A 72089-nucleotide genomic window follows, 5' to 3' on the forward strand; every position below is an offset into this window, starting at 1 on the left:
TGAATACTTGTCCTATTGGCTCGTGATATCACTCGTCAGTCTATAAATGCAAACCCGATACATTCTTCCAGATGTAGCCTTCCTGCCACGCCCAGAGATATAGTCCCCGCACACTCATGCAATAGGGAGTCTGCTACGCCAGAGATATAGGCTCTGCACACTCATGCAGCAGAGAAGATTATACGAGCGGGATACAACCTCAGCACTCACAGCTCAACATAAGTGGGATAAACCAACCGTCCTTACGCCGGCGCCGCGACCTCGGCAAGCGGGAGACTGTCACAGCCCTTGCTCGAGGCGCATAGTGACTCAACAATCTCAGCATAAAATAATATATCAATGGCTTTCACAAATCATTTTTATTTCTCAGTAAAGTCATCTTTCCACTCCGAGTCCTAAACTTGTCTCAAACACCATCAATCCGTAACTCCATAACTTATTACCTTAAACATCATTATAGTACTCTGCCATCTGACTCGACTAATCCATCCTCAATACTCCAGAAAACCTAAGTCTCTGTCTTCTAACTTTTTTACTAGAAAATATCTAGTTAAACCCACTTATAGTATTCTCTATCTTCTAAAGCCTAAAAACAAGTTAAGACATCCTAGATAAGCATTACAGAAGTTTACAAGCTTGCCGAGAAGGTAAAATAGTTAAAAACAAGATTTTCTTTGAAAACAAGGCAATGTGCATACGCACTCCCAAGAGAGTTTTCAAAAAAGTGTGCATACGCATAGAGGTGTGCGTACACACAGAAGGTAAAGTTTTCATTTTGAGTGCACGAATAGATATGTGCGCACGCCCTCAACAGAAGGTACTTCCCAGCGTGTGTGTGCGCACGATGTTGTGCGTACGCACAACTTACAAATTTCGCAAGGTGTGTGCGCGCACCAGAATGTGCGTACACACGTTTTCAAAAAGTTCACAAGGTGTGCGTGCGCACACAAACCAGAACTCACAATTTCTGTAATATCTCATAAATCATATTTTTTGACACCAGCTTCCAATGATCATATCTTTCTCTACAAAATTCATATTTCTATAAAAATCTATACCATTTTAAAGCTCTTTGAATTATCTTTAATTTGATATAAAATTCAGTTAATTTCAAAAACTATAGCTCAAGATATGATCTGTCAAAGTTCACCAAAAATCCATTTTTACCAAAAACCTTTAAACCTCAAACTTACCAAAAATCTCAATTCAAAACCAACTTATTCACAACCCAAACCAAACCAACTTCAACTAAATTAGTATCACTACCAATACACCCAATTCAATTCCATTCCCCAATTCATTCCATAATTCCAATTACAATAACATTATTTTATATACAAGCCCTATACCCAAGTATCATCATTCATCATCAAATTATACACTCAACATCATCATAATCATCAATGTCCATCAGTTATCATCCTCAACCAACTCAAAAATTATCCATCCATACACTAATTAAACCATATTTTCACCATTCCAAACCATCAAATTCAATGTTCTCCCATTTATCATTACCAAAACTCATATTCCAACCTCCAAAGCAATTCCACCACACACGATACACATACACGTACACACATTTAATAAACCAATACATATAATTTCAACTTATCTTAGGGCCACTAGCCTAATTGTCCAGAAACATACATATTACATAACGAAAACCGAAACTATACCTTAGTTGATTCCCAAAATGTACCAAACACTAAAGCGAAGCCACCAAGCTCGATCCAAAAGCCTCAAACCAACTCCAACAAATACCAAAACTCAATTTAACATCACATAACATACAAACATCAAACCCAGGGTTCACAAAAATAACTAAACACAAGGGTTTAGTGAGACCTTACCTTACCCAACGAGATTAGGGGCAAAATCTAACAATATTTCAATGCTAGATCACCCCTAAACAAACAAAACCATGAAAACCTCAATCTAACAAAGCCACAACTCGAATTTGTCAAAGAACAGAAAATTGGAGCTTGGGATTCAGTTTCTTACCAATTTTTTTAAATAGAATTGAAGAGCTCATCAAGAGTTTCGCATGACCGCAAATGGCTCATCAATCGGAGCTTCGTAACTCAAGTTATGGTCACCGGAAGTTGATTGTAAATAGTGACCAAACCCTTTACTCTCTTCTCTCTTAAAGCTGCGCCCCCTTTCTTGTTTTTAGGGATAAAATGAGCTGAAAGCTCATTAAACATGCATATATATGTTGGGTCTTGGACCTGGTTTAGGTCCTGTCTAACCCGTTAGCGTTTTAGGTCCGTTTGGCCCAACTTTGGGCCAAAACCTTTAATATTAGCGCCCGATTTTTTATTCTAAATTATTTTTGTCATTTCAAAACAATAAATTACATTTTTAAAATCTTATTTTACTAAAATACGTAGTACCAAACAGACTAGAGCCGATACTGCCGGCTTACGCTTCGGTACGCATTTTTATAAAAATTTTTCGTAAAAGATACATTTTCCAACTCAGAAAAATTCATTGAAATCAAATTTTCACTTTATATTTTAAAACCTATTTCAGGCAATTAGATTATTATTTTATTAAAACAGTTATTCCGATTTTTACACGGCGGGCCATGACTTATCTTCCAGAATCCCAAATTTTGTAAAACTTATTTTAAATAAAAATTGGGTCCGTGAAGTTTGTAACGTTCAAAGAACAGACTAAAATTAATTTTTAACGAAAAAGTTATGCACATTTGAAGTTTGGTGTAAAAATTTGATTTCTGTAACTTAACAGCTTTTTGAAGGATTTTGGATGTATGCGTACGCGACATGCCACACGACATGAGAATTGGGCTCTGCTCAGGATTTTCACGTACGCGGACATGGCATGCATACATGACTTTGGCAAAAATTACACCCATGCGTATGCGGAAGGCATGTATGCGCATGACTATCCTATTTTGCAAAAATTACATTTTTTAGTTTTTAACCTTTCCTCTAACTTTACAAACCTCTGTAAATTTTGCATTAAGGTCCGATAGCTAGCTTTTAGACTTCGGAATAGGAATAAACCTTTAGTGGGAGTTAGGTTGATGTTGAGGAAGAATGGTAAAGGGAGTGACTGAATTATGATACATAGGCAAAGCTATCTGATACATGAATAATGATGTTGATGATAATGAATTGAGATGGTATGAGCTATGGTTTGATGATGAGGATGATATTAATGAATTTTGAATTAAAGTTCCATATGTCTTATACATTCGAATTATCTGATATACGTGTTTTTTGGGTAGATGCAGTGGCTTCCCACCACTTGCTCCAAGTTGAGACTCGACACTCTGTTGACCTTGACCGGGCACTTTAACTTTCCGAGTTCCCCATGGATATATGATAATTGAATATGAGTTTGAGCTTCGGGATATTTTCTCATGGATATATGATAATTGAATCTGAGTTTGAACTTGGAGATGCGCGCATGTAAGGACTGTCCAAGGTTTGCTACCGAACATGTTGGGTTTGGTTTGATAATCGACAGATGAAACTCATCGGTCGTAAGACAGACATGCATCATATGCACTTGTATACTTTGTTTGAGTGTGCATTTGTCTTGAATTACCTATTTGTTTAACTATGATTAATTACTACTTATTTATTTGTTGTATCTGCTGTTTGTATTTGTATTTTTTGTTTGTCTTATGTGTGTTTATTCCTGAAAGATCCCTCAAATGGTGGAGGAGGGTTGAGGGTTATTTTCCATTGGTGAGGGAGGTGTGCAGTAGATGAAAGTGAAGAGATAGATTAAGACTAGAATCCCTTAGAATCCCTTAGGGGTGACAATGGGTAGGGTAGGATAGGAAAACTAACTCTATTCGCGGGTTGAGATTTTTATAAAAACTCAATCTTATCCTATCCACGAGTTGAGAATATCTCAATTGTAACCATATCTATTTTTAACCTGCAGATACCCGATCCTACCCATGGGTTACCAAAAAGATGCAACATTATTATATAACTTGATGATAATTTAAAATAGAAGTGATTTTTATGTAAAAAAAATGCATTAAATTATCAATTAATGATCTTCTCTTAGTGGATGAGGATCTTTTGTATTTAGTGAAAGGTTATTGGTTTAACATCCACTTAAAATATATTTTATTTTTATATAAGTATATAACATATACACATATAGAGTGTGGGTTGGTCAAGTAAGGTTGAGACTCAACCCATACCATACCCAACCCGTACAAGAACCCTACCCACACCGGCAACTCTACCTGACCGAGTTGTATCAGGTTAGATACCCACAAATAGGATGCATGTTGCTACCTCTACTAATTAGCAATTATTATGTTTGACTTTATGTATACACACCACTCAAAATATATAAATGAATGGTTAATATGAATAATTAAATGGTACGATTCAAATAAGTTATAGAAAATATATAATTATAATTTTATATTTATTAGAGTAGTTTTGGGCGTTGATTATGTGATAGACTCCATACATGGGGTGCAATTACAGTATGTTACACTTTTACTATATATTTCAAATATTATTCTTTAATCAATTTCATTATTACAAAGTGGGCAGAGAATAAACCACATATATGTTACATCTATACAAACTATAATACAGGAGGAATAATCACCGACGTGGAATTTTCACTAAATTTAGAAATTTCTTCAAAACGAAAAATCCCTCCCCATGAATCACCCCATGTGGGTTCAGCATAGGTGAGGAATTATATTAGGGTTTAGGACCATCATTGAAAAGGAAAGTTGTCTAATTCCGGATTTCTTGCTCAATCACGTCGTCATGCCATTTTTAAAGGCTTGATTTTGGTATCAGCAACTTCTCACCATCTCTTCTCCTTCCACCATTTGTTCTCCCCGATTCATCGGCCTCTACCCTCTTTCCCACTTCATATCGTCTCATTTCTAAGGTACGTTAGTTGTTTTTCTTTCTGAAACTTAACCTAATCTCCTTCTCACTCTTCTTCATCGAATTTTGAAGCTCACTACCACTACCGTTGCTGCTTGATAATGGCATTTGCTCATTATTTAGTTGTAGTTCTTATTTAAGTTTCTCCAAAGATCCCAAAACCTTCCTTATTGATATCCACCATTTCCAATTTCATTAAACAGTTTAAATTCTTAAACTTCTTCTAAATGCTCAGGTAATATATGTGTTCTCTGGTTTGTTAATTGACTTGTTAGAAGATTTAATTCTCTTTCATCTATTTAATTTCATAGTCTGTCGATCCTTGAGAATGATATCACTTTAGAGCCACAATGGTACGAAGGGAGACTTGCTTTATCATTCTTACAAAATTAGTGCGAGTTTAGGGTTTGGTTCTTTAAACCATTTTCTTCAATTGAAATATTTGTTATCTAATGTAATGTTATCTTATCTTTTAGGAATTATAAGAGAATCTTTGTTATACAAGTTAATAGATGACATAAGGTGTGATTTTCTTAATCTTAGCATAGGTGATGAGCGAATATTTTATACGCTTTTTGGCATAATTTTCATATAGTTTTTAGCATATTTTGTTTAAGTTTTGTTAAGTTTTCAAATGTTTTAGTGTAAAATTCAAATTTTTGGATTCTACTTTGAGTTTGTGTGTTTTTACGCAATTTTAGGTATTTTCTGACTGAAACTGAGGAGCTAGAGCAAAAGTCTGATTCAGAGGCAGAGAAAGCACTGCAGATGCTGTCCGGATCTGACCTCCTTGAACTCGAAGAGCTTTTCTGGAGTTAAAAAAATCCAAATGGAGTGTTCTTAACAATGTTGGAAAGCTAACATCTAGAACTTTCCAGCAATGTATAATAGTCTATACTTTTCTTCAGAATTAAAGGCCCAAAATTGGCGTCCAGCACCAGCTTCCTACCCTATTCTGGCGTCCAGCACCCACAAGGAGGAGACCAGCATCCAAACGCCCAAAGAGGACACCCTAGCCAGCGTTCAATGCCCTAGAGGCCTCCTAGCACGTGAATTTCATCAAAGCTTAGCCCAAACACTCACCAAGTGGGCCTCAGAAGTGGATTTTAGCACTAAAAGACTGCTTTACCCATTCTTATGTAATCCTTAGTCATTAGCTTAGTATTTAAAGAACTTTTACACGATCTTCTAGGGGAGATCTGCCATATTTCATTTTTCACATTATATTTTCTATCAGTATGAGTTTCTAAACCTCCTAGGTTGAGGGGAGGAGCTCGACTGAGTTATATGAATTAATAAAAATATTACTGTTTCTTTTCAATCCATGTTTGATTCAATTCTAAGATGTATCTTCGTTCTTCAACTTGATGAATGGGATGACCTTTGACAATCATCTTCGTTCTTCATACTAAGACCGCGTGCCTGACAACCACCCGTGTTCTTCTTGAGTTCGTGTGAATACGTAACTGGAAAGCATCGAACCACCAGCTTGATTATATATCTCTTAGACGGCTAATTCACGACTTCGTTGGGGACTTCTCGAGACACCAGTTCAGCCGATGTATGGGGAGATTAGGGTCATTAAAGAGAATGGACTACAAAAGCTTCACCCTCAATCATAATGGATCCACACTAACCCTGGGATTCAGATATGGAGGAGCATTGGCAACCTCTCAACCGGCAACAATCACATACAGCCTGCCATAGAAGAAATCATTCACATTTGAAGAAAACAGTTAGACCAGAGTTAATCCAGAAGGACAAAGCATCTCCAAGCCTTAACCATCTTCTTATCATTATAAACAGGTCAACCTAGTTTAGATCTCATTATTCATTTTATGCAATTAAACAACATACCAATATCTCCTACTCACCTGACTAAGATCTGCAAGATAACTATAGCCTACTTCAAACCACAATCCTCGTGGGATCGACCCTAACTCGCTCAGGTATTACTTGGACGACCCAGTGCACTTGCTGGTTCAGTTGTACGAAGTGTGGGGATTCGTGCACCAAGTTTTTGGCACCGTTACCGGGGAATGGTCGAGTTTGGACAACTGAAGATTATCTTGTTGCTTAGATTAGGTAAATTTCCTTTTCTTTACAGGTTTAGTTTTATTTTGTCTAAGTCTTTTATTTTCATTTCAAAATTATTTTCAAAAACCTTTTCTTTTCTTTGTTTAATCTTTGTTTTTGGTTTGAGTCTTTTTGTAACACCCTACCATACAGAGTCTTATGCTTAAGTCATAATTCAGAGATGGCAAGGTATTACGACCTCTAAAATAAAAATTTAGTATGTATAGTAGTATGAATGATTGATTATAACTAGGAGCCTTTGTTGAAAAAAGGGTAAACAAAAAATCACAACTCTAAAGCGGAACACTCCGATCGATAACGTAACGAGTAAGGATAAACCAACACGAGATTATATATATACAAAGGAGTGTCAAAAACAGGAATATCAAGACTCGAGATCCGGCTGCGAAGATAACCGGTCCGAGCATAGCAATATATACATATGATAACAATAAGGAAAACTCCAAAGGAAACCCAAAGGGACACAAATACATAAAACCTATTCTCCAAAATCTCCCATAAGAAGAGTTATCACAGTTTGTATTATTTAATGGAGATAAAAGTATCTAAGCAAAACATATAAACCAAAACATAGCCTCGAGAACAAAGGATCTTCACAAATATAGAAGTCTCCAGCATGCATCAGCGGGAAACCTCACGTCCTGCATCTGAAAAACCACAAAATCCGTATGGGTGAGAACCAGAGGTCCCCAGCATGGTAACAGCTTCCACATATATAATACATAATAATAGAGGAAAGCCGAAGGCAATCCTAGAACTTCCTCCAGATAATATGAAAGCTTATAAACAAGCTAAACCATAAAGGGCATCTGACTAAAGATACTTCAGTCTAACTAATACTTCCCTTTCCAATTCCTTCAGACCTCCCAACCACCAGCAGGAGTATAATGTAGCAAACACAGTTATATTAATCAAGGAATATACAAATAGGAACAATTAAGACATTTAGACAATTAGCAAGTAATATGCAGTCAAATAGGCAATCTCAAATAATTCATATAGTATGCATATGATGAATGCCTGTCCCTAGTGGCTGATGATATCATCTTGTCGGTTATAGAGCCAACCCGACAAGTCCTGGTCGCTAACCATTGGACTGTCCCTCTGTCACGCATCCCCATCTCGAGTTATACTCGTTATAAACTTGATCATAATCATGATCTATATCCATCACCCTCACTGGTGAATATTTACGGGGGCAAGCTCATCTGGGTCTTTCACAGTGCCCGGCCACACTTACGACATAGGGTCAACAGAGTATCAAGTCTCAACCTGGAGCACGTGGTGGCTAGCCACTGCTACTACCCAGGGAAACTCGTATCTCAGATAGTGGAAGTACAAATCACAATTATCAATAATTCAGCATAAACATGCATGAATTCTCATCCATGGATCAATATCCATATCAGCCATTCGGCTCACGGTTCAGTCCAGAACCAGCCAATATTCATATCATACACAGCCATTCCAGCTCACGGTTAAATCCATAACCAACCACCCGGCTCACGGTTAAATCCATAACCAGCCGCTTCATTAACAATTACAGCCTTTCGGCCCATGGCATAACAAGCACTCCCACCACCATCCTCCGCATCTTACATAATCATCATTGATCCTCATTGATCATTCATTTTTCCCTTGCTTCACTCGCAAGTTACCTCATTCACTAGCCCCTTTTTAATAGCTAGGCATGTCATAATGATTTAAGACATAAATGGTGAGATCGGAGGCTTAGAAGTATGAGATTTGGCTTTTAAAACTCAAAAATCAACTTTGGGATGAAAACAGGGCCACGCGTACGCGCACTCCACGCGCACGCGTGGATGGCCTCAAAAACTCATCGACGCGTAAGCGTCATGCACGCTAACGCGTGGATTGAAAACTAGCAAATCGACGTGCACGCGTCAACCACGCGTACGCGTGGGTACTCTCGTGCCCCAGGCACAAAACTGGCACAGTTCTGGCATAACTCTCTGGAAAATGGCTGGGCATTGGGTGCAGCACATCGGCGCGCCCGCGCACATCACGTGTACGCGTGGATGGCGTTTTCTAGAAGATCGGCGCGTACGCGCCAAGTGCGCCTACGCGCGAGGGGTATTTCTGCTAAAAATTTTCTAAGTTAAAAGCTGCAGAATTCACAGATTCAAACCCCTATCTTCCAATGGACATAACTTCCTCATTTTAAATCATTTTTCATCCGTTCTTCGAACGGCATGGACATCCCGGATCAAATTTCATTGCTAAACAGATTTGGCGCAAAACAGAGATCCGTAGTCCAAGTTATGTCCCGTCAAAGTATGCCCAAAAACCATGTTTTTCATACAAAACCACAACATGCCATTTTCAAAACAAGCCATATTCAACTCTTTTCAAAATCAATCAAAACATGCCATTTTCATCCCTTTTCTTTGAAATCAATCAAAATATATCAATTTCAACATCAAGCCTCCTCAACTCACACATTGACACTTTACCACAATTTATCAAAATCACTATCTCATCATTTTAACCCACTTCACCCAAGTGGCTCAAACTCAATATATTGACATATCATATACTCTTCCTCATGCCAATTCTCAACAACATCAATTCCACTAAATCATCATTGTACACAATCAATATCATACTCACTATCAACATGGTTCAACCCACAATTCAACCATAACCAATCATCAAGCATATATCACAACATGCATATTTCTCATACATCATACCATCAAGGCATCATTAATCATCATCACATATATGACCACATCATATATATCAACAATTCAACAACATCAACAATTCAATGCCTATCTTAGGGCCTCTAGCCTAAGTATTTCCTCCCACATTACATATTAGATACGGGAAACCGAAACCATACCTTAGCCGATTTCCCAAGCTCAACCGGAGCACTTCCAAACCACTTATCCACAAGCTCTCAAGGCCTCAACACCTCCAAGAACAGATTTTTCACCACCAAATCCCTTTTTAAGCTTTTCAAAATCACCACTCAAGCTCCAATATTCACATATACACAACCTAAGCCACAGTCATCATACCCATACACAACATCTCAATACCCAAACATCATAGAACAACAAATTACACTAGGGTTGAGAATCTTACCACACCCAAGGTACAAGGAGACAAGATTAACCTTCTCCTTCAAGAGAGTTGGGTCCTATAACATCAAAAAGCCCAAAATCTCAACATTTTTGCTCATAAAACTCGAAAACAAGGCTGGAATTTCGAAGAGCAAAACGTGGCTTACCTCAAGATTAATTATATGGGTTTTGTAGAGCTCTCCGCGGTGAACGCGTGGCCGCAAACGGAGCGGCAATCGGAGCTCTAGATCAAAAGTTATGGTGGTTTGAAGATCAAGTGAGAGAAAGAATTTGAGAGAGTGTTCTTCCCTCCATGGCCTCCATTTTTAGCATGTGAGTGTGTTTAGTGAGGAGAGAGAATGCTGAAAACTAGGGTTTTGGTTTAGTTTAGTTGGGCCAAGGGCCCACTTTGGGTCCGTTTGGCCCGGTTTGGCCCGTTCGGTCCAATCTTGGTCCAATTTCTATAAAATTGGTACCGAAATTTCGTCTCAATCTCCTCTATCACATTTAGCCATAAAAATCACATTTTGGGCTTTCTAGAATAAATTCTCATTTATAGGATAATTAGCCGTTAATTAACCGGGTTTTACATTCTACTCACCTAATTGGGAATTTTGCCCACAAAATTCAAATGCAATTACCTGGGAATAAATGCGGATAATCCGTTCGCATCTCCGACTCGAGTTCCCAAGTGTGTTCCTCAACACCGCCTCGACTCCATGCCATTTTGACTAATGAAACCTCTTTTCCACGCAATCGTTTGATACTAGTATCATCAATTCTGACCGGAGCCACTGGAAGCGTCAAATCTTCCCTTAACTGAACCGACTCAGGTTCTAACACATGGCTAGCATCAGGAGTGTACTTCCGAAGCTGCGACACGTGAAACACGTCGTGCAGGTTCGAAAGATGAGGTGGTAGAGCCATCCGATACGCCACCGGTCCAATCCTCTCCAGGATCTGAAATGGACCAATGTATCGAGGATTCAACTTCTTTGCCTTAATCACCCTACCTACTCCTGTAGTCGGAGTAACCTTAAGGAAAACATGATCTCCTTCCTCAAATTCTAAGGGCTTTCGCCTCTGATCGGCGTAACTCTTTTGACGACTCTGCACCGTAAGCATCCTATCACGGATTTTCTTGACTTGTTCTGTAGTCTCAGCTATCATTTCTGGCCCTAACAAGCTTTTCTCTCCAGCTTCATACCAACATAGCGGAGATTGACATTTCCTCCCATACAAGGCCTCATACGGAGCCATTCCGATGCTCGCATGATAACTATTATTGTATGCAAACTCCACTAATGGCATATACCGATCCCAACTCGCCGGTTGGTCCAAAACACAAGCTCTCAACATATCCTCCAGTGTTTGGATCGTCCTTTTAGATTGACCATCTGTTTGAGGATGGTAAGCCGTGCTCAAACTTAATCGGGTTCCAAAAGCTTTCTGAAATGCACCCCAAAACCTTGAAGTGAAACAAGGATCTCTATCAGAGATTATAGTAGCAGGTACACCATGAAGTCTCACAATCTCCTTTATGTATAATTGTGCTAACTCCTCAAGGGTGTAAGTCATCCGAATGGGCAAAAAGTGAGCTGACTTCGTCAGTCGGTCCACAATCACTCAAATAGCATCAAAACTAGCCCTAGTCCTTGGCAATCCCGACACAAAGTCCATTGCAATACTTTCCCACTTCCATTGCGGAATCTCTAAAGGTTGCAACATCCCGGAAGGTCTTTGATGTTCAATCTTTACCTTTTGACAAGTTAAGCACTTTGAAACATATTCTGCCACATCATTCTTCATACCAGGCCACCAAAACATCGCCTTTAAATCATGGTACATCTTAGTACTTCCCGGGTGAATGGAGAATCCGCTTTTGTGTGCCTCCTTTAAAATATCTTGCCTCAAAGTGCCAACATCCGGCACAATGATCCTACCCTTGAATCTCCATAACCCATCTTTTTCTTCCGACACTCTCCACTGTTTTCCTTGCTCAATAGCCGGTCACACCTTCCATAAAGCTTCATCATTCTGATGAGCCTTTAGGAGTTCGGACTTAAAGTCACTTGAGATTTCTAATCGGCTCAAACACAAAGTTCCGGATACTTCTTGAGCACCAAATTTTAGACTCTCGAATCCCTTGAGTAACGTCTCCTCTTGAAGCATCATCCAAGCCGCATATAATGACTTTCGACTTAACGCATCCGCCACTACGTTCGCCTTTCCCGGATGGTAATGCAACTCAAAGTCGTAGTCCTTCAACAATTCCATCCACCTTCTCTGCCTCATGTTAAGCTCTTTCTGATCAAAGAGGTACTTCAAGCTCTTATGATCAGAGAAAACTTAGAACTTAACCCCATAGAGGTAATGCCTCCACACCTTCAAGGCAAACACAACCGCAGCGAGTTCCAAATTGTGCGTAGGGTAACTAACTTCATGAGGTCTCAACTGTCGTGAGGCATACGCCACCACATTATGATGCTGCATCAGAACGCACCCTAGACCCTTTAATGAGGCATCACAATACACCTCAAATGGCTGATTCGGCTCGGGTAACACTAACACAGGTGCAGTGGTCAACTTTTTCTTCAATGTCTGAAAGCTCTCCTCGCACTCAGGAGTCCAAACAAACGGAGTGTCTTTGCGGGTTAACTTTGTCATAGGCAAAGCTATCTGTGAAAAGCCCTTGATAAACCTTCGGTAATAGCCAGCTAAACCCAGAAAACTCCTTATCTCTGTTACGGTGGTTGGTTGCTTAATCCATCACAGCCTCCACCTTAGTTGGATCTACGGCTATTCCCTTCTTACTCACCACGTGACCCAAAAACTTCACCTCACTCTTCCAAAACTCGCACTTAGACAGTTTTGCATAGAGTCTCTTCTCCTTTAGAATCTGCAACACGGTCCTCAAGTGTTCCGCATGCTCTTCTTTAGTCTTGGAATAAATCAGTATGTCATCAATAAAGACAACAACGAATTTATCCAAAAACGGACGGAAAACTCTATTCATGTAGTCCATAAACACTGTAGGAGCGTTCGTCAACCCGAAAGACATTACAGTGTACTCGTAATGACCATAACAAGTTCTGAAAGCGGTCTTAGGGATATCCTCACCCCTCACCCTTATTTGGTGATAATCGGATCGCAAATCGATCTTGGAGAAAACTCCAGCTCCTTGTAACTGATCCATGAGATCATCAATTCTCGGCAATGGGTACTTATTCTTTATTGTAACCTTGTTCAGCTGCCTGTAATCCACACAGAGCCGCATACTCCCATCATTCTTCTTTACCAGTAATACTGGAGCACCCCACGGAGAGACACTTGGTCGTATAAAATTCTTTCCCAACAAATTCTCTAACTGAGACTTTAACTCGTTCATCTCTAACGGTGATATCCTATAAGGAGCACTTGAGATTGGTCCCGCCCCGGGCACCAATTCAATAGCAAACTCAACCTCTCGGTTAGGTGGAAACTCATCAATATCATCGGGAAACACTTCTGGAAACTTACACACAACCGGAATCTGTTCCAACCTTTGATCATCACCTGAAACGCCCGCGGTTAACAACATGATACCCTGACATTCGGTTCCGGAACAGTTCACCATCATCGAATTCAAGTAATAATTATTCACCACGACCGGCCCTTTAGTATCTTCCGGCATAAAGTACACCGACTTTGTAGAACAATCTAGCAGAACATGGTTCTTAGATAACCAGTCCAATCCCAAGATAAGATCAAGACCGATCATCGGCAAGCAGACTAAATTATGAATAAAATCACGCTGCTTGAACCTAAAGGAAACTTCCGGGCATCCTAGCCTAGTTACCGTGGCTTCATGGGTAACATTGTACACTCTTAGATCATAACCTAAAGTTACAATCTTCAATCCTAACTCATGGGCTTTCTCAAATGCAATGAATGAATGTGATGCTCCCGAATCAAATAAAGCATTTAAAGTTTGACCCGCCATTTCACAGTTACCTCGAATAAGTGTCTCGGATCCCTCGGCACCTATAGCTGAGGTGGTGAATACCCGACCAGTCTGTTGTGCTTTTCCAGCACCTTGTTTCTGCTTCTCCGGATAATTTGCGGCTTTATGCCCCGCCTTTCCACAAGTGCAGCACAAACCCCATCCTACCTTGCATGGTGCTCCCAGATGGTGACTCCCACACCTAGTACAAGCTTGATCATTCTGAGGATGCTTCCTAAACTTCTTCCCTTGGGAGTTGTTGTTGTTGTTGGGCCTCCTAAAAGAGCTTCCCCTCTTGAAAGACGGACCTCTAGGTGCAACGCTCTTCCCTCGGTTCTGTGGGAATGATCCTTTGTGACTCCCATTCTCAGCGGTTGCCCTCTTCACACACTCTTCAGCAACCCTACACTTGTTTACCAACTCGGAGAAAGTCCTAATCTCCATTGGTCCCACTGAACTAAAAATATCACTCCGGAGTCCTCCTTCATACTTAACACACTTCCATTCTTCATATTCCACCGGAGTCCCTTGGCACATACGAGAGAACCTGAACAGCTCCTCAAACTTGTCAGTATACTCTGATATGGACATAGTACCCTGCTTCAGCTGCAGTAACTCAAGTTCCTTAGCTGTCCTAGCAGAAGTCGGAAAGTACTTCTTATAGAACTCTTCTTGAAAGACATTCCAAGTGATATAGTCATCACCCTGCTGCAGAAGACGTCGGATATCTTGCCACCAATGCGACGCTTCACCTGTGAGCATATAGGTAGCAAACTCGACACGCTGTCTGGTGGACGAAATTGTGATCCTTAACGTTGGTCTCTTTGTATTTGTATGAAATCAAAAATACCCCAAAGAGATCATGGTGTGATAAATTGGGATCTTAATAATCCCTGGTGTGATCATAACTCCGTTCAACTTAACCAGCAAGTGTACTGGGTCATCCAAGTAATACCTTACGTGAGTAAGGGTCGATCCCACAGAGATTGTTGGTATGAAGCAAGCTATGGTCACCTTGTAAATCTCAGTTAGGCAGATTAAATTAGTTTATGATGAGTTCGAAAATTAATAATAAATAGAAAATAAAAGGGATAGAAATACTTATGTAAATCAATAGTGAAAATTTCAGATAGGCGTATGGAGATGCTGTGCTCCTCTTGAATCTCTACTTTCTTATTACATTCATCCATTCCTTCTTACTCCTTTCCATGGCAAGCTGTATGTAGGGCATCACCGTTGTCAATGGATACATCCCATCCTCTCAGTGAAAATGTTCCTATGCTCTGTCACAGCACGGCTAATCATCTGTCGGTTCTCAATCAGGTTGGAATAGAATCCCTTGATTCTTTTGCGTTTGTCATCACGCCCAGCCTTCAGGAGTTTGAAGCTCGTCACAGTCATTCAATCCCAGAATCCTACTCGGAATACCATAGACAAGGTTTAGACTTTCCGGATCCTCATGAATGCCGCCATCTATCTAGCTTATACCACGAAGATTCTGTTGGAGAATCTAAGAGATATGCGCCCGGCCTAGAGTAGAACGGAAGTGGTTGTCAGTCACGTGCGTTCAAAGGTGAGAATGATGATGAGTGTCACGGATCATCACATTCATCAAGTTGAAGTGCAACGTATATCTTGGAATAAGAATAAAAGAGAATTGAATAGAAAGTAATAGTAATTGTATTGAAACTTGAGGTACAGCAGAGCTCCACACCCTTAATCTATGGTGTGTAAAAACTCCACTGTTGAAAATACATAAGTAAAAGGTTCAGGCATGGCCGAATGGCCAGCCCCCTGAATGATCAAGAGACCGAATGATCAAAGACTACAGAGTCAAAAGATTAAACTGTCAAAAGATGTCTAATACAATAGTAACTTATCCTATTTATACTAGACTAGCTACTAGGATTTACATGAGTAAGTAATTGATGCATAAATTCACTTCCGAGGCCCACTTGGTGAATGTTTGGCCTGAGCTTGATCTATCCACGAGCTGAGGCTTCTCTTGGAGTTGAACGCCAAGTTATAACGTGTTTTGGGCGTTCAACTCTGGGTTGTGACGTGTTTCTGGCGTTTAACTCCAGACAGCAGCATGATCTTGGTGTTGAGCGCCACTTTACGTCGTCAATTCTCGAATAAAGTATGGACTATTATATATTGCTGGAAAGCTCTCGATATCTACTTTCCAACAATGTTGAGAGCGCGCCATTCGGAGTTCTGTAGCTCCAGAAAATCCATTTTTAGTGCAGGGAGGTCAGATTCCAACAGCATCAGCAGTCCTTTGTCAGCCTCCTTTTCAGCGTTTTGCTCAAGTCCCTCAATTTCAGCCAGAAATTACCTAAAATCACAGAAAAACACACAAAATCATAGTAAACTCTAGAAATGTGAATTTATCATAAAAACTAATGAAAACATCCCTAAAAGTAGCTTGAACTTACTAAAACAACCTAAAAACAATGCCAAAAAGCGTATAAATTATCCGCTCATCACAACACCAAATTTAAATTGTTGCTTGTCCCCAAGCAACTAAAAATCAAATAGGATAAAAAGAAGAGAATATACTATAAATTTCAAAATATCAATGAATATTAATTCTAATTAGATGAGCGGGACTTGTAGCTTTTTGCTTCTGAACAGTTTCGGCATCTCACTTTTTCCTTTGAAGTTTAGAATGATTGGCTTCTCTAGGAACTTAGAATTTCAGATAGTGTTATTGACTTTCCTAGTTAAGCATGTTAATTCTTGAACACAGCTACTTATGAGTCTTGGCTGTGGCCCTAAGCACTTTGTTTTCCAGTATTACCACCAGATACATAAATGCCACAGACACATGACTGGGTGAACCTTTTCAGATTGTGACTCAGCTTTGTTAGAGTCCCCAGTTAGAGGTGTCTAGAGCTCTTAAGCACACTCTTTTTGCTTTGGATCACGACTTTAACCACTCAGTCTCAAGCTTTTCACTTGGACCTGCATGACACAAGCACATGGTTAGGGACAGCTTGATTTAGCCGCTTAGGCCTGGATTTTATTTCCTTGGGCCCTCCTATCCATTGATGCTCAAAGCCTTGGATCCTTTTTACCCTTGCCTTTTGGTTTTAAGGGCTATTGGCTTTTTCTGCTTGCTTTTTCTTTTTCTTTCTATTTTTTTTCGCCATTTTTTTCCACAAGCTTTCTTTTTCACTGCTTTTTCTTGCTTCAAGAATCAATTTTATGTTTTTTCATATCATCAATAACATTTCTCTTTGTTCATCATTCTTTCAAGAGCCAACAATTTTAACATTCATAAACAACAAGATCAAAAATATGCACTGTTCAAGCATTCATTTAGAAAACAAAAAGTATTGTCACCACATCAATATAATTAAATTAAATTCAAGGATAAATTCGAAATTCATGTACTTCTTGTTCTTTTGAATTAAAACATTTTTCATTTAAGAGAGGTGGAGGATTAATGGATTTTATTCATAGCTTTAAGACATGGTTACTACATACTAATGATCATGAAGTAAAGACACAAAACATAGATAAACATACAACATAAAAACCGAAAAGCAGAAAGAAATAAAAACAAGGAATGAATCCACCTTAGTGGTGTCTTCTTCTTGAAGGACCAACAATGTCCTTAAGCTCTTCTATGTCCCTTCCTTGCCCTTGTTTCTCCTCCCTCATTGCTCTTTGATCTTCTCTTATTTCATGGAGAATGATAGAGTGCTCATGATGTTCCACCCTTAGTTGTTCCACATTGTGGCTCAAATCTTCTAAGGAAGTGTTGAGTTGTTCCCAATAGTTGTTGGGAGGAAAGTGCATCCCTTGGGGCATCTCAGGGATTTCTTGATGATGAGCTTCCTCATGCATTTCTTGAGAACCGTGAAGGGTCTCTCTTGCTTGCTCCATCCTCTTCTTGGTGATGGGCTTATCCTCCTCAATGGAGATGTCTCCTTCTATGATAACTCCAGCTGAGTAACATAGATGGCAAATAAGGTGAGGAAAAGCTAGCCTTGCCATGGTGGAGGGCTTGTCGGCTATTTTGTAGATTTCATTGGAGATGACCTCATGAACTTCTACTGCCTCTCCAATCATGATGCTATGAATCATGATGGCCCGATCCACAGTAACTTCAGATCGGTTGCTAGTGGGAATGATGGAGCGTTGAATGAACTCCAACCATCCTCTAGCCACAGGCTTGAGGTCCAGTCTTCTTAGTTGAACTGGCTTGCCTTTGGAGTCTCTTTTCCATTGAGCTTCTTCCACACATATGTCCGTAAGGACTTGGTCCAACCTTTGATTAAAGTTGACCCTTCTAGTGTAGGGGCGTTCATCTCCTTGCATCATGGGCAAGTGAAATGCCAACCTCACATTTTCCGGACTAAAATCTAAGTAGTTCCCCCGAACCATTGTGAGATAATTCTTTGGATTCGGGTTCATACTTTGATCATGGTTCCTAGTGATCCATGCATTGGCATAGAATTCTTGAACCATTAAGATTCCGACTTGTTGCATGGGGTTGGTTAGGACTTCCCAACCTCTTCTTCGGATCTCATGTCGGATCTCCGGATACTCATTTTTCTTGAGCTTGAAAGGGACCTCAGGGATCACCTTCTTCTTTGCCACAACATCATAGAAGTGGTCTTGATGGCTCTTGGAGATGAATCTTTCCATCTCCCATGACTCGGAGGTGGAAGATTTTGTCTTCCCTTTTCCTTTTCTAGAGGATTTTCTGGCCTTAGGTGCCATTGATGGTAGTGTAAAACAAAAAAGATTGTGCTTTGACCACACCAAACTTAAAATATTGCTCGTCCTCGAGCAATAGAAGAAAGAAGAGAAGTAGAAGAAGAAGAGAATATGGTAGAGAGGGAGAGATGTAGGTTCGGCCAAGGTGTAGAATAGGGGGTTTGTGTTGTGTGAAAATGAAGTAGAAGGGAAGGGTATATATAGGGAGAGGGGAGGGTGTATGTTCGGCCATTTAGGGTGGGAATGGGTGGGAAAATGGTTTTGAATTTTTGAAGGTAGGTGGGGTTTATGGGGAAGAGTGGATGGATGTGAGTGGTGAAGGGGGTGATTGGGAAGAGGGATTGAGGTGATTGGTGAAGAGTGTTGGGAAGTGTGACATGGGGAATACTCATCACAAAAATAGGATTAGGAGGTAAGGTGGGAATATAGTAGGTGGGGATCCTGTGGGGTCCACAGATCCTGAGGTGATCCTGTGGGGTCCACAGATCCTGAGGTGTCAAGGAATTCCATCCCTGCACCAAATAGGCATGTAAAATGCCTTTGCACACCATTCTGGCGTTTAAACGCCGTGTGGTGCACATTCTGGGCGTTCAACGCCCATGTAAAGCATGTTTCTGGTGTTTGGTGGACGAAATTGTGATCACATCAATGTAGTATTCTTTGTTGTTGTATGGAATCATTATTATGGCACTTATGTGTGGACACAACTCCGTTCAACTAACCAGCAAGTGTACTGGGTCGTCCAAGTAATAAACCTTACGTGAGTAAGGGTCGATCCCACAGAGATTGTTGGTATGAAGCAAGCTATGGTCACCTTGTAAATCTCAGTTAGGCAGATTAGATTGGTTTATGGTGAGTTCGAAAATTAATAAATAAATAGAAAATAAAAAGGGATAGAAATACTTATGTAAAGCAATAGTTGGAATTTCAAATAAGTGTGTGAAGATGCTGTGCTCCTCTCATATCTCTATTTTCTTATTACATTCATCCAATCCTTCCTACTCCTTTCCATGGCAAGCTGTATGTAGGGCATCACCGTTGTCAATGGCTACATCCCATCCTCTCAGTGAAAACGTTCCTATGCTCTGTGGTGCGCGAAATTGTGATCACTACAACTTCGCACAACTAACCAGCAAGTGTACTGGGTCGTCCAAGTAATAAACCTTACGCGAGTAAGGGTCGATCCCACAGAGATTGTTGATATGAAGCAAGCTATGGTCACCTTGTAAATCTTAGTCAGGCAAACTCAAATGGATAATGGTGATATACGAATAAAACATAAAGATAGAGATAGAGATACTTATGTAATTCATTGGTGGGAATTTCAGATAAGCGTATGGAGATGCTTGTCCCTTCCGTCTCTCTGCTTTCCTACTGTCTTCATCCAATCCTTCTTCACTCCTTTCCATGGCAAGCTTAAGCAAGGGTTTCACCATTGTCAGTGGCTACCTCCCATCCTCTCAGTGGAAATGTTCAACGCACCCTATCACGGCACGGCTATCCATCTGTTGATTCTCGATCAGGCCGGAATAGAATCCAGGGATTCTTTTGCGTCTATCACTAACGCCCCGCCCTCAGGAGTTTGAAGCACGTCACAGTCATTCAATCATTGAATCCTACTCAGAATACCACAGACAAGGTTAGACCTTCCGGATTCTCTTGAATGCCGCCATCAGTTCTAGCCTATACCACGAAGACTCTGATCTCACGGAATGGCTGGCTCGGTTGTCAGGCGAGCGCTCGTTTGTCAGGCGATCAACCATGCATCGTGTATCAGGAATCCAAGAGATATTCACCCAATCGAAGGTGGAACGGAGGTGGTTGTCAGTCACACGTTCATAGGTGAGAATGATGATGAGTGTCACGGATCATCACATTCATCAAGTTGAAGAACAAGTGATATCTTAGAACAAGAACAAGTGGAATTGAATAGAAGAACAGTAGTAATTGCATTAATACTCGAGGTACAGCAGAGCTCCACACCTTAATCTATGGTGTGTAGAAACTCCACCGTTGAAAATACATAAGAACAAGGTCTAGGCATGGCCGAATGGCCAGCCTCCCAATGATCTAAGAACTAGATGTCCAGAGATCTGATCTAAGAACTAGATGTCCAAAGATGAAAATACAATAGTCAAAAGGTCCTACTTATAGAGAACTAGTAGCCTAGGGTGTACAGAGATGAGTAAATGACATAAAAATCCACTTCCGGGCCCACTTGGTGTGTGCTTGGGCTGAGCATTGAAGCATTTTCGTGTAGAGACTCCTCTTGGAGTTAAACGCCAGCTTTGGTGCCAGTTTGGGCGTTTAACTCCCATTCTTGTGCCAGTTCCGGCGTTTAACGCTGGAATTCCTGAGGGTGACTTTGAACGCCGGTTTGGGCCATCAAATCTTGGGCAAAGTATGGACTATCATATATTGCTGGAACGCCCAAGATGTCTACTTTCCAACGCCGTTGAGAGCGCGCCAATTGGGCTTCTGTAGCTCCAGAAAATCTACTTCGAGTGCAGGGAGGTCAGAATCCAACAGCATCTGCAGTCCTTTTTAGTCTCTGAATCAGATTTTTGCTCAGGTCCCTCAATTTCAGCCAGAAAGTACCTGAAATCACAGAAAAACACACAAACTCATAGTAAAGTCCAGAAAAGTGAATTTTAACTAAAAACTAATAAAAATATACTAAAAACTAACTAGATCATACTAAAAACATACTAAAAACAATGCCAAAAAGCGTACAAATTATCCGCTCATCACAACACCAAACTTAAATTGTTGCTTGTCCTCAAGCAACTGAAAATCAAATAAGACAAAAAGAAGAGAATATGCAATGAATTCCAAAAACATCTATGAAGATCAGTATTAATTAGATGAGCGGGGCTTTTAGCTTTTTGCCTCTGAATAGTTTTGGCATCTCACTCTATCCTTTGAAATTCAGAATGATTGGCTTCTTTAGGAACTTAGAATCCAGATAGTGTTATTGATTCTCCTAGTAAAGTATGATGATTCTTGAACATAGCTACTTATTGAGTCTTGGCCGTGGCCCAAAGCACTCTGTCTTCCAGTATTACCACCGGATACATACATGCCACAGACACATAATTGGGTGAACATTTTCAGATTGTGACTCAGCTTTGCTAGAGTCCCCAATTAGAGGTGTCCAGGGTTCTTAAGCACACTCTTTTTGCCTTGGATCACAACCTTATTTCTTTTCTTTTTTTTTCTTTTTCTTTTTCTCTCTTTTTTTTTTCGTTTTTCTCTTTTTTTTTGTATTCACTACTTTTTCTTGCTTCAAGAATCATTTTTATGATTTTTCAGATCCTCAGTAACATGTCTCCTTTTTCATCATTCTTTCAAGAGCCAACATTCATGAACCACAAATTCAAAAGACATATGCACTGTTTAAGCATACATTCAGAAAACAAAAGTATTGCCACCACATCAAAATAATTAAACTGTTATAAAATTCAAAATTCATGCAATTCTTCTCTTTTTCAATTAAGAACATTTTTTCATTTAAGAAAGGTGATGGATTCATAGGATATTCATAACTTTAAGGCATAGACACTAAGACACTAATGATCACAAGACACAAACATAGATAAACATAAGCATAATTTTCGAAAAAAAACAGGAAATAAAGAACAAGGAAATTAAGGAACGGGTCCACCTTAGTGATGGCGGCTCTTTCTTCCTCTTGAAGATCCTATGGAGTGCTTGAGCTCCTCAATGTCTCTTCCTTGTCTTTGTTGCTCCTCTCTCATGATTCTTTGATCTTCTCTAATTTCATGGAGGATGATGGAGTGTTCTTGGTGCTCCACCCTTAGTTGTCCCATGTTGGAACTTAATTCTCCAAGGGAGGTGTTTAGTTGCTCCCAATAGTTTTGTGGAGGAAAGTGCATCCCTTGAGGCATCTCAGGGATCTCATGATGAGTGGGGTCTCTTGTGTGCTCCATCCTCTTCTTAGTGATGGGCTTGTCCTCATCAATAGGGATGTCTCCCTCTATGTCAACTCCAACTGAATAACAGAGGTGACAAATGAGATGAGGAAAGGCTAACCTTGCCAAGGTAGAGGACTTGTCCGCCACCTTATAAAGCTCTTGGGATATAACCTCATGAACTTCTATTTCTTCTCCAATCATGATGCTATGAATCATGATAGCCCGGTCTATAGTAACTTCGGACTGGTTGCTAGTGGGAATGATTGAACGTTGGATGAACTCCAACCATCCCCTAGCCACAGGTTTGAGGTCATGCCTTCTCAATTGAACCGGCTTCCCTCTTGAATCTCTCTTCCATTGGGCGCCCTCTTCACATATGACTGTGAGGACTTGGTCCAACCTTTGATCAAAGTTGACCCTTCTAGTGTAAGGATGTTCATCTCCTTGCATCATGGGCAAATTGAATGCCAACCTTACACTTTCCGGACTAAAATCCAAGTATTTCCCCCGAACCATAGTAAGCCAATTCTTTGGGTCCGGGTTCACACTTTGATCATGGTTCTTGGTGATCCATGCATTGGCATAGAACTCTTGAACCATTAAGATTCCGACTTGTTGAATGGGGTTGGTAAGAACTTCCCAACCTCTTCTTCGGATCTCATGTCGGATCTCCGGATATTCACCCTTTTTGAGTGAAAAAGGGACCTCGGGGATCACCTTCTTCAAGGCCACAACTTCATAGAAGTGGTCTTGATGCACCCTTGAGATGAATCTTTCCATCTCTCATGACTCGGAGGTGGAAGCTTTTGCCTTCCCTTTCCTCTTTCTAGAGGTTTCTCCGGCCTTGGATGCCATAAATGGTTATGGAAAAATAAAAAGCAATGCTTTTACCACACCAAACTTAAAATGTTTGCTCGTCCTCGAGCAAAAGAAGAAAGAAGAGAGTAGAAGAAGAAGAAATGAGGAAGAAGGGAATGGCTTTGTGTTCGGCCAAAGGGGAAGAAGTAGTGTTTAGGTTGTGTGAAACTGAAGGAGTGAAGATGGGTTTATATAGGAGAGGGGGAAGGGTAGGGTTCGGTCAATTGAGGGTGGGTTTGGGTGGGAAAGTGGTTTAAATTTGAATGGTGAGGTAGGTAGGGTTTTATGAAGGATGGATGTGAGTGGTGAAGAGAAAGATGGGATTTGATAGGTGAAGGATTTTTGGGGAAGAGGTGTTGAGGTGATTGATGAATGGGTGAAGAAGAGAGAGAGTGGTGGGGTAGGTGGGGATCCTGTGGGGTCCACAGATCCTGAGGTGTCAAGGAAAAGTCATCCCTACACTAAATGGCATGCAAAAATGCGTTTTTAGCCATTTCTGGCGTTTAACGCCAGCTTCTTGCCCTTTTCTGGCGTTTAACGCCAGTCTGGTGCCCCTTTCTGGCGTTAAACGCCCAGAATGGTGCCAGACTGGGCGTTAAACGCCCAACAGCTAGCCTCACTGGCGTTTAAACGCCAGCACGCTCTCCTCCAGGGTGTGCTGTTTTTCCTTCTGTTTTTCATTCTATTTTTGCTTTTTTCATTGATTTTGTGACTTCTCATGATCATCAACCTACAAAAGAACATAAAATAACAAAGGAAAATAGATAAAATATAACATTGTGTTGCCTCCCAACAAGCGCTTCTTTAATGTCAGTAGCTTGACAGTGGGCTCTCATGGAGCCTCAGAAATGCTCAGAGCAATGTTGGAACCTCCCAACACCAAACTTAGAGTTTGGCTGTGGGGGCTCTGTTTGGCTCTGTTTTGAGAGAAGCTCTTCATGCTTCCTCTCCATGGTGACAGAGAGATATCCTTGAGCCTCAAACACAAAGGATTCTTCATTCATTTGAATGATCAATTCTCCTCTATCAACATCAATCACATCCCTTGCTATGGCTAGGAAGGGTTTGCCAAGGATGATGGATTCATCCATGCACTTCCCAGTCTCTAGGACTATGAAATCAGCAGGGATGTAATGGTCTTCAACTTTTACCAGAACATCCTCTACAAGTCCATAGGCTTGTTTTCTTGAATTGTCTACCATCTCTAGTGAGATTTTTGCAGCTTGCACCTCAAAGATCCCTAACTTCTCCATTACAGAGAGAGGCATGAGGTTTACACTTGACCCTAAGTCACACAAGGCCTTCTTGAAGGTCATGGTGCCTACGGTACAAGGTATTGAAAACTTCCCAGGATCCTGTCTCTTTTGAGGTAATTTCTGCCTAGACAAGTCATCCAGTTCTTTGGTGAGCAAAGGGGGTTCATCCTCCCAAGTCTCATTTCCAAATAACTTGTCATTTAGCTTCATGATTGCTCCAAGGTATTTAATAACTTGCTCTTCAGTGACATACTCATCCTCTTCAGAGGAAGAATACTTATCAGAGCTCATGAATGGCAGAAGTAAGTCCAATGGAATCTTTATGGTCTCATTTTGAGTCTCAGATTCCCATGGTTCCTCATTGGAGAACTCATTGGAGGCCAGTGGACATCCATTGAGGTCTTCCTCAGTGGCGTTCACTGCCTCTCCTTCCTCCCAAAATTCGGCCATGTTGATGGCCTTGCATTCTCCTTTTGGATTTTCTTCTGTATTGCTTGGGAGAGTACTAGGAGGGAGTTCAGTAATTTTCTTGCTCAGCTGACCCACTTGTGCCTCCAAATTTCTAATGGAGGACCTTGTTTCAGTCATGAAACTTTGAGTGGTTTTGATTAGATCAGAGACCATGGTTGCTAAGTCAGAGGTATTCTGCTTAGAACTCTCTGTCTGTTGCTGAGAGGATGATGGAAAGGGTTTGCTATTGCTAAACCTGTTTCTTCCACCATTATTATTGTTGAAACCTTGTAGAGGTCTCTGTTGATCCTTCCATGAGAGATTTGAATGATTTCTCCATGAAGGATTATAGGTGTTTCCATAGGGTTCTCCCATGTAATTCACCTCTTCCATTGAAGGGTTCTCAGGATCATAAGCTTTTTCCTCAGATGAAGCTTCTTTAGTACTGCTTGGTGCATTTTGCATTCCAGACAGACTTTGAGAAATCATATTGACTTGTTGAATCAATATTTTGTTCTGAGCCAATATGGCATTCAGAGTGTCAATCTCAAGAACTCCTTTCTTCTGACTAGTCCCATTGTTCATAGGATTTCTTTCAGAAGTGTACATGAATTGGTTATTTGCAACCATTTCAATCAGCTCTTGAGCTTCTGTAGGTGTCTTCTTCAGATGAAGAGATCCTCCAGCAGAGCTATCCAAAGACATCTTGGACAGTTCAGAGAGACCATCATAGAAAATACCTATGATGCTCCATTCAGAAAGCATATCAGAAGGACACTTTCTGATTAATTGTTTGTATCTTTCCCAAGCTTCATAGAGGGATTCTCCTTCCTTCTGTCTGAAGGTTTGGACTTCCACTCTAAGCTTACTCAATTTTTGAGGTGGAAAGAACTTTGCCAAGAAGGCATTGACTAGCTTTTCCCAAGAGTCCAGGCTTTCTTTAGGTTGTGAGTCCAACCATGTCCTAGCTCTGTCTCTTGCAGCAAAAGGGAATATCATAAGTCTGTAGACCTCAGGGTCAACCCCATTAGTCTTGACAATGTCACAGCTTTGCAAGAATTCAGCTAAAAACTGATGAGGATCTTCCAATGGGAGTCCATGGAACTTGCAATTCTGTTGCATTAGAGAAACTAATTGAGGCTTAAGCTCAAAGTTGTTTGCTCCAATGGCAGGGATAGAGATGCTTCTCCCATAGAAGTCGGGAGTATGTGCAGTAAAGTCACCCAGCACCTTCCTTGCATTGTTGGCATTGTTGTTGTTTTCGGCTGCCATAGGTTCTTCTTCTTTGAAGATTTCTGTTAGGTCCTCTACAGAGAGTTGTGCTTTGGCTTCTCTTAGCTTTCTCTTCAAGGTCCTTTCAGGTTCAGGATCAGCCTCAACAAGAATGCTTTTGTCCTTGCTCCTGCTCATAAGAAAGAGAAGGGAACAAGAAAATGTGGAATCCTCTATGTCACAGTATAGAGATTCCTTTAGGTGTCAGAGGAAAAGAAAAATAGAAGACAGAAGTAGAAAATTCGAACTTATCAAAGAAGATGGAGTTCGAATTTTGCATTAAGGAATAGTGTTAGTCCATAAATAGAAGGATGTGAGAAGAAGGGAAGTAATTTTCGAAAATTGAGTGAAAGATTTTGAAAACATTTTGAAAAACACTAATTGATTTTCGAAAATAAAAGTGGGAAAGAAATCAAATATTTTTTTTTTGAAAAAGAATTTGAAATTAGAAATCAAAAAGATTTGATTGAAAACTATTTTGAAAAAGATGTGGTTGAGAAGATATGATTAGTTTTAAAAAGATGTGATTGAGAAGATATGATTTGAAAAACATTTTAAAAAGATTTGATTTTGAAAATTAATAACTTTGCTAACAAGAAAAGATATGATTCAAACATTAAACCTTTCTCAACAGAAAAGGCAACATATTTGAAATGTTGAATCAAATCATTAATTGATAGCAAGTATTTTTAAAAATAGAAAGAAATTGATTTTTAAAACATATGATTGAAAAGATATGATTTGAAAAAGATTTGATTTTGAAAAAGTTTGAAAACTGAAAAAAAATCTGCATTAAAAACAAAATCTTTCCTCTTGTGCCATCCTGGCGTTAAACGCCCAGAATGGTGCACATTCTGGCGTTTAACGCCCAAAACTATACCCTTTTGGGCGTTAAACGCCCAACCAGGCACCCTGGCTGGCGTTTAAACGCCAGTCTGTCCTTCTTCACTGGGCGTTTTGAACGCCCAGCTTTTTCTGTGCAATTCCTCTGCTGAATGTTCTGAATCTTCAATTCTCTGTATTATTGACTTGAAAAGACACAAATAAAAAATATTTTTGGATTTTTAATAATAAGAAAAAATCAAAATGCAACAAGAATCAAATAACAATGCATGCAGGACACCAAACTTAGCAGTTTGTATACTACTGACACTAATGAGAATGCATATGAGACTCATAAACACTCAATTCAAGAGAATTCAAAGATCAGAGTAAGAAATCATCAAGAACATCTTGAAGATCACTAAGACACATGAATGAATGCATGCAATTGACACCAAACGTAACATGAGACACTAGACTCAAACAAGAAATATTTTTGGATTTTATGACTTTGTAAATTTTTTTGTGCTTTTTTCGAAAATTAAGTGGAAAAAGATATCAAAATTCTTAATGAGAATTCCAGGAATCATGCAATGTTTAGTCTAAGACTCCGGTCCAGGAATTAGACATGGCTTCACAGCCAGCCAAGCTTTCAAGGAAAGCTTCGGTCCAAAACACTAGACATGGCCAATGGCCAGCCAAGCCTTAGCAGATCACTGCTCCAATAGCAAGATTGATAGAAATCAACAAGCCCTTGTGATGATAAGTTAAAACCTCGGTCCAATGAAATTAGACATGGCTTCACAGTCAGCCAGATTTCAACAGATCATCATGAAACTCTAGAATTCATTCTCAAGAACTCTGAAGAAAAATACCTAATCTAAGCAACAAGATGAACCGTCAGTTGTCCATACTCGAACAATCCCCGGCAACGGCGCCAAAAACTTGGTGCGCGAAATTGTGATCACTACAACTTCGCACAACTAACCAGCAAGTGTACTGGGTCGTCCAAGTAATAAACCTTATGCGAGTAAGGGTCGATCCCACAGAGATTGTTGGTATGAAGCAAGCTATGGTCACCTTGTAAATCTTAGTCAGGCAAACTCAAATGGATAATGGTGATATACGAATAAAACATAAAGATAGAGATAGAGATACTTATGTAATTCATTGGTGGGAATTTCAGATAAGCGTATGGAGATGCTTGTCCCTTCCGTCTCTCTGCTTTCCTACTGTCTTCATCCAATCCTTCTTCACTCCTTTCCATGGCAAGCTTAAGCAAGGGTTTCACCGTTGTCAGTGGCTACCTCCCATCCTCTCAGTGAAAATGTTCAACGCACCCTATCACGGCACAGCTATCCATCTGTCGGTTCTCGATCAGGCCGGAATAGAATCCAGTGATTCTTTTGCGTCTGTCACTAACGCCCCGCCCTCAGGAGTTTGAAGCACGTCACAGTCATTCAATCATTGAATCCTACTCAGAATACCACAGACAAGGTTAGACCTTCCGGATTCTCTTGAATGCCGCCATCAGTTCTAGCCTATACCACGAAGACTCTGATCTCATGGAATGGCTGGCTCGGTTGTCAGGCGAGCGCTCGTTTGTCAGGCGATCAACCATGCATCGTGTATCAGGAATCCAAGAGATATTCACCCAATCGAAGGTAGAACGGAGGTGGTTGTCAGTCACACGTTCATAGGTGAGAATGATGATGAGTGTCACGGATCATCACATTCATCAAGTTGAAGAACAAGTGATATCTTAGAACAAGAACAAGCGGAATTGAATAGAAGAACAGTAGTAATTGCATTAATACTCGAGGTACAGCAGAGCTCCACACCTTAATCTATGGTGTGTAGAAACTCCACCGTTGAAAATACATAAGAACAAGGTCTAGGCATGGCCGAATGGCCAGCCTTCCAATGATCTAAGAACTAGATGTCCAGAGATCTGATCTAAGAACTAGATGTCCAAAGATGAAAATACAATAGTCAAAAGGTCCTACTTATAGAGAACTAGTAGCCTAGGGTGTACAGAGATGAGTAAATGACATAAAAATCCACTTTCGGGCCCACTTGGTGTGTGCTTGGGCTGAGCATTGAAGCATTTTCGTGTAGAGACTCCTCTTGGAGTTAAACGCCATCTTTGGTGCCAGTTTGGGCGTTTAACTCCCATTCTTGTGCCAGTTCCGGCGTTTAACGCTGGAATTCATGAGGGTGACTTTGAACGCCGGTTTGGGCCATCAAATCTTGGGCAAAGTATGGCCTATCACATATTGCTGGAAAGCCCAGGATGTCTACTTTCCAACGCCTTTGAGAGCGCGCCAATTGGGCTTCTGTAGCTCCAGAAAATCCACTTCGAGTGCAGGGAGGTCAGAATCCAACAGCATCTGCAGTCCTTTTTAGTCTCTGAATCAGATTTTTGCTCAGGTCCCTCAATTTCAGCCAGAAAGTACCTGAAATCATAGAAAAACACACAAACTCATAGTAAATTCCAGAAAAGTGAATTTTAACTAAAAACTAATAAAAATATACTAAAAACTAACTAGATCATACTAAAAACATACTAAAAACAATGCCAAAAAGCGTACAAATTATCCGCTCATCACTCTGTCACAGCACGGCTAATCATCTGTCGGTTCTCAATCAGGTTGGAATAGAATCCCTTGATTCTTTTGCGCTTGTCATCACGCCCAGCCTTCAGGAGTTTGAAGCTCGTCACAGTCATTCAATCCCAGAATCTTACTCGGAATACCATAGACAAGGTTTAGACTTTCCGGATCCTCATGAATGCCGCCATCTATCTAACTTATACCACGAAGATTCTATTAGGGAATCTAAGAGATATGCGCCCGGCCTAAGGTAGAACGGAAGTGGTTGTCAATCACGCGCGTTCATAGGTAAGAATGATGATGAGTGTCACGGATCATCACATTCATCAAAGTTAAGTATAACATATATCTTGGAATAAGAATAGAAGAGAATTGAATAGGAAGTAAAAATAATTGTATTGAAACTTGAGGTACAGCAGAGCTCCACACCCTTAATCTATGGTGTGTAGAAACTCTACCGTTGAAAATACATAAGTGAAAGGTTCAGGCATGGCCGAATGGCCAGCCCCCCTGAATGTGATCAATAGCCTCCTAAGATGAAGAATAAAACAAAACTGAGACCAAAGATGTCTAATACAATAGTAACTTATCCTATTTATACTAGACTAGCTACTAGGGTTTACATGAGTAAGTATTTGATGCATAAATTCACTTCCAGGACCCACTTGGTGTATGTTTGGGCTGAGCTTGATCTATCCACGAGCTGAGGCTTTTCTTGGAGTTGAACTCCAAGTTATAACGTGTTTTGGGCGTTCAACTCCGGATCATGACGTTTTTCTGGCGTTTAACTCCAGACAGCAGCATGTACTTGGCGTTCAACGCCAAGTTACGTCGTCAATTTCCGAATAAAGTATGGACTATTATATATTTCTGGAAAGCTCTGGAAGTCTACCTTCCAACACCGTTGAGGGAGCGCCAATTTGAGATCTGTAGCTCCATAAAATCCATTTTGAGTGCAGGGAGGTCAGATTCCAACAGCATCAGCAGTCCTTTTTGTCAGCTTTTTTCAGAGTTTTGCTCAAGTCCCTCAATTTCAGCCAAAAATTACCTGAAATCACAGAAAAACACACAAACTCATAGTAAAGTCCAGAAATGTGAATTTAACATAAAAACTAATGAAAACATCCCTAAAAGTAGCTTGAACTTACTAAAAACTACCTAAAAACAATGCCAAAAAGCGTATAAATTATCCACTCATCACAACACCAAACTTAAATTGTTGCTTGTCCCCAAGCAACTGAAAAAAAAAATAGGATAAAAAGAAGAGAATATACTATAAATTTCAAAATATCAATGAATATTAATTCTAATTAGATGAGCGGGACTTGTAGCTTTTTGCTTCTGAACAGTTTCGGCATCTCACTTTTTCCTTTGAAGTTTAGAATGATTGGCTTCTCTAGGAACTTAGAATTTCAGATAGTGTTATTGACTTTCCTAGTTAAGCATGTTGATTCTTGAACACAGCTACTTATGAGTCTTGCCGTGGCCCTAAGCACTTTGTTTTCCAGTATTACCACCGGATACATAAATGCCACAGACACATGACTAGGTGAACCTTTTCAGATTGTGACTCAGCTTTGTTAGAGTCCCCAGTTAGAGGTGTCCAGACCTCTTAAGCACACTCTTTTTGCTTTGGATCACGACTTTAACCACTCAGTCTCAAGCTTTTCACTTGGACCTTCATGACACAAGCACATGGTTAGGGACAGCTTGATTTAGCCGCTTAGGCCTGGATTTTATTTCCTTGGGCCCTCCTATCCATTGATGCTCAAAGCCTTGGATCCTTTTTACCCTTGCCTTTTGGTTTTAAGGGCTATTGGCTTTTTCTGCTTGCTTTTTTCTTTTTCTTTCTATTTTTTTTGCCTTTTTTTTTCGCAAGCTTTCTTTTTCACTGCTTTTTCTTACTTCAAGAATCAATTTCATGATTTTTCAGATCATCAATAACATTTCTCTTTGTTCATCATTCTTTCAAGAGCCAACAATTTTAACATTCATAAACAACAAGATCAAAAATATGCATTGTTCAAGCATTCATTCAGAAAACAAAAAGTATTGTCACCACATCAATATAATTAAATTAAATTCAATGATAAATTCAAAATTCATGTACTTCTTGTTCTTTTGAATTAAAACATTTTTCATTTAAGAGAGGTGAAGGATTAATGGATTTTATTCATAGCTTTGAGACATAGTTACTACATACTAGTGATCATGAAGTAGAGACATAAAACATAGATAAACACAACATTAAAAACCGAAAAACAGAAAGAAATAAGAACAAGGAATGAATCCACCTTAGTGGCATCTTCTTCTTGAAGGACCAACAATGTCCTTAAGCTCTTCTATGTCCCTTCCTTGCCTTTGTTGCTCCTCCCTCATTGCTTTTTGATCTTCTCTTATTTCTTGGAGAATGATGGAGTGCTCATGATCTTCCACCCTTAATTGTTCCACATTGTGGCTCAAATCTTCTAAGGAGGTGTTGAGTTGTTCCCAATAGTTGTTGGAAGGAAAGTGCATCCCTTGAGGCATCTCAGGGATTTCTTGATGATGAGCTTCCTCATGCATCTCATGAGAACCGTGAAGGGTCTCTCTTGCTTGCTCTATCCTCTTCTTGGTGATGGGCTTATCCTCTTCAATGGAGATGTCTCCTTCTATGATAACTCCAGCTGAGTAACATAGATGGCAAATAAAGTGAGGAAAAGCTAGCCTTGCCATGGTGGAGGACTTGTCGGCTATTTTGTAGAGTTCATTGGAGATGACCTCATGAACTTCTACTTCCTCTCCAATCATGATGCTATGAATCATGATGGCCCGATCCACAGTAACTTCAGATCGGTTGCTAGTAGGAATGATGGAGCGTTGAATGAACTCCAACCATCCTCTAGCCACAGGCTTGAGGTCCAATCTTCTTAGTTGAATTGGCTTGCCTTTGGAGTCTATTCTCCATTGAGCTCCTTCCACACATATGTCCATTAGGACTTGGTCCAACCTTTGATTAAAGTTGACCCTTCTAGTGTAGGGGCGTTCATCTCCTTGCATCATGGCCAAGTGAAACGCCAACCTCACATTTTCCGGACTAAAATCTAAGTATTTCCCCCGAACCATTGTGAGGTAATTCTTTGGATTTGGGTTCATACTTTGATCATGGTTCCTAGTGATCCATGCATTGGCATAGAACTCTTGAACCATTAAGATTCCGACTTATTGCATGGGGTTGGTTAGGACTTCCCAACATCTTCTTCGGATCTCATGTCGGATCTCCGGATACTCATTTTTCTTGAGCTTGAAAGGGACCTCAGGGATCACCTTCTTCTTTGCCACAACATCATAGAAGTGGTCTTGATTGCTTTTGGAGATGAATCTTTCCATCTCCCATGACTCGGAAGTGGAAGCTTTTGTCTTCCCTTTTCCTTTTCCGGCCTTAGGTGCCATTGATGGTAGTGGAAAACAAAAAAAGATTGTGCTTTGACCACACACCAAACTTAAAATATTGCTCGTCCTCGAGCAATAGAAGAAAGAAGAGAAGAAGAAGAAGAAGAAGAGAATATGGTAGAGAGGGAGAGAGGTAGGTTCGGCCAAGGTGAAGAAGAGGGGGTTGTGTTGTGTGAAAATGAAGTAGAATGGAAGGGTATATATAGGGAGAGGGGGGAGTGTATGTTCGGCCATTTAGGGTGGGAATGGGTGGAAAAATGGTTTTGAATTTTTGAAGGTAGGTGGGGTTTATGGGGAAGAGTGGATGGATGTGAGTGGTGAAGGGGGTGATTGGGAAGAGGAATTGAGGTGATTGGTGAAGAGTGTTGGGAATATAGTAGGTGGGGATCCTGTGGGGACCACAGATCCTGAGGTGATCCTGTGGGGTCCACAGATCCTGAGGTGTCAAGGAATTCCATCCCTGCACCAAATAGGCATGTAAAATGCCTTTGCACACTATTCTGGCGTTTAAACGCCCATTGGTGCACGTCCTGGGCGTTCAACGCCCATGTAAAGCATGTTTCTGGCGTTGAACGCCAGTTTCATGCTTGTTACTGGCGTTCAGCGCCAGCGTTTCTTCTCTAGGCACATTCCTGGCGTTCAGCGCCAGAATGTTGCTTGTTTCTGGCGTTCAGCGCCAGAATGATGCTCTGTTCTGGCGTTGAACACCGGCCAGATGCATCTTACTGGCGTTGAACGCCAGCCTGTGCGTCCTCCAGGGTATGAATTTTTTCTTCTGCTGTTTTTGATTCTGTTTTTAATTTTTATGATTTTTTTCGTGACTCCTCATGATCATGTACCTAATAAAACATAAAATAACAATAAAATAAAAATTAGATAAATAAAATTGGGTTGCCTCCCAACAAGTGCTTCTTTAATGTCAATAGCTTGACAGTGGCTCTCATGGAGCCACAAGGTGATCAGGTCAATGTTGTATAGTCCCAACACCAAACTTAGAGTTTGGATATGGGATCTTAACACCAAACTTAGAGTTTGGTTGTGGCCTCCCAACACCAAACTTAGAGTTTGACTGTGGGTGCTCTTCTTGACTCTGAACTGAGAGAAGCTCTTCATGCTTACTCTCTTTTGTCACCGAGGGATGGCTTTGTGCCTTAAACACAAGGTAGTCCCCATTCAATTGAAGGACTAATTCACCTCTGTTGACATCTATCACAGCTTCTGCTGTGGCTAGGAAATGTCTTCCAAGGATGATGCATTCATCCTCTTCCTTCCTAGTGTCTAAGATTATGAAATCAGCAAGGATGTAAAGGCCTTCAACCTTTACTAACACGTCCTCCACTATTCCATAAGCTTGTCTCAATGACTTGTCTGCCAATTGTAATGAGAACAAGGCAGGTTGTACCTCAATGATCCCCAGCTTCTCCATTACAGAGAGTGGCATAAGATTTATCCCTGACCCCAGATCACATAGAGCCTTTTCAAAGGTCATGGTGCCTATGGTACAAGGTATTAAGAACTTGCCAGGATCTTGTTTCTTTTGAGGTAAAGTTTTCTGAATCCAGGTATCTAGTTCATTAATGAGCAAGGGAGGTTCACTTTCCCAAGTCTCATTACCAAATAACTTGGCATTCAGCTTTATGATAGCTCCTAAATATTGAGCAACTTGCTCTCCAGTCACATCTTCATCCTCTTCAGAGGAAGAATAGTCTTCAGAGCTCATGAATGGCAGAAGGAGATTTAATGGAATCTCTATGGTCTCTATTTGAGCCTCAGATTCCTTTGGATCCTTAATAGGAAACTCCTTCTTGCTTGAAGAACGTCCCAGGAGGTCTTCCTCACTAGGATTTTCGTCCTCCTCCTCCCTTGTGCATTCGGCCACATTGATCACATCAATGGCCTTGCACTCTCCTTTTGGATTCTCTTCTGTATTGCTTGGGAGAATACTGGGAGGAGTTTCAATAACTTTCTTACTCAGCTGGCCCACTTGTGCCTCCAGATTTCTGATGGAGGATCTTGTTTCATTCATGAAACTGAAAGTGGCCTTTGACAGATCAGAGACTAAATTGGCTAAATTAGAAGTGTTTTGTTCAGAATTCTCTGTCTGTTGCTGAGAAGATGATGGATATGGCTTGCTATTGCTCAGCCTATTGCGTCCACCATTGTTAAAGCCTTGTTGAGGCTTTTGTTGATCCTTCCATGAGAAATTTGGATGATTTCTCCATGATGAGTTATAGGTGTTTCCATAAGGTTCACCCATATAATTAACCTCTGCCATGGCAGGGTTCTCAGGATCATAAGCTTCTTCAGAAGCTGCCTCCTTAGTACTGTTGGATGCATGTTACCATCCATTCAGACTTTGAGAGATCATGTTGACCTGTTGAGTCAACACTTTGTTCTGAGCCAATATGGCATTCAGAGCATCAATTTCAAGAACTCCTTTCTTCTGAGGTATCCCATTATTCACGGAATTCCTCTCAGAAGTGTACATGAATTGGTTATTTGCAACCATGTCAATGAGTTCATGAGCCTCTTCAGGCGTTTTCTTTAGGTGAATGGATCCACCTGCAGAATGGTCCAATGACATTTTCGAAAATTCAGATAGGCCATAATAGAATATATCTAATATGGTCCATTCTGAAAACATGTCAGATGGACATCTTTTGGTCAGCTGCTTGTATCTTTCCCAAGCTTCATAGAGGGATTCACCATCTTTTTGTTTGAAGGTTTGAACATCCACTCTCAGCTTGCTCAGCTTTTGAGGAGGAAAGAATTTATCCAAGAAGGCGGTGACTAGCTTATCCCAAGAGTCCAGGCTATCCTTAGGTTGTGAATCCAACCATATTCTAGCTCTGTCTCTTACAGCAAAAAGGAAAAGCATGAGTCTGTAGACTTCAGGATCAACTCCATTTGTCTTTACAGTCTCACAGATCTGCAAGAACTCAGTTAAAAACTGATAAGGATCTTCAGATGGAAGTCCATAAAACTTGCAGTTTTGTTGCATTAAGGCAACTAGCTGAGGTTTCAGCTCAAAGTTATTGGCTCCAATGGCAGGAATGGAGATGCTTCTTCCATCAAACTTGGATGTTGGTTTTGTGAAGTCACCAAGCATTCTCCTTGCATGATTATTATTTTCGGCTGCCATCTCCTTCTCTTGTTCGAAATTTTCTGAAAGGTTACTTCTGGATTGTTGTAATTTAGCTTCTCTTAATTTTCTCTTCAGAGTCCTTTCAGGTTCTGGATCAATTTCAACAAGAGTGCCTTTATCCTTGTTCCTGCTCATATGAAAGAGAAGAAAACAAGAAAAGAAAGAGGAATCCTCTATGTCACAGTATAGAGATTCCTTTATGTTAGTAGAAGAAGAAAGGGGAGAAGAGTGAAGAAGAATCCAAACTCAAGGGTTAGATTGGGTTCGGATCTTTAGATGAAGAGGGGTGAAGAGAAGTGTTAGTAATTAAATAAATAAATAGAATAAGAAAAGAGAGGGAGAATTTTGAAAACAATTTTGAAAAAGGGGTTAGTAATTTTCGAAAATTAAAGATAAGATAAGATTTAAAATTAAAATTTAAAACAATTAATTAATTAAAAAGAAATTTTGAAAAAGGGATGAGATATTTTCGAAAATTAGAGAGGGAAGAGTAGTTAGGTGGTTTTGAAAAAGATAAGAAACAAACAAAAAGTTAGTTAGTTGATTGAAAAAGATATTAAAATCAAATTTGAAAAAGATAAGAAGATAAGAAGTTAGATAAGATATTTTGAAATCAAATTTTGAAAAAGATAAAATTTTTGAAAAAGATAAGATAAAAGATAAAAGATTTGTTGAAAAAGATTTAATTTTTAAAATGACTTAACTAACAAGAAACTACAAGATAAGATTCTAGAACTTAAAGATTGGACCTTTCTTAACAAGAAGATAACAAACTTCAAATTTTTGAACCAATCACATTAATTGTTAGCTAATTTTCGAAAATTAGATGTAAAGATAAGAAAAAGATTTAGAAAGTATTTTGAAAAAGATTTTTGAAATTTTCGAAAAATAGAAAAAAATTAAAAAGATATGATTTTTGAAAAAAATTTTTGAAAAGATAATATTTTTAAAATTGAAAATTTGACTTGACTTGTAAGAAACAACTAATTTTGAAAATTTTTGACCAAGTCAGCTCAAATTTTTGAAAATTTGGAGAGAAATAAGGAAAAGATATTTTTTGATTTTTTTGAATTTTTAATTATAAGAGAGAAAAACACAAACATGACCCAAAACATGAAAATTTTGGATCAAACCACAAGATGCATGCAAGAACACTATGAATGTCAAGATGAACACCAAGAACACTTTGAAGATCATGATGAACATCAAGAACATATTTTTGAAAAATCTTTGATGCAAAGAAAACATGCAAGACACCAAACTTAGAAATCTTTAATGCATGGACTCTAACAAATGAAAAATGCATATGAAAAACAACAAACAACACAAAACAAGAAATCATCAAGATCAAACAAGAAGACTTGTCAAGAACAACTTGAAGATCATGAAGAAAACTATGAATGCATGGAATTTCGAAAAATGCAAGAAAAATTTTTAAAGCATGCAATTGACACCAAACTTAAAAATTGACTCAAGACTCAAACAGGAACACAAAATATTTTTTATTTTTATGATTTTATTATTATTTTTTTATTTTTATTAATTTTTTTTCAAAAATATAGTTTAGAAAAACGAAAAAGAAAAGAAAAATTTTGAAAAAGTTTTTGAAAAAGAAAATTACCTAATCTGAGCAACAAGATGAACCGTCAGTTGTTCATACTCGAACAATCCCCGGCAACGGCGCCAAAAACTTGGTGGACGAAATTGTGATCACATCAATGTAGTATTATTTGTTGTTGTATGGAATCATTATTATGGCACTTATGTGTGGACACAACTCCGTTCAACTAACCAGCAAGTGTACTGGGTCGTCCAAATAATAAACCTTACGTGAGTAAGGGTCGATCCCACAGAGATTGTTGGTATGAAGCAAGCTATGGTCACCTTGTGAATCTCAGTTAGTCAGATTAGATTGGTTTATGGTGAGTTCGAAAATTAATAAATAAATAGAAAATAAAAAGGGATAGAAATACTTATGTAAAGCAATAGTGGGAATTTCAGATAAGTGTGTGAAGATGCTGTGCTCCTCTCATATCTCTATTTTCTTATTACATTCATCCAATCCTTCCTACTCCTTTCCATGGCAAGCTGTATGTAGGGCATCACCGTTGTCAATGACTACATCCCATCCTCTCAGTGAAAACGTTCCTATGCTCTGTCACAGCACGGCTAATCATCTGTCGGTTCTCAATTAGGTTGGAATAGAATCCTTTGATTCGTTTGCGCTTGTCATCACGCCCAGCCTTCAGAAGTTTGAAGCTCGTCACAGTCATTCAATCCCAGAATCCTACTCGGAATACCATAGACAAGGTTTAGACTTTCCGGATCCTCATGAATGCCGCCATCTATCTAACTTATACCACGAAGATTCTGTTGGGGAATCTAAGAGATATGCGCCCGGCCTAAGGTAGAACGGAAGTGGTTGTCAATCACGCGCGTTCATAGGTGAGAATGATGATGAGTGTCACGGATCATCACATTCATCAAAGTTAAGTATAACATATATCTTGGAATAAGAATAGAAGAGAATTGAATAGGAAGTAATAATAATTGTATTGAAACTTGAGGTACAGCAGAGCTCCACACCCTTAATCTATGGTGTGTAGAAACTCTACCGTTGAAAATACATAAGTGAAAAGTTCAGGCATGGCCGAATGGCCAGCCCCCCTGAATGTGATCAATAGCCTCCTAAGATGAAGAATAAAACAAAACTGAGACCAAAGATGTCTAATACAATAGTAACTTATCCTATTTATACTAGAGTAGCTACTAGGGTTTACATGAGTAAGTATTTGATGCATAAATTCACTTCCGGGGCCCACTTGGTGTATGTTTGGGCTGAGCTTGATCTATCCACGAGCTGAGGCTTTTCTTGGAGTTGAACTCCAAGTTATAACGTGTTTTGGGCGTTCAAATCCGGATCATGACGTTTTTCTGGCGTTTAACTCCAGACAGCAGCATGTACTTGGCGTTCAACGCCAAGTTACATCCTCAATTTTCAAATAAAGTATGAACTATTATATATTGCTGGAAAGCTCTGGAAGTCTACTTTCCAACTCCGTTGAGAGCGCGCCAATTGGAGTTTTTTAGCTCCAAAAAATCCATTTTGAGTGCAGGGAGGTCAGATTCCAACAGCATCAGCAGTCCTTTTTGTCAGCCTTTTTCAGAGTTTTGCTCAAGTCCCTCAATTTCAGCCAGAAATTACCTGAAATCACAGAAAAACACACAAACTCATAGTAAAGTCCAGAAATGTGAATTTAACATAAAAACTAATGAAAACATCCCTAAAAATAGCTTGAACTTACTAAAAACTACCTAAAAACAATGCCAAAAAGCGTATAAATTATCCGCTCATCAGCGTTGAACGCCAGTTTCATGCTTGTTACTGGCGTTTAGCGCCAGTTTTTCTTCTCTAGGCACCTTCCTGGCGTTTAGCGCCAGAATGTTCCTTGTTTCTGGCGTTGAACGCCCGCCAGATGCATCTTACTGGCGTTGAACGCCAGCCTGTGCCTCCTCCAGGGTGCGAATTTTTTCTGCTATTTTTGCTTCTGTTTTTAATTTTTTTGATTTTTTTCGTCACTCCACATGATCATGTACCTAATAAAACACAAAATAACAATAAAATAAAATAAAATAAAAATTAGATAAATAAAATTGGGTTGCCTCCCAACAAGCGCTTCTTTAATGTCAATAGCTTGACAGTGGCTCTCATGGAGCCACAAAGGTTATCAGGTTAATGTTGTATAGTCCCAACACCAAACTTAGAGTTTGGATATGGGATCTTAACACCAAACTTAGAGTTTGGTTGTGGCCTCACAACACCAAACTTAGAGTTTGACTGTGGGGGCTCTTCTTGACTCTGAACTGAGAGAAGCTCTTCATGCTTACTCTCTTTTGTCACAGAGGGATGGCCATGTGCCTTAAACACAAGGTAGTCCCCATTCAATTGAAGGACTAATTCACCTCTGTTGACATCTATCACAGCTCCTGCTGTGGCTAGGAAAGGTCTTCCGAGGATGATGCATTCATCCTCTTCCTTCCTAGTGTCTAAGATTATGAAATCAGCAGGGACGTAAAGGCCTTCAACCTTTACTAACATGTCCTCCACTATTCCATAAGCTTGTCTCAATGACTTGTCTGCCAATTGTAAGAGAACAAGGCAGGTTGTACCTCAATGATCCCCAGCTTCTCCATTACAGAGAGTGGCATAAGATTTATCCCTGACCCTAGATCACATAGAGCCTTTTCAAATGTCATGGTGCCTATGGTACAAGGTATTAAGAACTTGCCAGGATCTTGTCTCTTTTGAGGTAAAGTTTTCTGAATCCAGGTATCTAGTTCATTAATGAGCAAGGGAGGTTCACTTTCCCAAGTCTCATTACCAAACAACTTGGCATTCAGCTTCATGATAGCTCCTAAATATTGAGCAACTTGCTCTTCAGTCACATCTTCATCCTCTTCAGAGGAAGAATAGTCTTCAGAGCTCATGAATGGCAGAAGGAGATTTAGTGGAATCTCTATGGTCTCTATACGAGCCTCAGATTCCTTTGGATCCTTAATAGGAAACTCCTTCTTGCTTGAGGGACGTCCCAGGAGGTCATCCTCACTAGGATTTTCGTCCTCCTCCTCCCTTATGCATTCGGCCACATTGATCACATCAATGGCCTTGCACTCTCCTTTTGGATTCTCTTCTGTATTGCTTGGGAGAATACTGGGAGGAGTTTCAATGACTTTCTTACTCAGCTGGCCCACTTGTGCCTCCAGATTTCTGATGGAGGATCTTGTTTCATTCATGAAACTGAAAGTGGCCTTTGATAGATCAGAGACTATATTGGCTAAATTAGAAGTGTTTTGTTCAGAATTCTCTGTCTGTTGCTGTGAAGATGATGGATATGGCTTGCTATTGCTCAGACTATTGCGTCCACCATTGTTAAAGCCTTGTTGAGGCTTTTGTTGATCCTTCCATGAGAAATTTGGATGATTTCTCCATGATGAGTTATAGGTGTTTCCATAAGGTTCACCCATGTAATTAACCTCTGCCATGGCAGGGTTCTCAGGATCATAAGCTTCTTCAGAAGCTGCCTCTTTAGTACTGTTGGATGCTTGTTGCCATCCATTCAGACTTTGGGAGATCATGTTGACCTGTTGAGTCAACACTTTGTTCTGAGCCAATATGGCATTAAGAGCATCAATTTCAAGAACTCCTTTCTTCTGAGGTATCCCATTATTCACGGAATTCCTCTCAGAAGTGTACATGAATTGGTTATTTGCAACCATGTCAATGAGTTCTTGAGCCTCTTCAGGCGTTTTCTTTAGGTGAATAGATCCACCTGCAGAATGGTCTAATGACATTTTCGAAAATTCAGATAGACCATAATAGAATATATCTAATATGGTCCATTCTGAAAACATGTCAGATGGACATCTTTTGGTTAGCTGCTTGTATCTTTCCCAAGCTTCATAGAGGGATTCACCATCTTTTTATTTGAAGGTTTGAACATCCACTCTCAGCTTGCTCAGCTTTTGAGGAGGAAAGAATTTATCCAAGAAGGTAGTGACCAGCTTATCCCAGGTGTCCAGGCTATCCTTGGGTTGTGAATCCAACCATATTCTAGCTCTGTCTCTTACAGCAAAGGGGAAGAGCATGAGTCTGTAGACTTCAGGATCAACTCCATTCGTCTTTACAGTCTCACAGATATGCAAGAACTCAGTTAAAAACTGATAAGGATCTTCAGATGGAAGTTGATGAGCGGATATTTTATACGCGTTTTGGGGGTAATTTCATGTAGATTTTAATATGTTTTAATTAATTTTTTAGTAGAATATTATTAGTTTTTAGGCAAAAATCATATTTCTGGACTTTACTATGAGTTTGTGTGTTTTTCTGTGATTTCAGGTATTTTCTGGCTTAAATTGAGGGAGCTGAGCAAAAATCTGAGTTAGGCTGAAAAAGGACTGCTGATGCTGTTGGATCCTGACCTCCTTGCACTCGAAATGGATTTTCTGGAGCTACAGGAGTCCAATTGGCGCGCTCTCAACGGTGTTGGAAAGTAGACATCCAGGGCTTTCCAGCAATATATAATAGTCCATACTTTGCGCGAAGATAGACGACGTAACTTGGCGTTGAACGCCAAGTACATGCTGCTGTCTGGAGTTAAACGCCAGAAAAACGTCATGATCCGGAGTTGAACGCCCAAAACACGTTATAACTTGGAGTTCAACTCCAAGAAAGACCTCAACTCGTGGATAGCTTTAGTCCCAGCCCCCAGCACACACCAAGTGGGCCCCAGAAGTGGATTTCTGCACCAATTATCTTAGTTTACTCATATTCTGTAAACCTAGGTTACTAGTTTACTATTTAAACAACTTTTAGAGACTTATCTTGTACCTCATGACATTTTCAGATCTGAATTATATACTTTTTGACGGCATGAGTCTCTAAACTCCATTGTTGGGGGTGAGGAGCTCTGCAGCGTCTCGATGATTTAATACAATTCCTTTGTTTTCCATTCAAACACGCTTGTTCTTATCTAAGATGTTCATTTGCGCTTAATTATGGAGAAGGTGATGATCCGTGACACTCATCACCTTCCTCAATCCATGAACGTGTGCCTGACAACCACCTCCGTTCTACATCAGATTGAATGAGTATCTCTTAGATTCCTTAATCAGAATCTTCATGGTATAAGCCGGATTGATGGCGGCATTCATGAGAATCCGGAAAGTCTAAACCTTGTCTGTGGTATTCCGAGTAGGATTCTGGGATTGAATGGCTGTGACGAGCTTCAAACTCCTGAAGGCTGGGCATTAGTGACAGACGCAAAAGAATCAATGGATTCTATTCCAACCTGATTGAGAACCGACAGATGATTAGCCGTGCTGTGACAGAGCATAGGAACGTTTTCACTGAGAGGATAGGAGGTAGCCATTGACAACGGTGACACCCTACATAGAGCTTGCCATGGAAGGAACCTTGCGTGTGGGAAAGGATTTCAAGGAAGAGTTGAAGTTCAGAGGACAAAGCATCTCCAAAACTCCAACATATTTCTCATTACTGCACAACAAGTAACGCTTTTATTCTCCATTATTAAAGTAATAACTATTTATTTTATGCCCTTTTCTTTATTAAAATACGAGGCTAAAGAATCCTATTGGTATCCTGATTAAGACAAATAAAATAAACATAGCTTGCTTCAATCCAACAATCTCCGTGGGATTCGACCCTTACTCACGTAAGGTATTACTTGGACGACCCAGTGCACTTGCTGGTTAGTTGTGCGGATTACAAATTCGTGCACCAGAAGTCCATAAAACTTGCAGTTTTGTTGCATTAAGGCAACTAGCTGAGGTTTCAGCTCAAAGTTGTTGGCTCCAATGGCAAGAATGGAGATGCTTCTTCCATCAAATTTGGACGTTGGCTTTGTAAAGTCACCAAGCATTCTCATTGCATTATTATTATTTTCGGCTGCCATCTCCTTCTCTTGTTCTAATATTTTTGAAAGGTTACCTTTAGATTGTTGTAATTTAGCTTCTCTTAATTTTCTCTTCAGAGTCCTTTCAAGTTCTGGATCAATTTCAACAAGAGTGCCTTTATCCTTATTCCTGCTCATATGAAAGAGAAGAAAACAAGAAAAGAAGAGGAATCCTCTATGTCACAGTATAGAGATTCCTTTATGTTAGTAGAAGAAGAAAGGGGGGAAGAAGGTAGAAGAGGGGGTTCGGATATTTAGATGAAGAGAGGTGAAGAGAAGTGTTAGTAAATAAATAATTTAAATAGAATAAGAAAAGAGAGGGAGAATTTCGAAAATAATTTTGAAAAAGTGGTTAGTAATTTTCGAAAATTAGAAATAAGATAAGATTAAAATTAAAATTTAAAACAAAAAGAATTTTTGAAAAAGGGATGAGATATTTTTGAAAACTAGAGAGGGAAAAGTAGTTAGGTGGTTTTGAAAAAGATAAGAAACAAACAAAAAGTCAAAGAGTTAGTTGAAAAAGATATTAAAATCAAATTTGAAAAGATATGAAGATAAGAGGTTAGATAAGATATTTTGAAATCAAATTTTGAAAAAGATAAAATTTTTGAAAAAGATAAGATAAAAGATAAAAAGATTTAACTTTTAAATTTAAAATTACTTACTTCACTAACAAGAAACTACAAGATAAGATTCTAGAACTTAAAGATTGAACCTTTCTTAACAAGAAAGTAAAAAACTTCAAATTTTTGAATCAATCACATTAATTGTTAGCTAATAAGATATAAAGATAAGAAAAAGATTTTGAAAAATATTTTGAAAGAGACTTTTGAAATTTTCGAAAAATGGAAAAAATGAAAAAGATATAATTTTTGAAAAAAGATTTTGAAAAGATAAGATTTTTAAAATTGAAATTTTGACTTGACTTGTAAGAAACAACTAATTTTTAAAAAATTTTGACCAAGTCAACCCAAAATTTCGAAAATTTGGAGGGAAATAAGGAAAAGATATATTTTTTTATTTTTGAAATTTTAAAGATGAGAGAGAAAAACACAAACATGACCCAAAACATGAAAATTTTGGATCAAAACACAAGATGCATGCAAGAACACTATGAATGTCAAGATGAACACCAAGAACACTTTGAAGATCATGATGAACATCAAGAACATATTTTTGAAAAATTTTTTATGCAAAGAAAACATGCAAGACACCAAACTTAGAAATCTTTGATGCATGGACTCTAACAAACAAAAAATGCATATGAAAAACAACAAACAACACAAAACAAGAAATCATCAAGATCAAACAAGAAGACTTGTCAAGAACATCTTGAAGATCATGAAGAACACTATGAATGCATGAGATTTTCGAAAAATGCAAGAAAAATTTTTAAAGCATGCAGTTGACACCAAACTTAAAAATTGACTCAAGACTCAAACAAGAAACACAAAATATTTTTTATTTTTATGATTTTCTAATTTTTTTGGATTTTTATTATTTTTTTTCGAAAATATTTTTGGAAAAACGAAAAAGAAAAGAAAAATTTTGAAAAAGATTTTTGAAAAAATTTTAGAAAAGAAAATTACCTAATCTGAGCAACAAGATGAACCGTCAGTTGTCCATACTCGAACAATCCCCGGCAACGGCGCCAAAAACTTGGTGGACGAAATTGTGATCCTCAAAGTTGGTCTCTTTGTATTTGTATGAAATCAAAAATACCCCAAAGAGATCATGGTGTGATAAATTGGGATCTTAATAATCCCTGGTGTGATCATAACTCCGTTCAACTTAACCAGCAAGTGTACTGGGTCATCCAAGTAATACCTTATGTGAGTAAGGGTCGATCCCACAGAGATTGTTGGTATGAAGCAAGCTATGGTCACCTTGTAAATCTCAGTTAAGCAGATTAAATTAGTTTATGATGAGTTCGAAAATTAATAATAAATAGAAAATAAAAGGGATAGAAATACTTATGTAAATCAATAGTGGAAATTTCAGATAGGCGTATAGAGATGCTGTGCTCCTCTTGAATCTCTACTTTCTTATTACATTCATCCAATCCTTCTTACTCCTTTCCATGGCAAGCTGTATGTAGGGCATCACCGTTGTCAATGGCTACATCCCATCCTCTCAGTGAAAACGTTCCTATGCTCTGTCACAGCATGGCTAATCATCTGTCGGTTCTCAATCAGGTTGGAATAGAATCCCTTGATTCTTTTGCGTTTGTAATCACGCCCAGCCTTCAGGGGTTTGAAGCTCGTCACAGTCATTCAATCCCAGAATCCTACTCGGAATACCATAGACAAGGTTTAGACTTTCCGGATCCTCATGAATGCCGTCATCTATCTAGCTTATACCACGAAGATTCTGTTGGGGAATCTAAGAGATATGCGCCCGGCCTAGAGTAGAACGGAAGTGGTTGTCAGTCACGCGCGTTCATAGGTGAGAATGATGATGAGTGTCACGGATCATCACATTCATCAAGTTGAAGTGCAACGTATATCTTGGAATAAGAATAAAAGAGAATTGAATAGAAAGTAATAGTAATTGTATTGAAACTTGAGATACAGCAGAGCTCCACACCCTTAATCTATGGTGTGTAGAAACTCCACTGTTGAAAATACATAAGTGAAAGGTTCAGGCATGGCCGAATGGCCAGCCCCCTGAATGATCAAGAGACCGAATGATCAAAGACTACAGAGTCAAAAGATTAAACTGTCAAAATATGTCTAATACAATAGTAACTTATCCTATTTATACTAGACTAGCTACTAGGGTTTACATGAGTAAGTAATTGATGCATAAATCCACTTCCGGGGCCCACTTGGTGTATGTTTGGGCTGAGCTTGATCTATCCACGAGCTGAGGCTTCTCTTGGAGTTGAACGCCAAGTTATAACGTGTTTTGGGCGTTCAACTCTGGGTTGTGACGTGTTTCTGGCGTTTAACTCCAGACAGCAGCATGATCTTGGTGTTGAGCGCCACTTTACGTCGTCAATTCCCGAATAAAGTATGGACTATTATATATTGCCGGAAAGCTCTGGATGTCTACTTTCCAACGCCATTGAGAGCGCGCCATTTGAAATTCTGTAGCTCCAGAAAATCCATTTTTAGTGCAGGGAGGTCAGATTCCAACAGCATCAGCAGTCCTTTGTCAGCCTCCTTTTCAGAGTTTTGCTCAAGTCCCTCAATTTCAACCAGAAATTACCTGAAATCACAGAAAAACACACAAAATCATAGTAAAGTCCAGAAATGTGAATTTATCATAAAAACTAATGAAAACATCCCTAAAAGTAGCTTGAACTTACTAAAAACTACCTAAAAACAATGCCAAAAAGCGTATAAATTATCCGCTCATCACTGTCCTTCAGGTACCACTTGTGCTTGCAGTGCTCGCTCTATAGCCTGAAACCATGTATCAGCCTCAGTCGGACTAGTAGTCCCCTTGAACTTAGGTGGATTAACCTTCAAAAAGTTTGCCAGTGTCATCGGGCCCTGAACTCCACCTCCATCATTACCATGGTTGTTCATCTGTTGACCAAGAGCCTCAGCAGTGGCTTGCATAGCAGTAGCCATGTGCTCCAACGCAGTCATAAAGTTCACCGGGTCATTCGTACAACCTCTCGCACTACCTCTACCGCGTCCACGAGCATGCATCAGCGGGAAACCTCACGTCCTGCATCTGAAAAACCACAAAATCCGCATGGGTGAGAACCAGAGGTCCCCAGCATGGTAACAGCTTCCACATATATAATACATAATAATAGAGGAAAGCCGAAGGCAATCCTAGAACTTCCTCCAGATAATATCAAAGCTTATAAACAAGCTAAACCATAAAGGGCATCTGACTAAAGATACTTCAGTCTAACTAATACTTCCCTTTCCAATTCCTTCAGACCTCCCAACCACCAGCAGGAGTATAATGTAGCAAACACAGTTATATCAATCAAGGAATATACAAATAGGAACAATTAAGGCATTTAGACAATTAGCAAGTAATATGCAGTCAAATAGGCAATCTCAAACAATTCATATAGTATGCATATGATGAATGCCTGTCCCTAGTGGCTGATGATATCATCTTGTCGGTTATAGAGCCAACCCGACAAGTCCTGGTCGCTAACCATTGGACTGTCCCTCTGTCACGCATTCCCATCTCGAGTTATACTCGTTATAAACTTGATCATAATCATGATCTATATCCATCACCCTCACTGGTGAATATTTACGGGGGCGAGCTCATCCGGGTCTTTCACAGTGCCCGGCCACACTTACGACATAGGGTTAATAGAGTATCAAGTCTCAACCTGGAGCACGTGGTGGCTAGCCACTGCTACTACCCAGGGAAACTCGTACCTCAGATAGTGGAAGTACAAATCACAATTATCAATAATTCAGCATAAACATGCATGAATTCTCATCCATGGATCAATATCCATATCAGCCATCCGGCTCACGGTTCAGTCCAGAACCAGCCAATATTCATATCATACACAGCCATTCCGGCTCACGGTTAAATCCATAACCAGCCACCCGGCTCACGGTTAAATCCATAACCAGCCGCTTCATTAACAATTACAGCCTTTCGGCCCATGGCATAACAAGCACTCCCACCACCATCCTCTACATCTCACATAATCATCTTTGATCCTCATTGATCATTCATTTTTCCCTTGCTTCACTCGCAAGTTACCTCATTCACTAGCCCCTTTTTAATAGCTAGGCATGTCATAATGATTTAAGACATAAATGGTGAGATCGGAGGCTTAGAAGTATGAGATTTGGCTTTTAAAACTCAAAAATCAACTTTGGGATGAAAACAGGGCCACGCGTACGCGCACTCCACGCGCACGCGTGGATGGCCTCAAAAACTCATCGACGCGTAAGCGTCATGCACGCTAACGCGTGGATTAAAAACTAGCAAATCGACGCGCACGCGTCAACCACGCGTACGCGTGGGTACTCTCGTGCCCCAGGCACAAAACTGGCACAGTTCTGGCATAACTCTCTGGAAAATGGCTGGGCATTGGGTGCAGCACATCGGCGCGCCCGCGCACATCACGCGTACGCGTGGATGGCGTTTTCTGGAAGATCGGTGCGTACGCGCCAAGTGCGCCTACGCGCAAGGGGTATTTCTGCTAAAAATTTTCTAAGTTAAAAGCTGCAGAATTCACAGATTCAAACCCCTATTTTCCAATGGACATAACTTCCTCATTTTAAATCATTTTTCATCCGTTCTTCGAACGGCATGGACATCCCAGATCAAATTTCATTTCTAAACAGATTTGGCACAAAACAGAGATCCGTAGTCCAAGTTATGTCCCGTCAAAGTATGCCCAAAAACCATATTTTTCATACAAAACCACAACATGCCATTTTCAAAACAAGCCATATTCAACTCTTTTCAAAATCAATCAAAACATGCCATTTTCATCCCTTTTCTTTGAAATCAATCAAAATATATCAATTTCAACATCAAGCCTCCTCAACTCACACATTGACACTTTACCACAATTTATCAAAATCACTATCTCATCATTTTAACCCACTTCACCCAAGTGGCTCAAACTCAATATATTGACATATCATATACTCTTCCTCATACCAATTCTCAACAACATCAATTCTACTAAATCATCATTGTACATAATCAATACCATACTCACCATCAACATGGTTCAACCCACAATTCAACCATAACCAATCATCAAGCATATATCACAACATGCATATTTCTCATACATCATACCATCAAGGCATCATTAATCATCATCACATATATGACCACATCATATATATCAATAATTCAACAACATCAACAATTCAATGCCTATCTTAGGGCCTCTAGCCTAAGTATTTCCTACCACATTACATATTAGATACGGGAAACCGAAACCATACCTTAGCCGATTTCCCAAGCTCAACCGGAGCACTTCCAAACCACTTATCCACAAGCTCTCAAGGCCTCAACACCTCCAAGAACAGATTTTTCACCACCAAATCCCTTTTTAAGCTTTTCAAAATCACCACTCAAGCTCCAATATTCACATATACACAACCTAAGCCACAATCATCATACCCATAGACAACATCTCAATACCCAAACATCATAGAACAACAAATTACACTAGGGTTGAGAATCTTACCACACCCAAGGTCCAAGGAGACAAGATTAACCTTCTCCTTCAAGAGAGTTGGGTCCTATAACATCAAAGAGCCCAAAATCTCAACATTTTTGCTCATAAAACTCGAAAACAAGGCTGGAATTTCAAAGAGCAAAACGTGGCTTACCTCAAGATTAATTATATAGATTTTGTAGAGCTCTCCGCAGTGAACGCGTGGCCGCAAACGGAGCGGCAATCGGAACTCTAGATCAAAAGTTATGGTGGTTTGAAGATCAAGTGAGAGAAAGAACTTGAGAGAGTGTTCTTCCCTCCATGGCCTCCATTTTCAGCATGTGAGTGTGTTTAGTGAGGAGAGAGAATGCTGAAAACTAGGGTTTTGGTTTAGTTTAGTTGGGCCAAGGGCCCACTTTGGGTCCGTTTGGCCTGGTTTGGCCCGTCCGGTCCAATCTTGGTCCGATTTCTATAAAATTGGTACCGAAATTCTCGTCTCAATCTCCTCTATCACATTTAGCCATAAAAATCACATTTTGGGCTTTCTAGAATAAATTCTCATTTATAGGCTAATTAGCCGTTAATTAACCGGGTTTTACACTTTTGTTTTTGTTCTTGTGAATTTTCGAATTTCTTGAGTCTTTCTTCTAAAAATTTTCAAAACCTTTTCTATTTTTGGCTATGTATTTTCTTTTGATTTTTTTACTTTTGAGTCTTACCTATTTCTTGTTTTCTTTTTCAAAAATTTTTCAAAATCTTTTCTTTTCTTTAGTAATCTTTGTCTTTTGTTTGAGTCTTGTGTCAATCTTTAAGTTTGGTGACCCTTGGTCACTTTGACTTTCATCTCTTTTAGCCTATTCTTGGTTTTTCTTTCTTCATATTCAAATTATTCTTGGTTATTTTCCTTGTTTGATTTCAAAAATTTTAAGTTTGGTGTCTCTTTGTGTTTTCTTGCTTATTTTTGAAAAATTTGAATCCTTGATCCTAAAAATTTTAAGTTTTGTGTCTTTTAGAGTTTTTCTTTGTCAAAATTTCAAAAATTGTGTTTTTTAATTTCAAAAATTTTTTAATTTGGTGTCTTTTAGTGTTTTTATTTTAAAATTTTCGAAAATAGTGTCCTTGATCTTCAAAAGTTTTAAGTTTGGTGTCCTTTGTATGTTCTTTATTTTCTTTAAAATTTTCGAATTGTTCTTGAGTGTTCTTTCTTGGTATTCAAGTTGTTCTTGTTTCTTTTCTTGTTTTGATCTAAAAAGTTTTAAGTTTGGTCTCTTTTGGTTATTTTTCTCTTTCTTCATTAATTCAAAAAATAAAAATATCTTTTCTATCTTTATTTAAAAATTATTTTCGAAAATTTCAAATTTTAATTTCAAAATCATTGTCTTATCTTATCTTAATTTCAAAAATCAAATTTCAATTCTTACCTTTTTATATCTTATCATATCTTTATTTTAATTTGATTCTTTCTTATCTTATCTTTATTTTTAAATTTTAAAATTTAAAACTTTTCCAAATCTTTATCTTATCTTTTGTTATCTTTCATTAAGTTTCAAATTATTATCTTATCTTGTCTCAATTTCAAATTTCAAAATCAAACTTTTTTCAAAATTCAAATTTTAATTTCTTATCTTATCTTAATTCAATTCAATTTTCAAAAATTCAAATTTCAAATTTCAAAATCAAATCTTTTTCAAAATCTTTTCAAATCTTATCTTATCTTGTTGACTTATTCTTTCAAATCTTAATCTTTCTTTTACTTTCTTTTTTAATTCAAATTTCAAATTTCAAAAATTTAATTTTCAAAATTCAATCTTCAAATTTTCAAATTCAAATCTTTTACTTTATTTTCAAATCTTGTTGATTAGTTATTTACTTATCTTATTCTTTTTTCTACTCTTCCTTCTCTTTCCTCTTTTTCAAAACCTCCTAACTAATTCCTCTTTCTTCTTTTTCGAAAATTCTTACCTCTTTCTCCCTCTTCTATTTTTGAAAATGGTCTACTTCTTTCTCTCTCTTCTTTTTCGAAAATCCACTCTTTGATTTTAAATCTTGTTAGTTAATTGGTTGTCATATCTTTTCTTGATCTTTTGTTTTCTTGTTTTTTTTTTCTCGAAATTTCTTAATTATTTCTTTTATTTTCGAATTAATTTTTCATTTTTATTTTATTTTTTATTTAATTTTCGAAAAAAATTCCATCTCTCTCCGTCTACCTCCATTCCTCTTATCTTCTCAAGATATCTTACTAGAAGTGCTCTATACTCTGATATAGAGACACACACCTTCTCACTTCCTTATTTTCTAACTGAGTGTACAGGAATAGGAAGAGTTCACGATGAGCCCGAATGGGGATGAACAGTTCAGAAGAACTTTGGGGTCTTATACAGCCTCCACTCCTGACTTTTATGGAAGCAGCATTAGCATACCTCCTATTGGAGTAGCTAACTTTAAGCTCAACCCATAGTTAATCATTCTAGTGCAGCAAAACTGCCAATTTCATGGACTTCCACAAGAAGAGCCCATGGAATTCCTTGTAGAATTCTTGCAATTAGCTGACACAGTATACACTGAGGGAGTAGACCAGGATGTCTATAGATTAATGCATTTTTCCTTTGCTGTTAAAGACCAGGCAAAGAGGTGGTTAGATAACCTATCCAAGTCTAGCTTGAAAATATGGAATCAGCTGGTGGACAAGTTTTTGAATCAATACTTTCCTCCATGGAAGCTGACCCAGTTGAGACTGAACATCCAAGGCTTCAGACAAGGAGATAATGAATCCCTTTTTGATGCTTGGGTGAGATACAAGATGATGCTAAGGAAATTCCTTACTGAAATATTTTCAGAATGGGTAAAGTTAGACATCTTCTATTACGAACTCACAGATATGGCTAAGATGTCTGTAGACTATTCTGCTGGTGGTTCAATCCACATGAGAAAGATAATTGAGGAAGCTCACGAGCTCATTGAGACAGTTGCCAGCAATCAACATCTATACTCAATTGTTGAGACTTCAATGAAAGGAGAGGTTAAGACAGTATTTACTGAGTCAGACCCTCCTGAGCAAAATGAGTCATTAACTCAGCAACTGCACTCCCATGCACAACAAACGTTAAAATTACAAGAAGCCCGAGCCTCTAACAAGAATATAAAGGCACAGTTGAGTCAAGCTAGACAACACTTGTCTAAATAGATAAGAAAAGAGTGTCAAGCTCTTCAATTAGGGAGTACCCTGAACACCCAGCCTCAGAATAGGAAGAGGCAGGGAAAGGAAGAAATGGCTGTAGATGAACAAGCTGTAGCCAGGGTACCATCAGGGGAGTTAAACGACCAGAAAGGAATGGCAGCCAGGGCGTCCAACGCCTAGAAGGGGGTAGCCCAAGCATTGAATGCCAGCCCAAGGGAGACCAAATACATGTAAGTGCTGGGAACACCTCTCCTAAGTAGGTTGATGACCCTTCTTTAGGCACTATGGACACTCACCCTACACCACTCATGGCCCTTGAGTACAAGGCCAAGTTACCATACCCTCAAAGACTCCAGAAAGCAGAAAAAGATAGGTAATTTGCAAAAATCTTAGAAGCTTTTAAAAAGCTGGAGATCAAAATTTCCTTTGCAGAGGCTCTTGAACAAATGCCTTCATATGCTGAGTTCATGAAGGAAATACTGAACAACAAGAGGGATTGGAGGGAAGTAGAGACAGTAGCTCTTACTAAGGAGTGCAATGCAGTCATTCAAAGGAACCTTCCTCAGAAACTGCAAAGACACCTTAACACTCTTCTCAGAGACACAGAAGTAAATCCAAGAGAAGAGTGTCTGGCCCTCATTAGTACCAAGGAGGCTGAGTCTTAGATGGTACACACTGTTGAGGAACTAAATGAAGAATGTTGTACGCCCCTCTTATGGGAAGAAAGCCTGAAGTACCACACCCTCAGAATGCCCCAAAAGGAGACCAAGGATGAGCAATGCTCACAATCCTTGGAAGGCTCTGAAAAGATGCAAATCAATATTCCTTTTGTTGAGGTTATGGAATAATGGTCTCTATATACTGGAAGAAACCTCTCTGATGCTGAGAGAGGCGAATTAGTGATGAGGTTACAGAAGGATTACATGGTTATCAAAGTCCTTCAACCTCCACTACCCCCTGACAAAGGAGGTACTTCCATGCAGAGTACAATACTGGAGCCTCCTCCCCTGGTAAAAACTCATACAGTTTTCCCAGACATCAAACTTAAGTTTGGTATTGGGTAGTCATCACCCACCAAGGAGGAAGGTCCCAAGAGGAAAATGCATAGAGGATGGAAAAACAATACAAGCCATACCCTAACAAGCAAGCAGAATCAAGCTCATCACACTAAAAAAAAGATTGTTAGGAGGAATTCAAATCTGAGGGCACTAATCTCCTCTTCTCCCATGGAGTCATTTCTCTTAACCAACTCGAAGAAGAGGAAGAAAGTCAGCAATCAAGTGTCAAGCTAATGGCATTAAAAAAGCACTTGTTGGGAGAAAACCCAACCATGAGTAAAGTATTTCTGTTCTTATTTCTTTTGTTTATTTTTATTTGAGTTTATTTTAGTTTATTTTTAGAGATTTACCTTACTTTTTAATGTTTGTGATCATGTGCAGTAGTCAGAACAGAGAATAGAAAGGTTTAGCAATGAAAACAGAACACTCTGGATGGAGTGTCTTACTGGCATTGAACGCCAGTCAGAGGCAGACCCTGGGTGTTCAACGCCCCAATTGGAAGCAATGCTGGCCTTGAACACCAGCCAGGAAGCTAAGTTGGGCATTCAAACGCCCAAGGAAACAGAAGACCGAGCATTGAACGCCAAGAAGGAGTCCTTCCTGGGCGTTCAAGGCCACAACTGGGAGGAAAGCTGGCGTTGAACGCCAACCATGGTGTAGTAGCTGGGCGTTCAACGCCCATATGGAGGGCAGAGAATTCAATTGCCCTAGCCTCTCAAGACCAGTAGGTCCCACAGAATCTCCACCTACACCACCCTCTTCTACTCTATTCTTTCCCATTGTTCATATTTGCTCGAGGACGAGCAAAACTCTTAAGTTTGGTGTTGCAAAAGTTTTACTTTTTTACTTCTATCCACTCCTAAGTATGGCACCAAAGACTGGTGAAACCTCAAGGAAGAAGAAGGGAAAGGCACTTGCTTTCACTTCCCTCACCTCATTTGTCACCTATGCAATTTAGCTGGAATTGTTATAGAAGAAGAGAAGCCCATCACTAAAAGAAGGATGTAGCATGTTAGAGAGCTGGCATATGGACCACAGCAAGAGCATGTGGAGCCGCCTCAATAAAAATCCCTAAGATGTCTCAAGGGATGTATTTTTCTCCCCAAATTTTTTTGGGATCAACTGAATACCTTTTTTGGGAGAGTGAAGCTCAAACGTGGAGCAACTGAGGTTGGAACATCAAGAGCACTCTACCATCCTCTATGAAATAGAGAAGATCAGAGAGCTATGAGAGAAAGAACAACAGAGACAAGGGAGTAACACTGAAGAGATCAAGCACTACATTGGATCCTCAAGGAGGAGTAATAGCCGCCACCACTAAGGTGGATTCATTCTCTTAATTCCCTTTTCTCATGTTACTTTTTTCTATTTTCTATTATGTTTTATTGTCTATTCTCTTGTTTTTATTGCATGATCACTTTTATCTATGTCTTAAAGCTATAAAATCTTCCATATGTCTCTCACCTTGCTTCAAAGAAAATTTTAATTGAAAAGAATTGAGAGATACATAAATTTCAAGTTATATAATAAGAATAGTTCAATTATTTTGATGTGGTGGTATTGCTTTTGTTTTCTGAATGTATGAATAAACAGTGCATATTTGAAGTTGGAATTTTAGAATGTTGGCTCTTGAAAGAATGATGAAAAACGAAACGTATTATTGGTTATCTGAAAAATCCAAAAATTGATTCTTGAATCAAGAAAAAGCAGCAAAATGAAAGAGAAAAAGCATGTTGCAAAAGAATATTACATAAATGCCACAAAAATGCCACAAACACTTTAACTGGGTGAACCCTTTCGGATTGTGATTCAGCTTTGCTAGAATCCATAGATAGAGGTGTCCAGAGTTCTTAAGCACACTCTTAGGATTTTTGGATCCTTTTACCCTTGCCTTTTGGTTTAAAGGGTTACTGGCTCTTTGTTCTTGCCTTTTAGGAACCACAACCCCCGCCCACTTGCATCGCTTTGCATGCACCGAGGATGGTGCAATCTTTAAGTGTGGGGAGGTTGATACCGATCTCAGTGGGTTAGTCACCTTTTTCTCAACACCAATTTTTGTTTTTCATTGTTGCATTTGCATGTCTGATTGCATGTTTGTTTGATTTTGTGCATATATTACTATTACTTGGTTGAAGTGATGAATTCTTTTTCAAGAAACATTTTAGAGCATTTCACTAATTTGAATTAAAATTTTTGTTAAACTTGTCTAAAGAAATACTATATTGGAACATGGTTTAGAGCTCGAACACACAAAACCAGTGAGATTTTGAGCCTATTTGATTGGTTGCATTTTATCAACCAATATATTTTATTTTTGTGTGTTATTCTCTCTAAAATTGTAATCTTGATCTTGCTTAATTCTATATTTCCATTGTTTGATGTATGCATGCACTTATATGATTGAGGCCTTTGTTTTACTAAGTCTACATACCCATATGGCCTTACCTTTCATTATCCGTTGCAAACCAATGTTGAGTGATGAGCGGATAATTTATACGCTTTTTGGCATTGTTTTTAGTATGTTTTTAGTAGGTTTTAGTTAGTTTTTATTATATTTTTATTAGTTTTTATTTAAAATTTACTTTTCTGGACTTTACTATGAGTTTGTGTGTTTTTCTATGATTTCAGATATTTTCTGGCTGAAATTGAGGGACCTGAGCAAAAATCTGATTCAGAGGCTGAAAAAGGACTGCAGATGCTGTTGGACTTTACTATGAGTTTGTGTGTTTTGACCTCCCTGCACTCGAAGTAGATTTTCTGGAGCTACAGAAGCCCAATTGGCGCGCTCTCAATTGCGTTGGAAAGTAGACATTCTGGGCTTTCCAGCAATATATAATAGTCCATACTTTGCTCGAGATTTGATGGCCCAAACCGGCGTTCCAAATCACCTCAAGACTGCCCGGCGTTAAACGCCGGAACTGGCACAGAAGTGGGAGTTAAACGCCCAAACTGGCACAAAAGCTGGCATTTAACTCCAAGAAAAGTCTCTACACATAGAAGCTTCAATGCTCAGCCCAAGCACACACAAAGTGGGCCCGGAAGTGGATTTTTACGTCATTTACTCATTTTTGTAAACCCTAAGCTACTAGTTCTCTATAAATAGGAGCTTTTGCTATTGTATTTTCATCTTTTGATCAATTTAGATCTTAGGATCATCTTTGGACATCTAGTTCTTAGATCATGAGGGCTGGCCTCACGGCCATGCCTAGACCTTGTTCTTATGTATTTTCAACGGTGGAGTTTTTACACACCATAGATTAAGGTGTGGAGCTTTGCTGTACCTCGAGTATTAATGCAATTACTATTGTTCTTCTATTCAATTCCGCTCATTCTTGTTCTAAGATATCACTTGTTCCTCAACTTGATGAATGTGATGATCTGTGACACTCATCATCATTCTCACCTATGAACGTGTGCCTGACAACCACCTCTGTTCTACCTTAGATTGAGTGGATATCTCTTGGATTCCTTAATCAGAATCTTCGTGGTATAAGCTAGAATTGATGGCGGTATTCTTGAGAATCCGGAAGGTCTAAACCTTGTCTGTGGTATTTTGAGTAGGATTCAAGGATTGAATGACTGTGACGAGCTTCAAACTCGCGATTGTGGGGCGTTAGTGACAGACGCAAAAGAATCACTGGATTCTATTCCGACATGATCGAGAACCAACAAATGAATAGCCGTGCTGTGACAGAGCGCGTTGAACACTTTCACTGAGAGGATGGGATTGTAGCCATTGACAACGGTGATGCCCAACATACAGCTTGCCATGGAAAGGAGTAAGAAGGATTGGATGAAGACAGTTGGAAAGCAGAGAGACGGAAAGGACAAAGCGTCTCCATATGCTTATCTGAAATTCTCACTAATGAATTTCATAAGTATCTCTATCTTTATTTTATGTTTTATTCATCTTTTAATGATCAATACTCCATAACCATTTGAATCCGCCTGACTGAGATTTACAAGATGACCATAGCTTGCTTCATACCAACAATCTCCGTGGGATCGACCCTTACTCGCGTAAGGTTTATTACTTGGACGACCCAGTGCACTTGCTGGTTAGTTGTGTGAAGTTGTGATAAAGAGTTGAGATTGCAATTGAGCGTACCATGTTGATGGCGCCATTGATGATCACAATTTCGTGCACCATGTTTTTGGCGCCGTTACCGGGGATTGTTCGAGTTTGGACAACTGACGGTTCATCTTGTTGCTTAGATTAGGTATTTTTCTTCAGAATTTTTAAGAATGAATTCTAGAGTTTCAAGGTGATGTTCTTATCATCACAAAAGCTGATTGATTCTCATCAATTTAGCTGTTGAATGTAATGTCCTGCTGAAGCTTGGCTAGCCATGTCTAATCCTTTTAGACTAAAGCTTTAGACTAACATTGCATGATTCCTGGAATTCTCATTAAGAATTTTGAATCCTTTATTTTACTTCTCCATATAATTTTTGAAAAAGCACAAAAAAATTATAAAATCTTAAAATCAAAAATATTTTATGTTTCTTGTTTGAGTCTAGTGTCTAATTTTAAGTTTGGTGTCAATTGCATGTCTTTATTCCTCTAATTTTCGAAAATTACATGCATTATGATCTTCATTGATCTTCAAGTTGTTCTTGATGATTTCCTTGCTTTGATCTTTAAATTCTCTTGTCTTAAGTGTTTTGTTGTTTCTCATATGCATTCTCAATTTGTTAGTGTCAATAGTATACAAACTTCTAAGTTTGGTGTCTTGCATGCATTGTTTATTTGATTTTAGTTGCATTTTGAGTATTCCTCATCATTAAAAATTCAAAAAAAATTCTTAATTTGTGTCTTTTCAAGTCAATAATACAGAGAATTGAAGATTCAGAACATGCAGCAGAAGAATTACACAGAAAAAGCTGGACGTCCAAAACGCCCAGTGAAGAGGGAAAACTGGCGTTTAAATGCCAGCCAGGGTACCTGGCTGGGCGTTTAACGCCCAAAAGGGTAGCATTTTGGGCGTTAAACACCAGAATGGATACCATTCTGGGCATTTAACGCCAGGATGGCACAAGAGGGAAGATTTTGTTTTTAATTCAAATTTTTTTCAAGTTTCCATAATTTTTCAAAATCAAATCTTTTTCAAATCATATCTTTTCAATCATATATTTTCAAAATCAATTTCTTTCCATTTTTAAAAATACTTGCTAACAATTAATGATTTGATTCAACATTTCAAGTATGTTGCCTTTTCTGTTGAGAAAGGTTTAATGTCTGAATCATATCTTTTAAATTTCTTGTTAGCCAAGTCATCAATTTTAAAATCAAATCTTTTTAATCATATCTTTTCAATCATATCCTTTTAAAACCATAACTTTTCAATCATATCTTCATAATCACATCTTTTTCAAAATAGTTTTCAAATCATATCTTTTTGATTTCTAATTTCAAAATCTTTTTAAAAAAAATCACTTTATTTCTTTCTCAATCTTAGTTTTCGAAAATCATCAATCAAATTTTCAAAATTTCTTTTAATTGTTTCAAAATCTTTTACTTTAATTTCAAAAATTCTTCCCCTCTTCTCACATCCTTCTATTTATGGACTAACACTCCTCCTCAATGCACAATTCGGACTCTATCCCTCTTGATAAGTTCGAATTCTTCTACCTCCTCCTTCTATTCTTCTTTTCCTCTGACACCTCAAGGAATCTCTATACTGTGACATAGAGGATTCCATATTTTCTTGTTCTCTTCTCTTTCATATGAGCAGGAGCAAAGACAAAAGCATTCTTGTTGAGGCTGACCCTAAACCTGAAAGGACCTTGAAGCGAAAGCTAAGAGAAGCTAAAGCACTACTCTCTGTAGAGGACCTAACAGAAATCTTCAAACAAGAAGAAGACATGGCAGCCGAAAATAACAACAATGCCAACAATACAAGGAAGGTGCTTGGTGACTTTACTGCACCTACTCCTGACTTCTATGGGAGAAGCATCTCTATCCCTGCCATTGGAGCAAACAACTTTGAGCTTAAGCCTCAATTAGTTTCTCTAATGCAATAGAACTGCAAGTTCCATGGACTTCCATTGGAAGATCCTCATCAGTTTTTAGCTAAATTCTTGCAATCTGTGATACTGTCAAGACCAATGGGGTTGACCCTGAGGTCTACAGACTTATGCTATTCCCTTTTGCTGTAAGAGAGAGAGCTAGGATATGGTTAGACTCACAACCTAAAGAAAGCCTGAACTCTTGGGAAAAGCTAGTCAATGCCTTCTTGGCAAAGTTCTTTCCACCTCAAAAATTGAGTAAGCTTAGAGTGGAAGTCCAAACCTTCAGACAGAAGGAAGGTGAATCCCTCTATGAAGCTTGGGAAAGATACAAACAATTGATCAGAAAGTGTCCTTCTGACATGCTTTCTGAATGGAGCATCATAGGTATCTTCTATGATGGTCTGTCTGAACTGTCCAAGATGTCATTGGATAGCTCTGCTGGAGGATCTCTTCATCTGAAAAAGACGCCTGCAGAAGCTCAAGAACTCATTGAAATGGTTGCAAATAACCAATTCATGTACACTTCTGAAAGGAATCCTGTGAACAATGGGACGAATCAGAAGAAAGGAGTTCTTGAGATTGATACTCTGAATGCCATATTGGCTCAGAACAAAATATTGACTCAGCAAGTCAATATGATTTCTCAAAGTCTATTTGGAATGCAAGCTGCACCAGGTAGTACTAAGGACGCTTCATCTGAAGAAGAAGCTTATGATCCTGAGAACCCATCAATAGAAGAGGTGAATTACATGGGAGAACCCTATGGAAATACCTATAATCCTTCATGGAGAAATCATCCAAATATCTTATGGAAGGATCAACAGAGACCTCAACAAGGTTTCAACAACAATAATAGTAGAAGAAACAGGTTTAGCAATGGCAAGCCTTTTTCATCATCTTCTCAGCAACAGACAGAGAATTCTAAGCAGAACCACTCTGACTTAGCAACCATTGTCTCTGATATAATCAAAACCACTCAAAGTTTCATGACTGAAACAAGGTCCTCCATTAGAAACTTGGAGGCACAAGTGGGTCAGCTGAGTAAGAAAGTTATTGAACTCCCTCCTAGTACTCTTCCAAGCAATACAGAAGAGAATCCAAAAGGAGAGTGTAAGGCCATCAACATGGCCGTATTTGGAGAGGAGGAAGAGGCAGTGATCGCCACTGAGGAAGACCTCAATGGACGTCCACTGGCCTCCAATGAGTTCCCTAATGAGGAACCATGGGAATCTGAGGCTCACACTGAGACCATAGGATTCCATTGGATTTACTTCTGCCATTCATGAGCTCTGATGAGTATTCTTCCTCTAAAGAGGACGAAGATGTCACTGAAGAGCAAGTTGCTAAGTACCTTGGAGCAATCATGAAGCTAAATGACAAGTTAATTGGTAATGAGACTTGGGAGGATGAACTCCCTTTGCTCACCAAAGAACTGGATGACTTGACTAGGCAGAGATTACCTCAAAAGAGACAGGACCCTGGAAAGTTCTCAATACCTTATACAGTAGGCACCATGACCTTTAAGAAGGCTCTGTGTGACCTAGGGTCAAGCATAAACCTCATGCCTCTCTCTGTAATGGAGAAACTAGGGATTTTTGAGGTACAGGCTGCAAGAATCTCACTAGAGATGGCAGACAATTTAAGAAAACAAGCTTATGGGCTTGTAGAGGATATTCTGGTAAAGATTGAAGACTATTACATCACTGCTGATTTCATAGTCCTAGAGACTGGAAGTGCATGGATGAATCCATCATCCTTGGCAGACCCTTCCTAGCCACAGCAAAGGCTGTGATTGATGTTGACAGAGGAGAATTGATCATTCAAGTGAATGAAGAATCCTTTGTGTTTAAGGCTCAAGGATATCCTTCTGTAACCATGGAGAGGAAGCATGAAGAGCTTCTCTCAAAACAGAGTCAAACAGAGCCCCCACAGTCAAACTCTAAGTTTGGTGTTGGGAGGCCACAACCAAACTTTAAGTTTGGTGTTGAACCCCCACATTCAAACTCTAAGTTTAGTGTTGGGAAGTTCCAACATTGCTCTGAACATCTGTGAGGCTCCATGAGAGCCCACTGTCAAGCTACTGACATTAAAGAAGCGCTTGTTTGGAGGCAACCCAATGTTATATTTATCTATTTTCCTTTATTATTTTATGTTATCTATAGGTTGATGATCATGTGAAGTCACAAAATTAATTGAAAAAGCAAAAAAAGAATGAAAAACAGAAAGAAAAACAACACACCTTGGAGAAAAAACTTACTGGCGTTTAAATGCCAGTAAGGGCAGCAAATGGGCGTTTATCGCCTAGTCTGGCACCATTCTGGGCGTTTAATGCCAGAAAGGGGCACCAGACTGGCGTTTAACGCTTGGAGTGGGCAGGAAGCTGGCGTTAAATGCCAGAAAGGGGCAGCAGCCCAGCGTTTAACGCCAGGATTGGCAGAAAAGGCATTTTTGCACGCCACTTGGTGCAGGGATGAGCTATCCTTGACACCTCAGGATCTGTGGATCCCACAGGATCCCCTCCTACCCCACCACTCTCTCTCTTCTTCACCCACTCACCAATCACCTCAATACCTCTTCCCCAAAAACCCCTCACCTATCAAATCCCACCATTCTCTTCACCACTCACATCCATCCTTCAAAAACCCCACCTACCCCACCATCCAAATTCAAACCACTCTCCCTCCCAAACCCACCCATAATGGCCGAACCATACCTCCCTCTCCACCCCTATATAAACCCATCTTCACCCCCTCATTTTCACACATCATACACACTACTTCTCCCCCTTGGCCGAATCACTCCCACTTCTCCATCTCCTCCATTTTCTTCTTCTTCTCCGTCCTTCTTTCTTCTTTTGCTCGAGGACGAGCAAACCTTCTAAGTTTGGTGTGGTAAAAGCGTTGCTTTTTATTTTTTCATAACCATTTATGGCACCTAAGGCCAGAGAAACCTTTAGAAAGAGGAAAGGGAAGGCAAAAGCTTCCACCTCCGAGTCATGGGAGATGGAGAGATTCATCTCAAGGGTGCATCAAGACCACTTCTATGAAGTTGTGGCCAAGAAAAAGGTGATCCCCGAGGTCCCTTTTCAAACTCAAAAAAGGTCAACTTTAATCAAAGGTTGGACCAAGTCCTCATGGACATGAGGAAATTCCTCATCATGAAATCCCTGAGATGCCTCAAGGGATGCACTTTCCTCCACAAAACTATTGGGAGCAAATCAACACCTCCTTAGAAGAATTGAGTTCCAACATGGGACAACTAAGGGTGGAGCACCAAGAACATTCCATCCTCCTCCATGAAATTAAAGAAGATCAAAGAGTCAGGAGAGAGGAGCAACAAAGGCAAGGAAGAGACATTGAGGAGCTCAAGTACTCCATAAGATCTTCAAGAGGAAGAACAAGCCGCCATCACTAAGGTGGACCCGTTCTTTAATCTCCTTGTTCTTTATTTTTCTGTTTTTCGAATTTTTATGCTTATGTTTATCTATGTTTGTGTCTTATTACATGATCATTAGTGTCTTAGTGTCTATGCCTTAAAGTTATGAATGTCCTATGAATCCATCACCTTTCTTAAATGAAAACTGTATTTCGAATTCATCATTAAAACTAGCTTAATTATTTTGATGTGGTGACAATACTTTTTGTTTTCTGAATGTATGCTGGAACAGTGCATATGTCTTTTGAATTTATTGTTCATGAATGTTAAAATTGTTGGCTCTTGAAAGAATGATGGAAAAGGAGAAATGTTATTGAGGATCTGAAAAATCAGCAAATTGATTCTTGAAGCAAGAAAAAGCAGTGAATATAAAAAAAAGAGAAGAAAAAGAAAAAGCAAGCAGAAAAAGCCAATAGCCCTTTAAACCAAAAGGCAAGGGTAATAAAAAGGATCCAAGGCTTTGAGCATCAGTGGATAGGAGGGCCTACAGGAATAACATCCTGGCCTAAGCGGCTAAACCAAGTTGTCCCTAACCATGTGCTTGTGGCGTGAAGGTGTCAAGTGAAAACTTGAGACTGAGCGGTTAAAGTCGTGATTCGAAGCAAAAAGAGTGTGCTTAAGAACCCTGGACACCTCTAATTGGGGACTCTAGCAAAGCTGAGTCACAATCTGAAAAGGTTCACCCAGTTATGTGTCTGTGGCATGTATGTATCCGATGGTAATACTGGAGAACAGAGTGCTTTGGGCCACGGCCAAGACTCATAAAGTAGCTGTATTCAAGAATCAACATACTTAACAAGGAGAATCAATAACACTATCTGAATTCTGAGTTCCTATAGATGCCAATCATTCTGAACTTCAAAGGATAAAGTGAGATGCCAAAACTGTTCAGAGGCAAAAAGCTACTAGTCCCGCTCATCTAATTGGAGCTAAGTTTCATTGATAATTTGGAGTCTATAGTATATTCTCTTCTTTTTATCCTATTTGATTTTCAGTTGCTTGGGGACAAGCAACAATTTAAGTTTGGTGTTGTGATGAGCGGATAATTTATACGCTTTTGGCATTGTTTTTAATATGTTTTTAGTAGGTTTTAGTTAGTTTTTATTATATCTTTATTAGTTTTTATTTAAAATTCACGTTTCTATACTTTACTATGAGTTTGTGTATTTTTCTGTGATTTCAGGTATTTTCTGGATGAAATTGAGGGACCTGAGCAAAAATCTGATTCAGAGGCTGAAAAAGGACTGCCGATGCTGTTGGATTCTGACCTCTCTGCACTCGAAGTAGATTTTCTGGAGCTACAGAAGCCCAATTGGCACGCTCTTAATTGCGTTGTAAAGTAGTTATCCTGGGCTTTCCAACAATATATAATAGTTCATACTTTGCTTGAGATTTGATGGCCCAAACCGGCGTTCCAAATCACCTCAAGACTGCCCGGCGTTAAACGCTGGAACTGGCACAGAAGTGGGCGTTAAACGCCCAAACTGGCACAAAAGCTGGCGTTTAACTCCAAAAAAAGTCTCTACACATAGAAGCTTCAATGCTCAGTCCAAGCACACACAAAGTGGGCCCAGAAGTGGATTTTTACGTCATTTACTCATTTTTGTAAATCCTAAGCTACTAGTTCTCTATAAATAGGAGCTTTTGCTATTGTATTTTCATCTTTTGATCAATTTAGATCTTAGGATCAACTTTGGACGTCTAGTTCTTAGATCATGAGGGCTGGCCTCACGGCCATGCCTAGACCTTGTTCTTATATATTTTCAACGGTGGAGTTTCTACACACCATAGATTAAGGTGTGGAGCTCTGCTGTACCTCGAGTATAAATGCAATTACTATTGTTCTTCTATTCAATTCAGCTTATTATTGTTCTAAGATATCACTTGTTCCTCAACTTGATGAATGTGATGATCCGTGACACTCATCATCATTCTCACCTATGAACGTGTGCCTGACAACCACCTCCGTTCTACCTTAGATTGAGTGGATATCTCTTGGATTCCTTAATCAGAATCTTCGTGGTATAAGCTAGAATTGATGGCGGCATTCTTGAGAATCCGGAAGGTCTAAACCTTGTCTGTGGTATTCTGAGTAGGATTCAAGGATTGAATGACTGTGACGAGCTTCAAACTCGCGATTGTGGGGCGTTAGTGACAGACGCAAAAGAATCACTGGATTCTATTCCGACATGATCGAGAACCGACAGATGAATAGCCGTGCTGTGACAGAGCGCGTTGAAAATTTTCACTGAGAGGACGGGACTGTAGCCATTGACAACGGTGATGCCCAACATACAGCTTGCCATGGAAAGGAGTAAGAAGGATTGGATGAAGACAGTAGGAAAGCAGAGAGACAGAAAGGGCAAAGCGTCTCCATATGCTTATCTGAAATTCTCACCAATGAATTACATAAGTATCTCTATCTTTATTTTATGTTTTATTCATCTTTTAATTATCAATACTCCATAACCATTTGAATCCGCCTGACTGAGATTTACAAAATGACCATAGCTTGCTTCATACCAACAATCTCCGTGGGATCGACCCTTACTCGCGTAAGGTTTATTACTTGGACGACCCAGTGCACTTGCTGGTTAGTTGTGCGAAGTTGTGATAAAGAGTTGAGATTGCAATTGAGTGTACCATGTTGATGGCGTCATTGATGATCACAATTTTGTGCACCATTGAGCCTATTATACCCCCTTTGTTCTTTACTTTAGCTCATCACTAACTCTAAGTGAAAAATAATAATGTCCTTAATTTGAATCATTGATTACCTTAGACTAGTGAAAGTGCTAATGAATTAAGTGTGGGGAAAGTGGGTTTGGAAACGTTTGGTTTGGGAATTGAGTATATTAGACTTTCTGTGAAAATGTGAAAAATATTGAGAACATGTTTATGCATTCAATACCTTAATCGTATGCATTGAGAAAAATGAAAGACTTAAAAAAAAGAAAAAAAAGAAAAGAAAAAAAGAGAAGAAAAATAAAAAGGGGACAAAATACCCCAAATTAAATGGTGAAATCAATGCATATGAGTTGTACTGAAATTTGGGATGCATGAATATGTGGTAAACATAGTTAATGGGCAGTTAGATCTTGTATTGTGATTACATGGATTGTCTTAAGTTAGGTGGGAAAGTTTAAGTTAATTAAGGATTCAGATTTTAGTCCACTTGACCAAATACAATCCTACCTTGACCTTGACCCCATTACAACCCTTAAAAAGACCTCTTGATTTGTGTATTTGTGCATTAAACTTTTGTTGATTGGTAGAAGAAGAGCAAGCCTTAGAAAGCAAGGTTAGTAGAGAATTGAGAGAATCGAACCTTAAACACCTGAGCGATTAGAGTACATACACTTCTAGTAAAGGTTCGATGCTCGATTCCTTGTTCCCTGCTTTCATGAGCTATTTTCTTCTTGCAAGTTATTTGTACTTTATTTTGTGATTTGAATTAGTGAAATCCAGTTCATATTTATTCTTGGAAGATTTATTTGCGTTTTCACCAAGTAGGTAGAACCATTTTAGCATGTAAGTTGCATTCACATTTATAGGTTGCATTGCATGAGTCTTGCTTTTCCCTACTCATTTGTTTTATCTCCTTAAGCTAAGCATGAGGACATGCTAATGTTTAAGTGTGGGGAGGTTGATAAACCATTATTTTATGATTCATATTGTGTTTAATTGAGTGGTTTTTATCAAGTCTTTACCCACTTATTCATATGATTAGCATGTATTTACAATTCCTTCCCAAATTGTTCTATGATTGAAAACTTGCTTCCTAAAGATATTTTAATTGTATATTTTTATTCTCCTTTATACCATTCGATGCCGTGATCTGTGTGTTAAGTGTTTCAGGCATCATAGGACAGGAATGGCTTAGAGAATGGAGAGGAAGCTTGCAAAAAGGGAAGGAGCACAAGAAATAAAGGAGACAACCACCTACAGCGACGCGCACGCATGGCTGACGCGTGCGTGCAATTTGGACAAAATCACAGCGACACGTACGTGTGCTGGACGCGTATGCGTGGATTGGAGTTCGCGCAAACGACGCGAGCGTGCAGCTGATGCGCACGCGCGGAGAGAAAAATTGTCAAATGACGCGTCCGCGTGACTGACGCGCACGCGTGACATGCGCGATCTGCAAAAAATTCAGGAAACACTGGAGATGATTTTAGGCCGCGTTTTGACCCAGAGTTCGGCCCAGAAACACAGATTAAAGTCAGAGAACATGCAAAGACTCAAGATATCAGATCATACACACAATTTTAGGATTTAGATGTAGTTTTTAGAGAGAGATGTTCTCTCCTCTCTCTTAGGATTTAGGATTAGGATTCCTCTTAAAGGATTTAGGATTTCTTCTTCTCAATTTTCAGGTTCAATGTTCCTTTTATTTTCCCAATTTGACTTATGAACTTTTCCATGTTGGATTTGATTTCTTTTATTAATATTTGAGGTATTTCAGACATATGACTTTTATTTAGTTTCTTATATTCTTGGTTCTAGTTGATTAATTGGTGACTCTTGAGTTATCACACTCATCGTGATTGATAATTGTTATCTTTGCTGATTGATTTAGATTCCTATAACTTTAGTCTTTCCTTAGGATTTGACTAGGACTTTAGGGGTTAAATTGATTTATCCACTTGACTTACCTTCATAGTTATGGGTTGACCTAGTGGGAGCAAAAATATAATTCTCATCACCATTGATAAGGATAACTAGGATAGGACTTCTAATTTTCATACTTTGCCAAGAGTTTTTCTTTGCTAACTGATTTAATTCCCTGCAATCTATTTCTCTTATTGAAACCTTTCAAAACCCAAAAATACTATTTTTCATAACCAATAATAAATCATACTTCCCTACAATTCCTTGAGAAGACGACCCGAGGTTTGAATACTTCGGTTAATTATTTTTATTGGGTTTGTTACTTGTGACAATCAAACATTTGTACGAAAGGATTTTCTGTTGGTTTAGAAGCTATACTTACAACGCGATTATATTTGTGAAATTTTTTTACCGACAAAAAATCCGATCATCAGTGTTCCATATGGATTCTTTATCCAAAAATGTTGAAAGCCAAATTATTATAGAATTTCTATTTGAATCACTAAATCTTGATATTGGTTGTGGATTGTGATTTGTTGATATTGGAAGTGTTTATGAATTTTGATGTTGGTACTTTTCTTTATAAAGTGATTGATTGACTGATTGATAAAATATCAAAAAAATTTAGTCAAATAAAGTAGGTGAACCAATTTGTGCATGTGAGTCAAGGAGAATAGCTATGATGTACTTAGGTAACTTGTGGCCTACTCCTTTTTCTTTCCTGATTTTTAGTGGACTCTCACATGGAAAATCAGATTTTGGTGGTTTGGTGGGTAAAATAACATCATTTGCTATAACAAATAGTACTCTTTCCTAATTTTCAGTGTGCTCTCACATGAAAAATTAGATTTTGGTGGTTTGGTGGAAGAAATAACATCATATTCTAATAGTACTATCTTCTATTATTCTGTCAAAAAAAATATTTGGTCAATGAGAGTAGTTACTATAACTTGTGGCCTACTTTTACTCCCACTCTCCTTTTTCATTTTATTTGATATAAAAGAATGTTAGAAGAAGAAGATTTGTCTGATTAGTGAGTGAAGGGAAGATGAACGGAAGAGGTAGACGGAGATCTGGTGTGCTCGGGTGCAACACCAACAAAGCACTTCTAATAGTTGTTAATCATAGTCAATCTCCAGCAACGGTGCCAAAAACTTGGTTCGGTATTTTACAACCCACAAACTAACCGGCAAGTGCACCGGGTCGTACCAAGTAATACCTCAGGTGAGTGAGGATCGATCCCACGAGGATTGATAGACCAAGCAACAATGGTTAAATGATTTACTTAGTTAGGCAAGTAGAAAATGGTTTAAGTTGAAAGTGACTCCAAAACATCAGAAGGCAGGTATGCAAGTAAATAAGTTGAAAATAAAATATGGGAGAAAATAGTTAAGGCTTCAGAGTTATCTATTTTCTGGATTGACTTTTCTTACTAACTATTTTAATTATGCAAGATTTAATTCATGGCAAACTATATGTGACTAGACCCAAATTCCTTAGACCTTCCTAGTCTCCTCCAAAATTCATTAACTGTCAATTCCTTGGTCAATTAATTCCAATTAGAAGCTGCATGATCAAATTCCAGTTTATATGCCACAAGAATCCTAATTATCCAAAAATAAGGGGATTATATGTCACGTGTCCCGTTAAATACAAACAATTAGAAATTCAGGATAATATGTTTTCAAGCTGTTGTTCAGGTAAAGAGATTTTCCAAGTTATACAAGAACTCAATTACTGCATGGGTTATACTTCTGTTCCACCCAAATTCATAAAATAAAGAATGAAAACAATTATTGAAATATAAATCATTACATAACTCACAATAGAAAGGCAATAGAATCAATCCATACAATAGACAGAGCTCCTAACCTTAACAGTGGAGGTTTAGTTGCTCATGGAATACGGAATGTAAATTGGAATTGAATTCCCAAGTGGAATCCCCCAGAATGAGATCCCCCTAATAGAAGAAAAATCTCCCCTTTTATAACTAATCTTAATTAATTTAAAATCTAATTTTTAAAATTAAAATAATATATTTTCCTATTTAAAAATCAAATTTGAATTTAAATCAGAATTAACTAACTACTCCGCGTTTTGTAACGTGGGGACCACTTGACTTCACTGGATCCGCGCCTAACTTGGGTGCTAAAATGCGGCCTAGAAATCACCCCCAGCGTTTTCTGCATTTTCTGCACGTGGCGCATGTCACGCGTACGCGTCAGTCACGCGTACGCGTCGATGGTCTTTTCCGCAAGTCACGCGTACGCGTTGGTCACGCGCAGACGTCACTGAGCAAATCTTCAAATTACGCGTACGCGTCAGTCACGCGCACGTGTCGCTGAGGAAATCTTCAAATCACGCGTATGCGTTAGTCACGCGCATGCGTCGCTGAGCAAATCTTCAAATCACGCGCACGCGTCAGTCGCGCGTACGTGTCGCTCCTCGCTGCCATCTCCTTTTGTTCTTGTGCTGTAGAAACTCCATCAAATCCAGCCGAATGCTACCTAAAATAAACAAAATTGCAAAAGACTCAAAGTAACATCCATATTGGCTAAAAGATAATTAATTCTTTATTAAACTCAACAAATTAGATGCAAATTCACTAGAAAAAGATAGGAAAGATGCTCATGCATCAGTCACCGTGGATAAAATTAAATTTTGTGTTTTTTTAATCCAATTCCAATTTATGCTCTTTTAGTCCTTTCAAAAATATGAATGTTGCTTTATTTTATCTCAAGTTCGAGATTGAATCTTTAGTATTGATGATAAAAAATACTACATACTTAACAATGCTAGATGATTTTGTTTGTACGTAGTTAGTAGTAGTTGGTTACTTGGTTTTGTTTTTCAATTCTCAATATATAGGAAAATGATATAGTACAAAAATAAGGAAGTTTTGTGAATTTTAATTCAAAAAAGTGTGTATTACTATTCTATATCTTCTTTGTTTTTTATTTGATGGAGGAAAAAAAATAAGTTGTTTCTTGAACTGATAGTGAAGGTTAATTCAAATTGTTTTGCATTGATTTTGAATGGCATTGGCATGCATTATAATTGGAACTAAAATTTTAAGTTAAATATTTGTTTGGCCAATGGTTTTGTTTTCTCACATATCTTTAATTTTAGCCCATATTTGCTCAATAAACCTGACCTATATTTTTTAGCAACATTTAAAGGGAGTATTGGTTTGTGCAAGAAAAGAAACTACTCAGCATTTTTAGCTATTGAAAGTACAAATTTCTCTATTTCTCTTTGAAATCATGTTTCACTTAAGATGGAAGACTAACTTCTTACAATGTGTTTCACTTTAGAGATAGTGGGTTCTAAAATTCTTTTTGAGGGACTACCTATTTAATCTTACTCAAATTTTTTTTTTACTTTTTTATTTTTTCTCCATTAAAAGGGAATGAGGTAAACTTCTTACTATTTTTAATTAAGTAAAGCCATGTAGATTGAAGGTCTTCTAATTGAAGGTCTTCCATTCAATTGATTCTAATTCTGTGAAAAGATTTCCCAAAGAAGCTAAAAATGCTATAAGAAGGGCGAAAAATAATATTATTATTTGGCATGTGTCTTTCTTTATCTGTTGAAAAAAAGTTAGCTTTGGCTTTGAAG

General features: G+C 38.9%; 2 non-coding genes across 2 annotated transcripts; one reads left to right on the top strand and one right to left on the bottom strand.

Annotated features, from left to right (window-relative positions):
* The first annotated feature begins 26064 nt into the window (after window positions 1-26064).
* LOC112719289 (small nucleolar RNA R71) lies at window positions 26065-26172 on the top strand. The gene has a single exon (XR_003161596.1). It is a non-coding gene; the product is annotated as a small nucleolar RNA R71 (small nucleolar RNA).
* Window positions 26173-60682: 34510 nt separating this feature from the next.
* On the bottom strand, window positions 60683-60790 carry LOC112718478 (small nucleolar RNA R71). The gene has a single exon (XR_003160817.1). It is a non-coding gene; the product is annotated as a small nucleolar RNA R71 (small nucleolar RNA).
* Window positions 60791-72089: the final 11299 nt, after the last annotated feature.

Source organism: Arachis hypogaea, chromosome 10 (genome assembly GCF_003086295.3).
Source record: "Arachis hypogaea cultivar Tifrunner chromosome 10, arahy.Tifrunner.gnm2.J5K5, whole genome shotgun sequence".
NCBI classification, from domain to species: Eukaryota; Viridiplantae; Streptophyta; class Magnoliopsida; order Fabales; family Fabaceae; genus Arachis; species Arachis hypogaea.